Source organism: Oryctolagus cuniculus, chromosome 11, assembly GCF_964237555.1.
Source record: "Oryctolagus cuniculus chromosome 11, mOryCun1.1, whole genome shotgun sequence".
Classification (NCBI taxonomy): domain Eukaryota; kingdom Metazoa; phylum Chordata; class Mammalia; order Lagomorpha; family Leporidae; genus Oryctolagus; species Oryctolagus cuniculus.
In genome coordinates, this window is record NC_091442.1 from 29,818,703 (window position 1) to 29,888,773 (window position 70,071).

At 53.1% G+C, this 70,071-nt stretch overlaps 2 protein-coding genes and 1 long non-coding RNA gene across 5 annotated transcripts in view; all 3 read left to right on the forward strand.

Moving 5' to 3' along the window:
• The window catches only part of LOC127490973 (uncharacterized), a 14,885-nt gene extending 13,678 nt beyond the window's left edge, over positions 1–1,207 (forward strand). The window contains exons 2-3 of the long non-coding RNA XR_007919381.2: positions 637–746; positions 964–1,207. This is a non-coding gene — a long non-coding RNA (uncharacterized lncRNA). The remainder of the gene's footprint in view (positions 1–636; positions 747–963) is intronic.
• Positions 1,208–25,291: 24,084 nt separating this feature from the next.
• PRNP (prion protein (Kanno blood group)) lies at positions 25,292–40,001 on the forward strand. Of its 3 annotated transcripts, XM_008256136.4 has the most exons (3): positions 25,292–25,422; positions 28,114–28,207; positions 37,697–40,001. In XM_008256136.4, exon 3 carries the CDS (start codon positions 37,707–37,709, stop codon positions 38,463–38,465), a length of 759 nt encoding a protein of 252 aa, XP_008254358.1. In that variant the 5' UTR covers positions 25,292–25,422; positions 28,114–28,207; positions 37,697–37,706; the 3' UTR covers positions 38,466–40,001.
• Positions 40,002–52,504: 12,503 nt separating this feature from the next.
• Positions 52,505–57,828, forward strand: PRND (prion like protein doppel). Its single transcript, XM_008256271.3, has 2 exons — positions 52,505–52,586; positions 54,773–57,828. Exon 2 carries the CDS (start codon positions 54,784–54,786, stop codon positions 55,318–55,320), a length of 537 nt encoding a protein of 178 aa, XP_008254493.2. The 5' UTR covers positions 52,505–52,586; positions 54,773–54,783; the 3' UTR covers positions 55,321–57,828.
• Positions 57,829–70,071: the final 12,243 nt, after the last annotated feature.

Consider the following 70,071-nt stretch of genomic DNA (forward strand, 5'->3'; position numbering starts at 1 on the left):
AGGAAGAAATCAGGGAACTAGAGATATAAATTGGGTGTCACCAGCAAACAGATATTGTATAAAATCATGAGACAGGGGCCGGTGCCGTGGCTCACTTGGTTAATCCTCCGCCTGCAGTGCCGGCATCCCATATGGGCGCCAGGTTCTAGTCCCGGTTGCTCCTCTTCCAGTCCAGCTCTCTGCTGTGGCCCGGGAGGGTAGTAGAGGATGGCCCAGGTGCTTGGGCTCCTGCACCTGCGTGGGAGACCAGGAGGAAGCACCTGGCTCCTGGCTTTGGATTGGCACAGTGCTGGCTGTAGTGGCCATTTGGTGAATGAACCTGCGGAGGGAGGACCTTTCTCTCTGTCTCTCTCTGTCTCTCTCTCACTATCTGTATCTCTACCTGTCAAATAAATTTTAAAAAACACATATATTTAAAATCATGAGACAGGATGAGATCAGTTGGAGAGTCTGTGGACAGAGGTGATATGGGGCCTTGGCCGGGATCTGGGACCACATATCCAGGTACGGGAGGGAGGAGGAGGAGGCAGCAACGGGCGGGGGTGGGTGGACAGTGCTGAGTGAGGAGGGGCGGGGAACCAGGAACTTGCTTGAAACCCCAGAGAAGAACGTGCTGGATTTTATCTGCCTTCCCAGCTAAGGTCAGCAGTTCGGATGCACGCTCAAGCACAGATGGACCAACGGGGAGATTGGCAGAGAAGACTGCAGCTTTGACATTGTGGAACCCAGAGACCAGATGGATACAGGTTAATAATGTCACTGATCCCTGGGAGTCAGATCCTGAGCTGGCAGAGGGGAAAGCCAACACTTATCCTCCTGATACTGCTGAATCCCCCAAAAGCTGCTCCTTCAGGACATGGGGTTGGTGGGGGTGGGCAGTGCAGGGCGGGGGGAGCAGGCAGGCTGGGCTTGAATTGGGCAGGGGCTTGTGGTTCTAGCCCTGGCTACTCCTCTTCCATCCAGCTCTCTGCTATGGCCTGGGAAAGCAGTAGAAGATGGCCCACGTGCTTGGGGCCCTGCACGTGTGTGGGGGACCCAGAAGAAGCTCCTGGCTCCTGGCTTCCGATTGGCACAGCTCCGGCCACTGCAGCCATTTGGGAAGTGAACTAGCAAGGGAGGACTTTTTTCTCTGTCTTTCCCTCTCACTGTCTGTAACTCTACCTCTCAAATAAATAAATAAAATCTAAAAAGGGGTGGGGGGCAGATCCCGAGTCTCTGCAGCTCTGGCCAGCCAGGTGATGGCCTTTCTGCCCTCCCCACAGAAGGCTGGTGAGCAGAGGGGCTGGTTTGCAGGGCAGGGCTGTGCCACTGAGGGCCGAGGAATTCCATGAATGTGGGCATCTGGGTACAGAGCCCTGCCCCAGCCTCGTGCTTCATTCAGTTCCCAGAAAGGGCTCCGACAGCTGAGGCTGTCAAGCCCCGCTCGCTCGTGCAGTCAAAGCATGGGCTCAGCTGTTGCAGGCTCGCTGTCCAGCTCTGCCAGGCAAGCAAGCAGCTGAAGACGGCATCTAACACGATGGGCAAGTCCCAGACGCGCATGGAACAGTCAACCGCAGGAAAATGAGACTGCAGGGAGATGACGATATAAATACACACGCAGGGGTGTGCGTGTGTGTGTGTGTGTGTGTGTGTCCTCAATGCCTTTAGGGAAATGAGAAATATTATCTATGAAGTGATGACAGGAAGCTAGAAAGAAGCATGGCCAGAGAACAAAATGAACATTGAGAAAACAAAACTGAGACTCGAAATAGAAGGAATGGAAGACAGAGTCAAAGAATCCCCCAGCAGACAGAAGCCAAAACTCAAGGGAATGAAAAATCGGGGCAGGAGTTCCAGGCAGCAGATGCTACGAAGGCGATCAGTCTGGGAGACCCAGTATCTGAGCAGTAGGTTCTGCACAAAGAGAAAGCAAGCAAGCAAAGGAAGGGGAAGAAATCATCGCAGAAACGCTTTAGGGAGGTTTCCCAGAACTACAGACGTTTCCAAACTGTGAGTTCTGGCACAGACGGAGAAAATCGGGCCACCCCAACCCACGCCACTGTGAACACTGCAGACAAGACAGTGTCCTCCAACACTGCTCGAGGGGAGGCGCCAGGGCATCAGAATGGTTTGGGATTTCTCAATTCAATCCCGGAAGCCAGAGGACATAAGGGAATCATGCCCACCAAACTCTGAAGAAAAGAAAAAAAGCCCTCTGGGAATTAAGTTTGAGGGCAGAGCAAAGATAGTTTCAGAAATGCAATAATAAGAAAAAATTTATCTTCAAAGTTTCTATCTCAGGGAGCCACCAGTGGATGTTGTGGAGAACTAAAATTAAAAACAAAATCTTCTCCCAATCCAGGAAACCTCTCCATAAAGGTAGTAAAGGGAAATTGTTTTATTATTTTTTATTATTGATTTGAGAGAAAGAGAAAGAACTCCATGGGCCAATGCTGGAGCCAGGAGCTGGGAACACAAACCAGGTTTCCCACGTGGGTGGCAGGAACCCAGTTATCTGAGCCCTCAGATACAGAGGGCTCCCCACTGCCTCCCAGTTATCTGAGCCCCTCCCCCCTCTATGCCTCCCAGGGTCTGCACTGGCAGGAGGCTGGAGCCAGGAGAGGCGCCGGCACTATAACATGGGATACAGGGATTTTAAATGGTGTCTTAACAGTAGCCCAACGCCTTGCCTTACATTTCAGAGATGGCTCCCAGGTCCTTGAGATAAACATTCCCAGGTCCCTAAAATGGCCAAGAGGCTTATTTAACTTCTAACAAAGTTTACAAACATTTCAAAACAACAGAGAAAAACTTACAATGGCAAGTTTTTCTAAAGTAAAAAATCTGGGGCCAGTGCTGTGGCATAGCGGCTAAAGCTGCGACCTGCAGTGCCAGCTTCCCATGTGGGTGCCAGTTCCAGTCCTGGCTGTTCCACTTCCAATCCAGCTCTCTGTTATGGCCTGGGAAAGCAGTGGAGGATGGCCCAAGTCCTTGGGCCTTTGCACCCATGTGGGAAACCCAGAGGAAGTTCCTGGCTCCTGGCTTGGGATCAGCCCAGCTCCAACCATCGGAGCCATTTGGGGAGTGAACCAGTGGATGGAAGACCTGTCTCTCTCTCTCTTTCTGCCTCTGCCTCTCTGTAACTCTGCCTTTCAAATAAATAAATAAATCTTAAAAAAAAAAAAGTGAAGTAAAATATCTAAGAAAAGGAAGGAGGGAGATCTCGTCCCTCATTTTCAACAGGGAGAACCAAGTCTCTTATGTTTAATTTTTATTTGTTCTTGCAATGTGCTCCACCAAAGTGAGAGGGTAAACAGAGAAAGAGGCAGACCAAGGGCATCAGAAAGAGGAGACCCCAAGGACAACCTGAGGCAGGGGGCAAGGGTGGGTTCAGGTCGGTGGCCGTGCAGCCTGCACCAGGGAGATCAGATTGTGAGCCCCTGATGCACCCACATTCATGGTAATACAAGAACAAGCATGTGGGGAGCAATCCGGACTGGACTGAGTTACTGGAATTAGGACTTATTCTATGCATCTGCTCTCCCACAATATGGCGCTGGGAGAGAAGTAAACAGCTTCCGCACAGCTGCCTCCAGTTCAACCAATTAACTGTAGGACTTGCTCCTGATTGGAGAGCAGCGTACTCGGCGTGTGGGCAGCCGAGTTGGGATTGGCGGAGGAGGACTATAAAGGAGGAGAGAGACGGCATGCACCAGGAACATCTATGGGGAACATCTAAGGGAACCCGTGCAGCCCCCGAGAAAGCCGGCCGGCGGTGTGCCGCTCCCCTGCGGAAGTGGGGAATGCGGCCAGGGGGAACTGCCCTTCCACGGAGGTGGAAGGGATAGTAGCCAACCCGGGAAGAACCAGCAGCAAACCCGGGGAGGGCCGAGCAGACGAAAGAACAGCGCAGGGTCCTGTGTCGTTCCTCCACAAAGAGGGGGAGCGACATAATGGTGCCGTGACTCGGATATGAAGCCTAGGCAAGGTTTAGTGTCGTTCCTCCACGAAGAGGGGGAGCGACATAATGGTGCCGTGACTCGGATATGAAGCCTAGGCAGGGTTTAGTGTCGTTCCTCCACAAAGAGGGGGAGCGACATAATGGTGCCGTGACTCGGATAGGAAACCTAGCTCAGATAGGAAACCTAGGACGGATAGGAAACCTAGGAGGGAAGAAACAGGAAGAACTGGGAAAATATCGGAGAGAGAGACTAGCAAACAGCCTAGGGAAAATACCGGAGAGAGAGACTAGCAAACAGCCTAGGGAAAAGCCGGACGAAAAAGGTGCCGGAAGAAGCTATTGAAAGCCTAGGCATAGACTCAGATACGGACTACGGACTACGGGGGGGAAACTGGGAGAAATCTCTAAGGTCGAAAGCGAAAGTGAAAGCTAGAACAAACAGACTCGGATGCGGACTGTGGGGAGAGGCCAGGAGAAATGAGGGAGGAATATTGTTGGAGGAAAGCTTGGGGAAACATACCGGGTAGAGAAAAATGTTAGGGAAATTGAAGCCGCGGGGGGCAGGCCGAGACTGAAACGAAAGCCACTTTGGGATTCTCAAGTTAGCCCGGGAATGGGGGGCGAAAAGTTGAAACCAGAAGCTGAAACGTAAGCCAGATTGGGATCCGTCTGATTAGCCCGGGGAGCAAAGGACGGGAAGCCAAACCGTGGGGCGGAGACGTATGCTGGGTTGAATTCGCCAGGCTAGCCCGGGGAACTTAGATTGAATGCTAGTGGCGGACACGTAAGCTACGCTGTGTTACTCGCGGAAGCCGCCGCGTGCAGAGAGAGCACGGGGCGTGAATAGATAGGGAACGGGGCTGGCGTGAGGCCGTGGTGCAGACGCGAAGGGCGTGGAGACCGCAGAGCGCGCGAAGCCAAGCCGCGCAAAGCCGAGCCGCGCAGATGAGAGAGATGTGGGCTGAAGCGGCTCAGAGCCGGGAAGCCGCCGAGAAGTAGCCTCGGGGCGGGCAGCGGGAAGCTGCGGGGATAAGAGAAACAGAAGTTTAGAAGTAAGATGAGAGAAATAGGAATGCTGGAAGATAGAAGTAAAATGGGAGAAATAGGAATGCCTGGAGATAGAGAAATAGAGAAATAGAAAGGCCTCCCTACAACACTGCACTGTGAGAGCTTGGATTCGGTCTGCCTGATTAAGTGAGGCGATGAGCACGATGAGCACCTGTGGCGGCTAGCAGCTTATGCGCCGCAGGTCACCAAAGACAGGCACGAATTAACATCAGTAAGGCCTCCCCACAAAAAGGCAATGAGAAGGCTTGGATTCGGTTTGCCTGATAGGGCTTGTAAGCCCCTGCAGGCTCGACCAGAGCATGCGCTGCAGGGAACCGAACACAGGCACGCATCAGCGCCTAAAAACCTCCTCACAACATGGCGAAGAGAGGACCAGGATTCGGTTTGCCTGATTGATAGGACTTGTAAGAGCCTGTGGCAACTCTAGCAAGTAGAGCAGAGTGTGTGCCGCGGGACACCGAAGACAGGCGCGTATCAACGCCAAAAAATAAAAAGAAAGGGGGATCTGTGGGGAGCAATCCGGACTGGACTGAGTTACTGGAATTAGGACTTATTCTATGCATCTGCTCTCCCACAATATGGCGCTGGGAGAGAAGTAAACAGCTTCCGCACAGCTGCCTCCAGTTCAACCAATTAACTGTAGGACTTGCTCCTGATTGGAGAGCAGCGTACTCGGCGTGTGGGCAGCCGAGTTGGGATTGGCGGAGGAGGACTATAAAGGAGGAGAGAGACGGCATGCACCAGGAACATCTATGGGGAACATCTAAGGGAACCCGTGCAGCCCCCGAGAAAGCCGGCCGGCGGTGTGCCGCTCCCCTGCGGAAGTGGGGAATGTGGCCAGGGGGAACTGCCCTTCCACGGAGGTGGAAGGGATAGTAGCCAACCCGGGAAGAACCAGCAGCAAACCCGGGGAGGGCCGAGCAGACGAAAGAACAGCGCAGGGTCCTGTGTCGTTCCTCCACGAAGAGGGGGAGCGACATAATGGTGCCGTGACTCGGATATGAAGCCTAGGCAAGGTTTAGTGTCGTTCCTCCACGAAGAGGGGGAGCGACATAATGGTGCCGTGACTCGGATATGAAGCCTAGGCAGGGTTTAGTGTCGTTCCTCCACGAAGAGGGGGAGCGACACAAGCAGGTAAGAACAAAGCAATTATTAACCCTGGGGAAAACAGAAAGCCGGACAGGAAAGGAAAAAATAATCAGAAGTCGGAACGTGGCTGAGTTGTGAATGGCATTGCCAAACCATGCAGTGTAAACGCTCACTCTGGTGTATGCGGATTACGACCTAGCTTCACAGAGTCGCTGGAGGGAGGGGCGGGTGCATGTGTGGGGGTGGCATGCAGGAAGGGTGGAGAGAAATGCAAGGAATGGCGGTAGGTGATTATAAAAAATCACAGGGTAGCAAAGGCAGCATATCCCCAGAAGCCCTGGGGATAGGCACTCAAACACTTAAAAGAGGGGAGTGAGAGGGAAGGGCAGAGGGAGACCTCGGGGTGTCTTTCCAAGTGCCACGGCGCTGTTTGACTCTGTGGACCGTGTCCTGTTGTTGGGCTCGGAAAACAATGCCCAGGCAAAGGTCTCAGAAGCAAAATCTCTGAGCTGCCGCTGCCCTCTCTCGCCTCTCCCGCTCCCTGAGGCAAGCCCTAGAAACAAACCCCTCTTCTCCCAGCAGATCACAGGAGCCAGACCCCCTCTTCCCAAAACCAGACGTGAAGCCCAGGAGTAGTATCTGCATGTCTCTCTGCCTTCCTGCGTGACCGCTGACCAGACAGGAAAGCCCTGGCCTGCGCCGTTTGACTGCGGGTGGCTAGGCCTTCCCACCCCCACTCCAGAAAGGGTCTCGCCCCATGCCCAGGAGGAAGGAACGCTCTGCAGAGAGGCCTGGAAGGGTCTGAACAGAAGGGCCTCACTGGGCTTCCTCCCACGCGCTCACCGTTCCATTGCATCCTTCAGCAAACCTAGGTGTAAAAGCAGACGGTGCGCCCTGGGCCTCTGAGCCCCCAGTTCGAAGGCTCCCTGGCACAGAAAGCCCTGGTGAACCAACCTGTGATGGTTTTCACTTGGTAATCTGCCTGTTCAGGAGACTCAAACAGCCAGACCTTCGGAGGAAAAGTGTCCGGTGCACTGCAGTAGGTCTAACTTTGGTAAAAGTGGGAAGTTAAATTATAAACAAACAGGCCAGTGCCACGGCTCACTTGGCTAATCCTCCACCTGCGGCACCAGCACCCCGGGTTCTAGTCCCGGTTGGGGCGCTGGATTCTGTCCCAGTTGCTCCTCTTCCTGTCCAGCTCTCTGCTGTGGCCTGGGAAGGCAGTGGAGGATGGCCCAAGTGCTTGGGCCCTGCACCCGCATGGGAGACCAGGAGAGGCACCTGGCTCCTGGCTTAGGATCAGCGCGGTGTGCCAGCCGCGGTGCACCAGCCACAGCAGCCATTGGGGGGTGAACCAATGGAAAAGGAAGACCTTCTGTCTGTCTGTCTCTCTCTCACTGTCCACTCTGCCTGTCAAAAAAATAAAAAAAATTAAAAATTATAAACAAACAAAAATGTTTATGGATTTAAGTTGGTTAAAAGATTCCTGAGAATACAGGAAATAAAACACGGCTTTATCTTTGTGGAACTTAGAATATAGAAGAAACCAATCATAACCTTGTGCGATGCTAACACTGCACTGCAGGTATCAAAAGTTCCCTAGGCCGGCGCCGCGGCTCACTAGGCTAATCCTCCGCCTAGCGGCGCCAGCACACCGGGTTCTAGTCCCGGTCGGGGCGCCGGATCCTGTCCCGCTTGCCCCTCTTCCAGGCCAGCTCTCTGCTGTGGCCAGGGAGTGCAGTGGAGGATGGCCCAGGTGCTTGGGCCCTGCACCCCATGGGAGACCAGGAAAAGCACCTGGCTCCTGGCTCCTGCCATCGGATCAGCGCGGTGCGCCGGCCGCAGCGCGCCGGCCGCGGCGGCCATTGGAGGGTGAACCAACGGCAAAAAGGAAGACCTTTCTCTCTGTCTCTCTCTCTCACTGTCCACTCTGCCTGTCAAAAAAAAAAAAAAAAAAAAAAAAAAGTTCCCCAGGTAGTTGGAAGCAATGGCTGCCCTTTGCAGCTCCAGCATTCTGCGCAGCCTCTGCCTGGAAGAGGAATGTGAGTGACAGGTGAGTGAGGCAAGGTGCATGTACAAGCGTATAGAATCACCCTTATTTCCTCCCTCCTTCTCTCCCCTTACCGCTTGGGTAAAATTAAAAATAAAAACAGAAGCTTGGAACTTCCAGTTCCATCCTTCATCCTCCTGGAAGGGAAGAGGCACTGAGGGTTGAGTTAATAATTGATCACACCTAGATGATGAATCCTACATACAAACCCCTGACATCTGGGTTTGGAGGGCTGCTGGGTTGCTGACCAAGGTAGAGCTTCCTGGGTGGAGGCACTCCTGGAGAAGGCTTGGGAGTGCCATGCACCTTCCTGCACATCTTGTCTTAAGCATCTCTCATCTGGCTGCCCATCCTAGGCTTTGATCAAATCCTTTATTGATTATAATAGACCAGGAAACAGTCTGTGAGCCACCTTAGCAGGATCAATGAGCCTGAGAAGGGGGTCATGGGAACCCTGACTTACAGGTGGTTGATCGGAAGCATAGATGGCAACCTACTCCCTGCCCCTGGCATCTGAAGTGAGGGCAGCCTCATGGGCCTGAGCCTCCACCCTGTGGGCTCTGACACCACCTCAAGTAAAGACTCAGAACTGAGTTAAGTGATAAAACAACAGGTGGTGTCCCTGGAAGAATGGGCTTTTACCATGAGCAATCCCAGACCTGAGATGAAGTATTCCCTTGGTGAACATGTCTAGGAATGCAGAACAGATTGATGGGAGGCTTTTTAAAATCCCTTACAACCATTATTTTATTATTTACCTGGTAGAGGAAGGCAAGTCCAGGAAGACTTCACTTTGGCAGATGCGACATTTGAATGTGGAGCTAGAAGTAAACAAAAGATTCCCCTCGCAGTGGGCGAAGATGGGGAGACTGTTTACAGCAGAGAGAGCTGTTTGTACAAAAGAGCAGACAGGACACTGTGGAGTGAAGTAGACTGAGAGGCACTTAGCACTAAGTATTTGTTGTCACTCGTGTACCTGCAGGTGGCCTGGGGTTGGGCTAGCGTGCGCTGAGTTTAGTAGGCTTGGCTCTGAACTGCAGATTGGATTCAGGTGTGTTCCGTTGTTGCTGGACTCCAGCTCTCTGGGGCAGACTCTTCTCTATAGGGAAAGAAGAAACAAAAGTCCAACCAGTAAACATGAAAGCAGTGTGTGTCTCGGAATTCTTCTCTGCAATTTTTTGAGCACTAAAATCTAAGAAAGTTGAACAATACCAATAAAGTATAAAATTATTTTTCTTTCTAATTTCTTCATAGCTAATCTTTCTTTAGTCTTCTTTTTTTTTTTTTTTTTTTTTTTTTTTTTTTTTTTTTACTTATTTGAAAGGCAAAAAGACAGAAAGAGTGCAACAGAGACTAAGATAGAGAGTTGACTCCTCCAATGCTTGCAATAGCCAGGATGAAGCTAGGGCTGCAGCCAGGAGCCAGGAACACAACCTGGGCCTCCCACGTTACTTGAGCCATCATTTCTGCCTCCCAGGTTGTACAGTGGCAGGAAGCTGGAGCCGGGAGCCAGAGCTGGCCCTCCAATGTGGGTTCAGGCATCTTAACTACTGGACGAAATGCCTGCTCCTTGTTTGTGCTTTTGGGAAAAAAGATGGAGCAGGAATCAAGAAAATTGTCCAACAGAACTGCTGCAACTGACACCTAACTCTGTAAGTAAAGGATGCATAGAAAGAGAAAAAATTGCCTCGGCAAAATCTATCACATGATAGAAGAATTCCAGAGCTGACAAAGATAGTTTCTCACGGAATTCTGACTGGAAGCAGTCTGCACTTTTGGTAGTTCCACATCTTTCTCTGGCTCATTTATAAAGGAAAAAGACCTTGAGACTGTTCCATGTTGCATACAACAGCATTCACAACGGTTGCCAGGAACAGTATAAAGATATCAATTAAAAAATCAATGATAAGAGTACAAAAATCAATGACAGGAGTCGCTGGGTTCCTTTTGCAAGTAAGGTAGGAAAAGAAGACTAAGACATCAGTAGCCAGTGATGTAACAAAGCACTTCTGCTCACTTCATCTCTGAAGGCTCTTTGCAAAAGCTAGGACTTCAATTAGCTTTTCAGCAACCAGAAAGTTTTGGTCTTATGTCGCTCCCCCTCTTCGTGGAGGAGCAACACAGGACCCTGCGCTGTTCTTTCGTCTGCTCGGCCCTCCCCGGGTTTGCTGCTGGTTCTTCCCGGGCTGGCTACTATCCCTTCCACCTCCGTGGAAGGGCAGTTCCCCCTGGCCGCATTCCCCACTTCCGCAGGGGAGCGGCACACCGCCGGCCGGCTTTCTCGGGGGCTGCACGGGTTCCCTTAGATGTTCCCCATAGATGTTCCTGGTGCATGCCGTCTCTCTCCTCCTTTATAGTCCTCCTCCGCCAATCCCAACTCGGCTGCCCACACGCCGAGTACGCTGCTCTCCAATCAGGAGCAAGTCCTACAGTTAATTGGTTGAACTGGAGGCAGCTGGGTAGAAGCTGTTTTCTCCTCTCCCAGCGCCATATTGTAGGAGAGCAGATGCATAGAATAAGTCTTAATTCCAGTAACTTAGTCTAGTCCGAGCTGCTCCCCACAGAGGAGAGCAGATGCATAGAATAAGTCTTAATTCCAGTAACTTAGTCTAGTCCGAGCTGCTCCCCACAGTCTTATTCACTAAAATAAGGAGCGCTTTCATTCATCAAATTAGCAATGATTGAAAGAAGTGATCCTACAGCGTGCTGGGAGAGTGACAGCAGACTTTGCGGGTGCGTAAGTTGCTATGACCACTCTGGAAGCTGCCAGAGCTGCAGCACATCCTGTCTGTGTGCCCTCCCTGTGCGATTCGCCAGCTGCAGGGAGGGTCGTCCCAGCTAACAGAATTCCAGACAGCACAAAGACAGTGGCAAAGGAGAGGACATCTGGCCTCGGTTAAGATGGCTCTTGGAACAGCAGCATCCCATATAGGAGTAAATGGATTCGAGTCCCAACTCCGCTCTCAATTCTGGGTTCCTGCTGATGCACACCACAGGAGGCCCAGGTGATGGCTCCAGGAGTTGGGTCCCTGCCCCCCATGTGGGAGAACTGCTTAAGTCTCTGGATGCTGACTTTGGGCTGGTCTAGCTCCAGCCATTGCAGGCATTTGGGGAATGAACCAGAGAATGGCAGCTTGCTCGCTTCCTCTCTCCCTCCCTCCCTCTCAAATTAAAAAACAAACAAAAACTATTATAGAATATTTGTTATATGGGAAAAATAGTTTTAAAATTATAATTGTATCTGAGTTAAGTAACAAGGATAGACAAAGAGCGCCAGAAAAGTAATAGAAAAGAGGTAGGATTGTGAATATTTTTTATTTTCCTTATTTATATTTTCTAACGTGTCTCTTGAACGTGTATTGCTTTTGCAAGAACAAGCAACTTAAATGATCATTAAAAAGGAGGCAAGAAGGAGCTGCAGCCAGAGGCTGCGCCTTGCGTGGGGACTGTCACCACCGTCCCCTTAGCTCAGTGCCTTTTACTCCAGCTGGGCTGAGTGCATTTCTTGTCTCTGCCATCCGTGTTCTCTAACCCGTACTTTGAGCCTTTGGGGGCCGTGTATGGATGAGTGGTGTTCCATTACCACCACAGGCTTTCTGACTCAGGGAAATAAATTCTCCACATCTGTAATGGCTGAGATCCTCTCTTTGTGCAGCTATAACAGAGTATCAGACGGGGTCACTTACAAAGAAAAGCAGGTTGACTTCTCACAGTTCTGGCGACTGGGTATCCAAGGTCAAGGTACTGGTGGGTTCAACGTCTGGTGAGGGCTGCTCTCCACCTGCAAGCCGATGCGGCATGTGGCGGTGCTGCATTCCCTGGAAGGAAGGAATGCCCTGTCCTGGCATGGAGCAGGCGGCAGGGCAAGCTGGCCAAGCGGTGTGCAAAGCCCCTTTGAAGGGCCTGAATCTATTCACTAGGATGGAGCCCCTGTGGCCTGATGGCCTCATAAAGGCCCCACCTTTGAATACCCTCAGGTTGGCCACTAAGATTTCACACCTGAATTTTGCAGGGGACACTTTCCAATCATAGCACCATCTTACGGTATTTGTACATCAAGGTTAAAGCGGGCTGCTTATCGTCTCAGCTGATGCGTTTCTAAGAAGGCCGAGGTCTGGGCTGGAGGTGCGGGCCATGTGTGTGACACTCCACTGTCAGGCACAAGCGGTTAGTTCCCTGAGATCTGATCCAACCAGGTCTGCAGAGCTGAATGCATCCAGCTCGGGTGTGGGTTTCTGGCTGCTTCCTAACCCACTGGAGCCCTGGTCTCCACCTGCCCCAGAGCTCCCTGCACACGTCCAGGCTCCAGGTCCTTCTCCCTGGTAGGAACCTCAGCGGCAGATCGGAGTAAGCAGCAAGCAGAGTTTGCAGAGATCTTCCAGATCTTCCAGATTGCTTCAAAGGGCAGCCTTTCCAAGCCTGGCTCCTTTCCTTTTCATTGCCTAAAAGAAAAGGAAAGAACCGCTCCTGCAGAAGCTTCCACTAGACCCCTGAGCATTTTTACTTTCAGTTTGTTCATTTCACGGTTCAATTTTGCTTCCACTACTCCCTATGAACTTTCCAGAGGCCACTCACCTACAATCTGGGGGTCGTTTTCCATTGCCATCCCAGGTACATTGTAGCAAAGATCGTCAGTTACAGTGTAGCAGAAAGCAGCCCTGCCCCCAGTTCAAGCTTGGCAGAAAGTTGCATCTAATGAATTAGCAGTCCATCAGACAATTAAAACAATTAAAATCTGTGTGTGCCTCTCAAAGACAAGGAAAGAGAAGTTCTGAAGCAAGAATGAGAACATAAGTTAGAGTGAGAATTTTAATGTGCAGCACCCCAGCAGGTCACACCAAGGGTTCTGTGGAAAAGAACAGAATGGCCAGAGCTGCAGGCTTGGAAGCAGATCCTGGCTCCAACCTTCCAAGCAGAGACAAAGGCCTGGATGGGGAGGAGGCCCAGAGGGCAGCTGCCCCGGTCTTTGTTTTGTTTTGTTTTGTTTTCTAAAGATTTATTTATTTATTTATTTGAGAGGCAGAGTTACAGAGAGAGGGAGAGACAGAGAGAGGTCTTCCATCCATCGGTTCACTCCCCAAGTGGCCACGACAGCCAGAGCTGAGTTGATCCAAAGCCAGGAGCCAGGAGCTTCTTCTGGGTCTCCCATACGGATGCAGGGGTCTAAGCACTTGAGCCATCTTCCACTGCCTTCCCAGGCCATAGCAGAGAGCTGGATCAGAACAGGAGCAGGGGCCAGCGCTGTGGCACAGCAGGTTAAAGCCCTGGTCTGCAATGCCAGCATCTCATATGGACACCAGTTCGAGTTTCACTGCACCACTTCCCATCAAGCTCTCTGCTACGGCCTGGGAGAGCAGTAGAAAATAGCTCAAGTCCCTGGGCCCCTGCACCCAGGCGGGAGACCCTCAGAAAGATCCTGGCTCCTGGCTTTGGATCAGCTTAGCTCTGGCCATTGCTGTCACTTGGGAAGTGAACCAGCGAATGGAAGACTCTCCTCTCTCTCTCTCTCTCTCTCTCTCTCTCTCTCTCTCTCTCTGTAGCTCTTTCAAATAAATAAAATAAAATAAATCTTAAAAAAAATCCTCTAGAAGAGGAGCAGCTGGAACTCCAACTGGTGCCCATACGTGGTGACGCCCAGCTGCTCTGATCTTGATAGAGAACAACTCCAAGTGCGCTATAGCTGGGAGTCACATAAAGGCAGCTTGAAGCTACGCCTTACAAACCTGACATCTGAGAGCATGCACCTACCACGTATACAGATGAGGGCATGTTTCAATTTACAAAATGATCGTTTTCAAAGTTAATACACTTTTGACATACTTTCACACTATTATAATTTTTAAAAATCTTGAATTTCATATAAACCTTGAGAGGCATATCAAAAGCAAGTTCCATTTATAATGTGGTTGAAAGCAACCTCCACATGATTACAGCAAAATTTCATTGCGTTTTTATTAGAAGAAATAGGGGAAGAAAGCCCAAGAGGAGCTGTGCTCTCTCCATGAATGCGTCTTTACTTGTGCTGCCTCTCCCCGCACTGAGATAAGTAAAGAGCTGGGAGGGAACCATAAGAGCAGCGAAGGCAAATCTGGGGAATGTCTGGGGTCCTTGTCCGTCCACACAGAACCTAGCTTCCTGCACAGAGCATTTTGCACACCCAAGGATTTGGGGCGTGCCAGTGGCGTGTTCTTGCACGTCTGTGATGGACAGGTCCCCACGTGCCCTCCTCTGTGGATCACCAGTCCCCACTGCTGAGGTTCTGGAAAGTGTAGGAAGCCCCAGGCCCTTCCCGCCTCACAGCCACACAGTGTCCGCAGCAGAAGTGAAAGTGGTCTCTTCCTCCTCCTCTCTGTCACTAGAGACCAGCGGCTTCTACGGTTCTGGTGGTAACATTTGTTCCGTTTTCAAGACCTGCAGAGCCTTTCAAAGGATTCAGAGCTTTGCCCACTGGGGCTGGACCAAGAGAGACAAAAACAAGGGGCAAATGTGCTTAGCTACCAGGCTGAGCTTTGCGGGTCCACTCTGTCGCCCCTCAGACAAGTTCTCTGCTTGGGGACTTCAGGCAGGCACCAGCCACCAGGGGGCCAGGCCCCTGCATCGTCTGCAACCCAGTACTGGACACAGTTCAGACTAACCCTGAGACCCCTGGACATTTCTCTCCCACACAGCAGCCACGCTGAAGTAACTCCCCCAAAGCCACCGGGACCCGCAACACCCCAGCGGCAGGCACAAGGTCAGAGGGCTGGCTTCTTGGGCTGCATCTGAAAAGACGGAGCTGCCCTCTGAGCAAAAGAGTGACATCAGCACGGAATAGGCATTAAAAAACAAAGTGAGGGCGTTTTTGGCAACAACAGAGAATGCCTACAGAAACAGCTCACAACAGAGAAAACGCTAGACTCCCTGCAACGCACCATTTCCCAGAGCAGCCAGGAAACACAGAAAGACATTCAAATCCTTTCCCTCTTGTCATGGGCTCACCAGCACATTCTGAAAGTTTTTTGTTTTTGTTTTTGTTTTTTTTTGTTTTGTTTTGTTTTTTTTTTTTTTTTTAGAGGCAGAGAGAGACAGAGAGGGCTCCCATCCTCTGGTTCACTTCCCAAACGCTCCCAACACTCCTGAGCTAGACTGGAGGCTGAAAACAGGGACCGAAGTGGGGAGCTGGGATCTCCATCCAGGTCTCCCATGTGGGTGACAGGAACTCAACCACTTGACCCATCACCACTGCCTCCCCAGGGTCTGCATTAGCAGGAAGGAGGCGTCAGCAGCCGGAACCAAGAATCACACCCGGGCACTCTGATTTGGGACAGGAGTGCCTTAAATGCTAGGCCAAACACCTGCCCGTGCATTCTGATTTTAAATTGCCTCCCACTACAGAGTCATGATGGTTCTACTTGGGATGGTCCAACTTCACGATGGTGTAACAGTAATAGGCTTTCAATAGAAATGGCTTTTGAATCTTGGTCTTTGCCCAGGCTAGCACTACGCAGCCTGATCCTCTCTTGATAGTGGGCAGAGGCGGGGAACATGGTCACAACAGGAAACAACTGATACCCTCGAGTGTTGCTGAGCCATGATGCAGCCATGACGCACTACATGAGGCCCGGTAGGTCAAGCATATCCACACATTTTCAGCCCACCATACTTCTAACTAACAACGGGCTCATTGGAAACTAACCCCGTGCAAAATCAAGGAGCATCTTTCAAGAGCCTTTGAACAGCTAGTGCCAGAAGTGCTCATGAGACCCAAAGGGCTTCTCCGTGCCAGGCTCCTCCACCTGTGCTTTTAGTCATGCTTTCAGTTCTATTTGCACAGTGCCTTTCTTTCTTCCATTTTCACAATGGCTTCATTTTGCAATTATTTAAACAAATGTTTAACCCTATCCTTTGCAGAGGTGCCATAGACCTACTTAATTTGAGGCTGCTCTTGAAGAAGCATTCAAAATAATGGAATAATAGTAACCCTGAATGAGAGCTGTGCATGTCCTTTATGAAGGAAACTATGACATTTGTATTTTAGCTCAGACACTTCCGAAGGCCAGCACTTGACTAAAGGCATGTGCTTGACTAAGTAGACAGATACCCACATCCCACACAGGAGTACCTAGGTGTGATTCCCGGCTCAGGCTCCCGATTCCAGCTCCCTGCTATTGCAGACTACGGGATGCAGCAGGTGCTGGCCTAAGGAGCTGGGTCCCTGCCTCCTATTTGGGAAGCTCTGAGTTCTTGGGCTCCTGGTTTGGCCCTGGTTCAGCCCTGGCTGTTGCAGGTGTTTGGGAAGCAAACCAGTGGATAGGAGCTCTCTCTTTGTCTCTCTCTCTCTCTCTTTCCCGCAAGTTCCCTGCCTCTCGAATAAATAATCAGATTTTTTTTTAAAGCCAACACTGAGATTCAGGTGGTTTATTTGGGAGGAAGTGGGAAGCATGAAACAGGGAAGAGAGCAACACCAGGAAAAGGAGTGGCAGTGGGTCGGTTACAGCTGTGGGCGACGGGGCCTCATCCTGTCTGGGTTGGAGACAGCACCCTCAGGTCACCCACCTGCAAGCTTAGCAGTTGGAGTGCTTGTCTACCCATTCCCATTTCTCATGAAGGAGAACTGCACCAGGAGTCCTAGAGGACCCCCCCTCCCACTGGGGGAACTCCCATGGGAGTAGCAAGCTCAGCTGATGCCAGAGGATGACGTCAGGCCGAGAAGAGACATGCAGACCCCACAGTGGGAAAGTGTCAGCATTCTGGAAGCTTCCATTACAGGTGACCTCCAAGGGGCCAAGGGGACACAGGTGGAAGCATCAGCAGCATCTGCTACACCTCTGTTAGGAGGCATGATAAACCACCCCAGCAAACAGAGGTATGTTATTTCCTCAGTATGGGAACAGCGTATTATACACAAAGCCATTGAGTCTTTGCAAAGGTGCTCATAAATACAATGCCATTCCAATTAAAAATAAATTCCCAACTTCAGGTTTCAAGGAATTCAACATGATTATCAAAGCAGAAATGAGCAAGAGTATCAGAGAGCATCCGGAAGCCGGGAGAAGGTCAAGGGTATGCATCCTGCCAGGCTGAGGCATATGACAGAGCTTTCACCTGCCCCCAGGGATGGCAGGATGTGCATTTAATAAAGCATGAGGGGAAAAGCCTCGCCCCACTCTGCAGCTCCTCCACCCTTCAACTTGAATTGCCCAACAATACACCACACAGACTCTCTGTGAACAGAAGAGTGCCGGGACACGCAGAGGGAGCTGCGGAGACAGGGGAGCGGCTGATGGTTCCCTGGGGACAGGGATGGAAAACGTTACTGGAGCAGAGTCTCAGGGAGGCTCCAGATTCCAGAACAACAGAACAAGTCAGAAGCCTGGGGCGAGAAACAAAAAAGAACTGAGAAGGTTGGGCGGTACCATAGAAGAAAGCAGGTAGAGAAGTTTCCAAGGGTGACTTTGACCTTGGTCTCAGGTAGCAGGGGTGCCTCACACGTGGTGGAACATGAGCTGACAGAGAGAAGGGGGAAAAAAATCTGTGGACACCCAGGAAAAAATAGCAGCCAAATATGAATGGTTAGGAAAGTGAGCCACGCCAGAATGCCACGCGACTGATCTCCTCCTGAGGAATTTATAATCTAGCTGGAGATCAGTGGGGCAGGGATAGGGCAAAGGAACGGGGCTGGGTGGTACAAGCCAGTTACTGTCAGAGCGAGGAGGAAGGCAGCTGTCTGCCAGTGGGGAGATGCGGACAGATTTCACAGAGGAGGCAGCAGCTGATGTGTGGGAATGCGGAACTCAGAGCTCGGGGAACTGCCTGAGGGAGCCCCCCAAGGGGCGTAAAGGAGGAAGGAAGGGTCCTGTTGCATCCACTCGTCAGCTAAAATAGAGTGTTGCAAAAACCAGTGACAGTCACACATGAATTTTATTGAAAATGAGAGACAAATGAGAGGCAAGGTAACCGACCAGAACCAGTCACTGATTGGAACCAACACTCCTTACCACAGTGCAGCCCCGAAAAGTGGATTACACAGCTTTTTATAGTATTCTGTCCACTAAGGCTCACAATTTCAAACCGGACCCCTCGTATGCAGTGAACAATAACAAGAAAACCAGAACATGGTTGTAAGGTAACAGTTAACAATAACAAACCCAGTAACAGATCCAAGATGTGGTTGTAGGATAACAGTGAAGGACACATTTCTGTCAACCTAGTTCCTGGGAATTTGGGCCCACATAGTTTCACAAAATACACCCGTTAGCAAGCAAAGCTAATATGTACAGAAGCAAGAGGTCTGCAATTAGCTTTTAGCCACACTCACTCCAATTTGATTCTGATTCCACAGTTCTGCAGAGAGGGACCATCCGAAGCAAGGCAGGGCGGGGCTGTGGTACAGGGTTACGCTGCTCACATCTTATATCCCGGTGCCTGGATTTGAGTTCCAGCTCCACTTCCAGTTCCAGCTTCCTGCTAGTGCACATCCAGGGAGAACGTGTGCCACACGTGGAACCTCCTCCACGCGCTTCCAAGTTCATGGAGTCCTGTCATCCACATGGGAGACCTGGACCTAGACTGAGTTCCCAGCGCTGGCTTCAGCCTGGCCCAGCCCTGAGTGTTACAGGCATTTGGGGAGTGAACCAGTGGATGGAAGCTCTCTCTCTCTCTCTCTCTAATAAAATAATAAAATGGTAAATAAATAGTTAAAGAGAAAGAAATAAATGTTCACCCGGACCTTAACTGCTGACCTAGCCATGAAGGGAACATTGAATGTGTTTGAAGAATGGAGAGACTTGAGCCACCCTGTTCTGTGGCACCGGCATGATGTTTTCTCCTGAAGTTCATGGTCACGCATCTCTAGGGAAAATGTTCCTTATTTCTAAGAGAAGAGAAAACCTCAAAATAAACAGATAGCTGGCGCCGCGGCTCACTAGGCTAATCCTCCGCCTTGCGGCGCCGACACACCAGGTTCTAGTCCCGGTCGGGGCGCCGGATTCTGTCCCGGTTGCCCCTCTTCCAGGCCAGCTCTCTGCTGTGGCCAGGGAATGCAGTGGAGGATGGCCCAAGTGCTTGGGCCCTGCACCTGCATGGGAGACCAGGAGAAGCACCTGGCTCCTGCCTTTGGATCAGCGCGGTGCACCGGCTGTGGCGGCCATTGGAGGGTGCACCAACGGCAAAAAGGAAGACCTTTCTCTCTGTCTCTCTCTCTCACTATCCACTCTGCCTGTCAAAAAAAAAAAAAAAAAAAAAAAAAGAAAAGAAAAAGAAAAGAAACAGCTAAATAAATAAACAAGAGCTGTCTCTCTCCTTTGCCTGGGGCGATGCCCGGTGCACCACTGCACACTGCTGTAGCCATCTTACCACAGCCTGTGGAGGGCAGAGCTGTTCGAGGTCTGTGAGGACTTGAACATCCCACTGAAGAGCCCACCCTAACGAGAACCCGTGATGAGCGTGCAGGAGACAGCCACAGGCCCAGCGTCCCTGCAGCCACCCTGCCCCTGCTCCCGTGCGGCGGGACGAAGCATCTCAGACGAAGCGTCTGCACTTCCTCACTTCCACCCTGTGTCATTTCCTTCTGTTCCCAGCACTCCACTGGGACCACTCGTGTCAAATTCCCAAAGGCCGGTGAGTGCTCTCCTACCTCCACTCCACTTAAACCTCTCAAGAGCGGCTTCCTGCCTTCTAGAAATAGTCTCTGCTCTCTTAACTTCCAGAACGTTTTTTGGCTTCCCTCCAACCTCAATGGCTGTCACTTTTCAGGCTCTTGTCAGTTACTGCTCCTCCACTTCAAAGTGTGGTCCTGCTCAGTGGCATCAGCATCATCTAGGAACTTGCTAGAAATGGGGATTCTTAGGCTCCACCCCTGACCCACTGAATCAGAAGCTCGGGGCTGGGGCCCAGCCATCGGCATCAAGCCCTCCAGGTGATGTGCACTGACGGTGGGGACCTGCCGATCTGAAACTCTGCATTGCTGTGGTCGAACCTGGAGTTCTTCCCACTCCCACCTCCCACCCCCTTGAGTGGTATCATCTAGACCAGGGGTGGAGCCATTTTTCTGCCAAAGGCACGTTGGATATTTATTGCATCATTCACGGGCTGTACCAAATTATCCACTTGAAAAAATGAGATGTCTTGAATTCCGAGTCCCACCTGAAGTTGCCTCGGCAGGGCTAGATTCTGCAAGCCGGATACTGCCCACGGGCTGGATGTGCCCCAGCCCTGATACAGATCATGACTTGAAGCTCATCTATACACGGCTGTGCATCGTGATTTTGACAACTTCTACATGCACCCAGGTGGGGGTTACACAGGCATCTCAAATTCAATACGTCCCCAATGCTGGGAACGCCTAGTGTTCCCTCTCCTTTATCCTTTAAGAAAACAGCTCCATAATCCTCCCAGCTGCTCATTAAAAAACCTAAGAGCCATCCAGGATGCCTCTTTTCCCTGACTCCTTACTTCCCTGGCATTGGTACATCTAGTGGGCCCACTCCAAATTCTGTCCCCAGCCCATCCTCTATCGCCACCAAAGATCAACCACCGTTGTCTCCTCTGGACTAACAAAAGCCACCTCCCAGTCCTTGCTTCCACTTGTGCCCCCACCATGCCCCACACAACAACCAGAATTGCTGCTTGTCACGGGGCAGCAGGTCCAATGGAGCTCCTCAGGGCCAGCCTGGGGAGCTCGGGGGCCAAGCGGGATGATGAGTGTTGGCGGCAAAGGAACCACAGCAGAGCCGGGAGATCAGTCAACGCCCAGGGCGCAGCCGGGTTCTCGACTTTATTGGGAGGGGGAAAAGCTTTTATAGACACAGAAATGGGGCTGTCCAGGGCACAAGGGAACCGAGCCAACCAGCTGAAAGGTAAGGCAGGATGGAGCAGGGCACGCCCTCAAGGGCCAATCACAGCTGAGGACACATACTGTTCACGAATATGGAAGTCTCCTGTCAGGCTAGGTACCTCCCCCGGGGGCCATCTTGGGTTGTTGGAAATGCTGAGTCACTGGAATGCGGAAATGTGGCATTAGCGCCCTTGTTTCCTTTTCAATTGGAGCCCTCCACACAGAATGGTCCTTAAAGAAAGTAAACCAGGTCATGCCACGCCTCTGCTTAAATCCTTAGGGACTTTCTACCACATTTAAGTAAAACCCAAACCCCTAGCACAGGCTATTGGGTCCTATGCAACCTGGTCACTTTCTATATGACTTCCCGTGTCTCCTTTGAGTCTGAGACTATAACACACCAGGTTCTCCACACACTATGGAGGACTGAAATAATTCTCCTTTTGCAGATAAGAAACATTCAGCGTTCCACTTCTTCAGCATCTCCTTAGTCACCAAGGAGGAGGATCTATGGGATTCTGGCAGCCAGCTGTGAGCCAGGACCCAGGAGCTAGGGAGGGAGAATTACAAGGCATGACCTGATGGTGCTGAGGACCTCAGCACGATAGGGCTCACAGGGGACAAACTCTTAGCCCCACTCCACACCCCATTCAGAAAGTGGCCTGTGGGTGGTTGTGGCAATGGAAAAGCAATTCAGAATGAGGCTGGAATAGCGGAAATATAGGACCATTTTCCTACTGTGGGCTGCCTGCCCTGGTGGTTGTTCATAAGATCAATGAAAACATCTAAGAACCTAAAATCAGGCCACCAACCCTGCTGTGGCAGTTTTTAAAATTGGCCACATGAGTCTCTGATGCTCCCCTTGCATTGAGTAGGAGTCTGTGTCCCTTGTCCTTGAATAGGGGTGGGTCCCGACTACCTTGGTCAACGGCATACCACGAAGTGATGTTATGTGGCTTGCAAAGCAGGGCAGGAAGTGGAGATGCGGCTCCCACTTGGATGTTGAAATGCTCCCACCTGGAGTCCTGAGTCACCTTGGATGATGTCACCACCACAGCCCACATGGAGAAGCCACATGCAGGTGCGCTGATCTGCATACTTGATCTTCAAGTCTCCTCAACCCAGGTTCCACTCACATAATTGAGTGATTCCAACCTCCAGCTGTGGAGGTGACCTGCCCACCCTGGACTTTAAGTCTTGTCCCCAGACCTCCTGGGACAAAAATCCTCACAGTGCCTGCCCAGCTCCCTGGCCTAAACAACCCACCAACACTAAGTTCTGGGTGGTTGCTGCCTAGCAATAATAACCAGAATAGGACGGAACGTTGTCCACCTACCTAACCCACCCACCCCTGGTCTGGTCCCTCTCCCTCAGGAAATCCCCTGTCCCTCGAGCTTTGTCCTGGTGATGAAACCACAGTCATCCAGTAGGGCCATGACCCTTTTGAGAAAATGCTTGGATTTAGCATCTCCTAACCAAGCTTTGCAGAGCCCCTTCTGCGGGGGGGAGCCGCCTCTTGCGCAGACTGCTCTGTTCACCTCCTCCAGCTCCACCCCAGCCCTCTTCCCAGCAACCCGAGAGCTCCTGGGAGGATCAGAAACGTCCCTAGGTCACTGCAATGGGCCAACTTGGGAGAAAGAGAGTGAGGCTCCAGAAACATGGTCAACCTAGGCACTACAGCGCGAGGCTGACTGGACGTCCACAGCCCAGAGTACCCAGCGCTCTGTTCTAGATGGCCACAACCCCGTTCTCCCTGCTTTACTGAATCACCTCCTACCAAAGACCTGGTTTCCCAGCCTTCTCATGTCTCCTTCCCAGCACACCTCTCAGGTGCCCACCCACACTCACATAGACATCTCTGCACCTGCTCACATCAGCCCCACAGTCCCGCTTCTCCCTTCCCACGTGTGTGACTGCTCCTGATATATGATGATGTGGTCCCAAACCCTGCTTCCAGCCGTGCCTAACATTCTTCGACCTCTTTGCTGGCTCACTTCCCGCCCACAGCCAGGGCACCAGCCACCCCTCTTCCCGGGGTGGGGGCAGTCCTGGTATATGCCCCCTTCACTATCAAAAGTGCCCCCCACACCACTTACAATTGGTTTTGCTCCGGTTTTGTTTATGCTGATTGACAACCTTATATGTTTCAGAACTGAATGACTCCCGAAAATAATGATAACCATGCAGCGGGCACAGCCATTGGTGGCAACTGAGAATACTTCCTTCATGCAACAAATTCATTAGATGAGACAGGAAGAGACTTCCAGACCCAGGACAGGCAGGGCCTATGGCCCTGAGGAGCAGGATGCAGCTATAGAAGATATGATTCTACGCCCTTCAGCATTCTCCTTAAGATTTTTTTAAAGATTTTTATTTAGTTATTTGAGAGGTAAAGTTACAGACAGTGAGAAGGAGAGACAGGTATTCTTTCTGTTGGTTCACTCCCCAATTGGCCGCAATGGCTAGTTACGCAGATCCAAAGCCTGGAGCCAGGAGCCTCCTCCGGGTCTCCCACATGGGTGCAGGGGCCCAAGGATTTGGGCCATCTTCCACTGCTTTCCCAGGCTATAGCAGAGAGCTGAATCAGAAGTGGAGCAGCCAGGACTTGAACCAGCGCCCAAATGGGATGTCAGCACTGCAGACAGCGGCTTTACCCACTATACCACAGGGCCGGCCCTCTCATGTGATCTCACTCTCCCACCTAATCTTACTTGTATAAGCCCACCTGTTGATCAGGCTATGTATGGTCACCCCTTTGGAAGTGAATAAAAGGGGCCAGCGCTGCAGCTCAATAGGCTAATCTTCCGCCTTGCGGCGCCGGCACACCAGGTTCTAGTCCCGGTCGGGGCGCCAGATTCTGTCCCGGTTGCACCTCTTCCAGCTCTCTGCTGTGGCCAGGGAGTGCAGTGGAGGATGGCCCAAGTGCTTGGGCCCTGCACCCCATGGGAGACCAGGAGAAGCACCTGGCTCCTGCCTTCGGATCAGCGCGGTGCGCTGGCCACGGCAGCCATTGGAGGGTGAACCAACGGCAAAGGAAGACCTTTCTCTCTGTCTCTCTCTCTCACTGTCCACTCTGCCTGTTAAAAAAAAAAAAAAAAAAGGACCAGCTAGACCTCCTCCTGTGGCACCAGCATCCCATATGGGCACCAGTTCAAGTCCTGGCTTCTCCTCTTCCAACCCGGCTCTCTGCTATGGCCTGGGAAAGCAGTAGAAGATGACCCAAGTGCTTGGGCCTCTGCACCCACATGGGAGACCCGGAAGAAGCTCCTGGCTCCTGGCTTCAGATCCACCCAGCTCCAGCCATTGCAGCTACTTGCGGAGCGAACCAGTGGATGGAAGGCCTTTCTCTCTGTCTCTCCCTCTGTCTATAACTCTGACTTTCCATAAATAAATAAAATCTTTATATATAGATTTTAAAAAAAGGCATGGAGCATGGGGTCCTCCCTTGTTCACCCCTAGGCCTCTCGCTGTGGGCAAGCCCTCTGGCTGCCTGGGGCTCCCCTGCTTTCCTGCCTGTGTGCCATGCCACCTGTGGGTCACTCCTAACAGCACGCTTTGCTCTGTCTGGCTCTAGCCTGTGGATTTCTCACACGTGGCTCCTGGCCTGCTCTCTGCCTGGCGTGGACTTCCCAGCTCACCTTTCCAAACCCCTTCTCCCTCTCATAAAGCTCTCATTTTCTGTGTATTTCTCTCTCTAAATAAATGCTAAACCTTAAAAAAAAAAAAAGTGCCCCAATTTGAGCAATAATTTGCCTACAACTATCACTTAACCTCATTCCTGGGCCTCCTTTAAGGAGACAGACCCCGCTCCAATTTCTCAGCGGGATTATGAGTGAGAAAGCCCTTCTGTTTTATAGAAAACGCCTCAGGTCATGGGCACAGGGCCTGCTAAACTAGTGCGTTTCTTCTCGCTGGTCAATATCATAATCTAAGCCATCTCTTTTGCCTGTAATACGGAGCAGGAACCGATGATAGGCAGTGTCTTTTGTAGGTCTGAAATTAAGGGCTTAAGTAAAAATCGTAAACAGTGGGGTAATCTAGGGTGGCAAAATCTTCCTCTGTAGCAATTTCTGGCGGCCGCGGTTCCAGCCTTGGCTGTCTCTGCCCCCGACCTTTGCTTCTCCCGAGTCCTCCCTTATGTAACGGGGACTCAGTACTGAAATTTCCATTAAAGATGATCCTTATCGCCCGCCGGTGAGCAACAGCGGGGAGCGGCGACGCCCGGAGGCGGCATCGTCCGGGGGCCAGGGTGCCTGCGAATCTCAACTCGCTCGTCCGGGCGATTCATCCGGGCCCCGCCCGGGAGCGGCGCCCTTTAAGGCGGAGGAGCGCGCGCCGGGCCGCGCCGCCATTGGTCCCGGCGCGGACCTCCCACGCGATCGCCGCCCGGCCCGGCCCTGCGCGTCGCGCGTTCTCGGCGCCAGTCGCTGACAGCGCGGCGCTGCGGGCTCCTCTCGGAAGGTAAACAGCCAGCCCGGCCGAGGGTCCCGAGGACTGGGTGCGGCGAGGCGGCCGCAGAGCCGGGAGGGAGACCCCACCACCCCCCCAGCCCACACACAGTGGGCGGCCGAGGCGCGAAGGCGCACGGCCAGGTGCGGCCCTTGGCCGTGGGGAGGCGGTCGGGGGGCTCCGGGGCGGGCGCGTGAGGCAAGATCCAGCCCGGCACAGTGTGCTCGGCTGTGTTCTGCTTGGGGAAGGCCCCTTTATTCGGCCCGGGCCTGCGGGGACAGCGTGGCCGGTGCCCAGGTGTCTCATCGCGCCCCCACCCTGCGCGCTGCGGGCGGGGCGCGTCGCGGGGCCACGGGGACGGGGAAGCGGTGGGTGGGGGGCGGCCCTGGAGGGGCGCCTGGCGACTGCCGGGGCCCCCAACTCCCAGCCTGTAAGGGTCGTCCCTCGCAGCCGGCGGGCGAGGCCGGGCGAAGCCTCGAGGGTACGCGCGAGGGGAGCGGGGGCGTCCCGGGGCCTCCAGACGAACGCCTCCCCGGAGGCCGTAGTCAGGCGCTTCGCGCACCCTCCTGTGGGCCCAGCTGGCGCGGGAGAGCAGGGGCAGAGCCTCAGGCTCGGCCCGGGAGGGTCTCGGGGAGGCTCCGGCGTCTGTCTGCGCGGCCGGGGGCGCCGAGCTTTCCGGGGCCCGGGGTCTGCGTCCCGGCTCCCGCTTGCCCCAGGTGGGACACGGAGCCCCGCAGCTTCGCCCTTAGCTCTTTTTCGCGACCTTCTGGAAGAACAAGCGCTGGCCACTGGGGGTCGTGCGGGAGGAGACCTGGGCCCTGCTGCGGGCGGCGGATAACCGGCACCCTGCACCTGCGCTGCTGGCGCCTTCGCCGTGCGGGTGCGTTATTAGTGAGTCCGTTTTGCGTCCTTTCTAAGGAGTTCTTTCCTTTTCTCTTGGTAGTTAGTACTCGTCTGTAGCAAAATTTTTTTTACTGCGTAATTCCAGCTTCGTCACATCCGTCCTCACCATTGCAAAGCGTGTGTCTTTGCTGTCTGCAGATCCACGCACAGCACGATGCAATTTCACCTTCTTGGCTGCGTTTTCTTGTGCGTGTTTTAATCTGTGGTTTACGCCTGCGGGAGCCTTGGAACCTTTCCCTTATCCTTACAAAAAACTCCAGGTAGAATAGAATTAAAGATGTTTACAAACCTAGTGATCAGAAAAAAATAGGAACAGAAAATTGAATAAAAATCTCAGAGTTCTGGGAAAACTAACAACTCAGATTTTAAAAAGAGAAAAAGATCACGAATGAAAAAGGAGTAATTTTACCTTCGTAAACAATGAGAAGCTCTTCCCATGAGAAACAAGTACCTGGAAGGGGAAAGGGAACGGGGTGTGTAATGTGTGGGCTCTTTGAGTCTGACCCAAGTTTTCGTGCTTTTCATCTACCAAGGTTATAATAGTGAGTCATTTACAGAATAAGATGCAAATTAAAGCTTGATTTGCCATTTTCAGTCTTTTTTTGAGATTAATTTATTTGAAAGGTAGAGTTACGGGGTAGGGGGTGGGGATCTTAAATCTGCTGGTTCACTCCCCCAAATGGCCACAACAGCCAGGGCTGGACCAGGTGGACAGCAGGAACCAGGAGCTTTTTCCAGGTCTTCCACTCAGGTGCAGGGGCCCAAGCAGTTGGGCCCTCTTCCACTGCTTCCCAGGCCATAGCAGAGAGCTGGATCGGAAGTGGAGCAGCTGGGAAATGAACTGTTGCTCATATGGGGTGCCGGCTTAACCCGCTATGCCACACCTCCACACCATGGTTTTGGGGCTAGCAAGGGGACGCTGTCACCAGCTTTGTGACATTGGGCAGGTTACCCAATTTCCTGACCTTGCCTTTGTCCCTTCATAAAAAGACAAGATGATACCTACTTCCGGGGCTTGTTGCAAAGATTAAGATTTTTAACCATCTGTAAAACTGTCCTCTGCTGTGTATTTTTTTCTTTCTCCTCTTGGGGACCCCTTGGGGACCTTGTGGATCAGTGCAGACTTCTCATAGAGCACAGCCGTGGTACCCTGGGAGCCAGCAGCCTGACCCAGAAACTCCACCCCTGGGAATCTACCTGCAGGGGAAGAAACAAACAAGGGCAAAGAAACCTGCTCCAGGAGGAGGAATCTAAAATTAGAACGGAGAAACAACCCAAACATACAGCAGCAGCAGCAGCTAAGAAAATCATGACACGGGGACTGACGGGAATGTTATGTGACTCTCCAGGCCTGTGACTGTGGAGCCTGTGAGGGATGGGGCGAGCTGACGCGTCCACGTGCAGGTTCCTAACCGTGTCTGTTGACCCACTCATGAAGGTCTGTGTGAAATATCAGAGGGAAAGCCAGAGAAAACAGAAGCTTTCCCTAAGGAAATTTTCTTTGTTTCATCTATTGCTGTCGCTGTACAATGTTAGTTTTTAAGCATTCACAGGTATTCATCTTTAAAATGAAGTGGCTCTCTGGCTTTCTGTGTGTTAAAGGGAGAGGTAGATGCTCTGCTTATTTCTTAGAATCAAACATCTTCAGCCAATCTCGTTTCCTTTTTCAAATACTGTTCGGCTTTCTCTTGGCTAGGCTTTTTAGTGATTTAGTGGATCCGACGTGAGATCTTTCTTTTTTTAAGAGTCTGTTTTAGATTTGTTTACCAACTCTAGTTTCTTTATTTTGTTATCTTCAAGGACTCCCAGCTCTGGAAACTGAGCATTTTCAGTCCAGCCGAAGCACCGTGTCTCCCAGAGGCCCCAGTCCAGTGTAGCCCAGCCACAACAGATTGTACGTACCCTGTGGGATCCCTGTGGTCCCTCGAGGGAGGGAAGCCACTAGCTGTCCCAGGGAACAAGGGCCAGGCAAGGCTGCACCCACAAACCCTGGGGCGTGTGTCACTCACTCCTAGGCACTGTTGTTTCTTGTGAAGTCAGCTTGATTTTTCTTTTTAAAGAGTTATTTCATTTGCTTGAAAGACAGAGTTACAGACAGAGGTAAAGACAGAGAGAGAAAGGTCTTCCATCTGCTGGTTCCTTCCCCAAATGGCCGCAAGGGCCAAAGCTGAGCCAGTCCAAAGCCAGGAGCCAGGAGCTTCTTCCAGGTCTCCCACGCGGGTGTGAAAGCTGCTGCTTTCCCAGGGCATTAGCAGGGAGCTGGATCAGAAGTGGAGCAGCCGGGACTCAAACCTTTGCCCATGTGGAATGCCAGCACTGTAGGCTGGGGCTTTAACCCGCTGTGCCACAGCACCGACCCCAACCGGCTTGATTTGTAGAATAGATACATCAGCTGTCTTAGGATCATGCTGACTTGTGTAAGGAAGCAACACATTTTTAACATAATGTGATCAACTAACAATAACAAAATCATTTCTGCACCAACCCCACATGGAACATGACTCAACCAGCTGACAAAACCAAGGCAGAAGGCTTTTCTGGACTGGAGTTTTAGCTTGCTCGTCCATTCTCCTTTTTTTAGATCTTATTTCTTCTCCCAAGCTGTGTCAGCTGCGACCTGCTGCATATTAAACATTCGAAACGCATCTGCCTCTAACCCGGTGATCATCAGTTAGCCCTTAAGTGAATAGTGTTCACAGTGTTTCTTCCAGTTGCCAGAATTTTTGTCTCCGTGTGTTGAACGATCCTGTCTCTCCTACCTTGCTGTATCTCATGCTTGTTACAGTTCTGTAAAGTCACTGCCAGGGAGGTGTGCCCTCTGAAGAAGAGCATTGTAAGTGGTCGGTGTTAGAGTGCTGGGGACCCAGTTCCAGGGCTGGCTAGGAGCTCCAGTTCCCTGGGGAGCCTTCGCAGCATCTCAGGCTCCATCCTGGGACACTCCCAGGCTAGTTCAGGGCAGAGTCCAGCAGTGCTGGCTTTTGAAACTTCCTCGGGTAATTCTGAAGTTAGACCAGGTTTTAGGGGCCCTGTGCCCTGTTCAGTCCAGGGCTGGGCCCGAGCGTTACAGTAAAAATCTTCCCCAAAATGTTTTGTAAAATTTTGTGTGACTGGCATTCATTTTTTATTGTTGTTTTGTTTAAGACTTATTTATGTATTTGAAATTTAGAGTTCAAGAGAGGGAGACACACAGAGAGAGATCTTACATCTGTTGGTTCACTTCCCATATGGCGGTAATAGCCAGGACTGGGCCAGGCCAAGCCCAGGAGCATAGCGCTCCATCCGGGTTTCCCATGTGGGCAGCAGGGGCCAAGCACTTGGGCCATCTTCTACTGCCTTCCCAGGCACATTAGCAGGCAGCTGGATCAGAAGCAGAGTAGCTGGGACTTGGACTGGGGCCTGTATGGGATGCTGGTGTCGAAGGTGGAAGCTTAAGTCATTGGGCCACTCCAGCCCTGGCATCAAATTCTTTAAGGATCAACGACCTTAAAAGATTACATTATGACAAATCTGTGCTATTTGGCTCCAGAAAGACAGGCAGTTTTCCTGAGGACAGAGTGGGGTGAGGGAGGATGGGGGCCCGTCTGATCCTTGTCATGTCCCTGTTTAACCAGCTCAGTGAGCCTCAGGTTGCAGTGTGTGTTGTGGCAGAAATTTGGCCCTAGGCACAAGACAGTCAGAAGCTGGGAGGCTGTGGTCCCTGCACTGGGTCTCAGCCACACCACCCTGGGCTGTCACTGACCTCGGGACAGGGTCTCACCGGACTTCGTCTCCCTCTGTGAGCAGCAGTAGGAAGAACCGGCGACGTGAGTCTGCAGCTTCTCTCTGTGCCGTCACTCGCCGTTCTGCTCAGGCACACTGCCACACGCTGTCACTGTGGCTTCTAGCACCTTCTAGCTCCTGGCAGAACAAGTCTGCCTTGCATTTTCATCTCATTCAGAAATGGCCACAGTCCTCTTGAGTACCATCGCATGGCATGTTCTTTAAACTCCGCTTTGAATGTTGACAGAGAGTGTGTTGACCGTGTGGGTTATGTGGAGGTAGTCTGGTATCTTTCAGTATGGGTTTCCCCAACCAGAAATGTTATCTATCTGTTTACATCTTGTTTTATGTCTCAAATTGTATTGCTTTCCTCATTTAAGTACTACTGTTTATGTTTATGTTAAATCATAGATATTTTGAATTTTTTATTACCTTTATAATTGGACTGTTTTTGCCACTAAATCTTCCAACTGATACAGACTCACTTTAAAAAAAAAAAAAAGATTTATTTGAAAGGCATATTGGCAAAGAGACAGGGGAAGAAACAGAGAGGGAGAAAGGCTATCTTCCATCTGAAGTTTTTACTCCACAGTTGACAACTGCTGGGGCTGGATCAGGGTGAAGCCAGGAGCCAGGAGCTCCATCCAGCTCTGCCCTGGGGCTGTCAGGGACCTGAGCACCTGAGCCACCTGCTGCCTCCCAGGTGCATTTGGCAGGAAGCCAGGTCAGAAGCAGAGGAGCAGGACTCTGTCCCAGGCACTGAGATGGGGTGTGGGTGACTCACTGTGCTATCCCACCCACCCTCAGACTCACTTTTTCTTTTGTTGATACCAAAATCCACCACCCTGATGAGCTCACCTATTTATTCTAAGACATTTTTGGCTGATTTTCCTGAATTTTCCAGATGAAACATTATACCTGGATAAACTTCCAGAACAATCTAAAATAATAGTAATTTGCATCATTGTCTTGTTCACAGATTAACAATGATGCCCTTCCTCTTAAATTGCAGCGGGGGTGCGAGCTTTGTGTTTGTGATGGCCATTCTAGATGATGGAAAGGGACTGTCCTTCCAGTCCTATAGAAGCCTTTTATAAAATATAGCTTAAACTTTTTTAAAAATCACAAATGGATATTGATTTTAAATGAACTTTTCAACATCTGCTGAAAATCTTCGTTTTTCCCCCTCTATAAGCTAATAATAGATTTCCTGATTTTGAGCCATTCTTACATTCTTTTTTTTTTCTTTTTTTAAGATTTATTTATTTATTTGAAAGGCAGAGTTACAGAGAGTCAGAGGCAGAGAGAGAGAGAGGTCTTCCATCTACTGGTTCACTGACCACAAGAGGCAGAGCTGTGCTGATCCGAAGCCAGGAGCTTGGATCTTCTCCCAGGTCTCCCATGGGGTGCAGGGGCCCAAACACTTGGGCCATCTTCCACTGCTTTCCCAGGCCATAGCAGAGAGCTGGATTAGAAGTGGAGCAGCCGGGACTTGAACCAGCAGCCATGAGGGATGCCAACACTGCAGGTGGAAGCTTTATTGGCTACGCCACAGCACCGGCCCCCATACTTGGCATTCTTAAAATAATCCCTATTGGTCACAGTGTGTTCTTCTACTAAGCTATTACGGTCAGGTGGGCGGTATTTTCTCTGGATGTAGGCACCCTTGTCACTGGAGGCTGGGTAACAAGATGGGATGAGGGCCAGCCTCTATACTAGCTTTTGAATGTTGACCCTTAGCCTTTGGCCATGAACACTGAAGTGCTGCGGTGTACTGAGGTCCAGACTTTCCTAACAATGGCCTAAATGGGTGCCCCACCCCCACCCCTCCTTGAATGTTTCACTGATGCTGCGGAGTTGCTGTCTTCCAACCCAGACTCTTGGTTTTCTTTCCTAAGCCTGATCCCCCTCCAGCTTCTCCTGTTTCAGTGTAGGCATCACCAAGGCCGTAGGCCCATGTACCTCTCACTCCTTCACCCACTGTCTCTGTTCTTTCTGTAAAACAGACCTTGTTTATTCACTGCCCGTCAGCCATGTCACACCATCCCAGGCCACGCCACCTTCTTCCTTCAATAGTTCCCTAACTGGTCTCTCCATTTTCTTCTTTGTCCCAGGAAATGTCCCTTTTGCACAACAGTTAGGAAGAGCTTTTGAAAAATGGTCCTGTGGCGTTACTGTCCTCCTAAGACCCGTGCCCTCCTCCAGTGGCAGTCCACTGCCCAACACTCGATCTCCCTGGAACCGAGACACACCCAGCTAGGCGTCCATTCACCTTCATGCCCTCGTCCCCAGCACAGGGCTGTAACCTTAGAAGACATGTGGAAGATGTGTTAAGCTAATCAATAAGTTATTGTGCTGTAAATATTACAATATGTAACTCCCCCCATTTCTTCTGTGGTTATTGGTCCATTTCATTGTCTTTGAAAATGGGTGCATAGATGATATCCCACAAATACTTACTGAGCTATTTCATTCTGAAGATGATTTCTATAATTTATAATTTTATAGAGAGGCCATATGTCTCACGCAGACTTTAAGTTTATTTCCCTGATAGAAAGCTGCTGTGTTTTCTAGTCATGTGTGTATTAAATTTTCAAATAACTTGGCTTTATTTAGAAATTCTACACTTGTCTGGATTTTACTGATGCCACTTTTCCCTGTTCTGATGTTTTCCTGTCTCTGTCGAGTTGAACAGTCAGGAGCTGAGTCCGCTCTGTCAGGTTAGCGCCGCCGTCCGCACTTCTCCCTTAGCCATGGCTGTGTCCAATTTCCCAGCAGCAGCGAGCCTTCCTCCTCCACCGAGTTGTGGCACTTTTTTTCTTCCTTTTTTTTCTTTTTAAATATTTATTTATTTATTTGAAAAGCAGAGTTACACAGAGAGAGTCAGAGGCAGAGAGAGAGAGGTCTTCCATCTGCTGCTTCACTCCCCCAGATGGCCACAATGGCCAGAGCTGGGCCAATCTGAAGCCAGGAGCTACTTCCAGGTCTCCCACACGGGTGCAGGGGCCCAAGCACTTGGGCCATCTTCTGCTTTCCCAGGCCATAGCAGAGAGCTGGATCAGAAGTGGAGCAGCTGGGACTTGAACTGGAGCCCATATGGGATGCTGGCACTGCAAGCAACGGCTTTACCTGCTATACCACAGCGCCAGGCCCTACTCTTCCTTTTTAAGCTTGACTTGACTATTCATGGACATTTCTTCACCCATGTGAATTTATTGAACTCTTTCAAAAATCTACCTGGGGGCCGGCGCCGTGGCTCACTAGGCTAATCCTCCGCCTGCAGTGCCGGCACCCCGGGTTCTAGTCCCTGTTGCGGTACCAGATTCTGTCCCAGTTGCTCCTCTTCCAGTCCAGCTCTCTGCTGTGGCCAGAGAGTGCAGTGGAGGATGGCCCAAGTGCTTGGGCCCTGCATCTGCGTGGGAGACCAGGAGGAGCACCTGGCTCCTGGCTTCAGATCGGTGCGGTGCACCGGCCGCAGCGACCAATGGAGGGTGAACCAACGGAAAAGGAAGACCTTTCTGTCTGTCTCTCTCTCTCACTGTCCACTCTGCCTGTCAAAAATAAATAAATAAATAAATAAATAAATAAATAAAATAAAAATCCACCTGGGGCTGGGTGTTTGGCCTAGCGGTTAAGATGTTGCTTTAAGATACCTGCACCTCATATCATACTACCTGGGTTCAAGTTCAGTCTCTGCCTCCTGACTCCAGCTTCCTGCTAATGCTCACCTGGGAAGCAACAGGTGATAGCTCAAGTACTTGGATCCTCACCACCTACAGGAGAGACCTGGATTGAGTTCCTGGCCCCCAGCTTTGGCCCCTTGCCAGCAGTTGGGGAGTGAACCAACAGATCTCTGCCTCTTGAATTAAAACAAAACAACAAAAAAAAACTACCCGGAGTTCCAACTGGCATTTGGGGACAAAGTGACTTCTTGAGAATACGGAGTCATCCCAGTCAAGACTTTGAGTGCCCATCCTCTATGTTAAGACTTCATTTTCCCTCCCGTGGAAGTCTTAGCTATTCCTCATTAAGTCGATGCCTAGGCACTTTGCAGCTTGATTGTTATTGTGGCTAGCCAGTCGCTGCTGGTGTGGAGAAACACTGCTGATGTTTGTGAGCCGAGCACGGTCATGTATCCCGCAGCCTTGCTGAACTCTAGCTACCTCTGACGACTCTGGGTTTTCTAGGAATGTGTTCTTACCGATTGCACTTAGTGTTAGCACGAGCTCTTTCCTTACAGTTCTTACCCCAGTGGCTACCCTTCTTTCTTTCTTTTTTTTTTTAATTTTTATTTACTTATTTAAGAGGCAGAGACACAGAGATAATGCCCACAATGGCCCCAGGCTAGATCAGGTGCCAGGTCCAGGAGCCACACACTCAGTCCAGATCTGCAACATGCATGACAAGAACTCAAGTCGCTTCAGCCATCACTGCTGCCTCGCAGCGTCTGCGTTAGCCGGAAGCTGGTATTGAACCCAGGCACTCTGACAGGGGCCACGGGCATCTTAGCTGCTAGGCCACACACCTACCCCTGCACCTGCTACATGTGGCACTGGTTCCTGTGACAGTGGACAGCCCTGTTCTGTTTCTGATCTTGCAGGAGCTGTGCTCAGAGGTCATCCATTATGTTTGCCGGTTTTGGTGTGCCGCTTTTATCAGGTTAGGGGAGCTTCCTTCTGAAAGTATTCTTATCAAGTCTGAAGTGTGACAGCCTGACTGTTCCCAGACACGGGCGTGGGTGAGTGGAGGGACCCAGGACCTCAGTCACCACTCCCAGAAACCTCACAAGCCCACAGGGGAGTCACTTGGCCTTTGTGAATCTGGGTCACCTGGCTTGTAGAATGACAGGCAGCGTAAGCTCTCCCTAATCTGATCACACACCACACGATGTTCCCAAAGGTCTCCTCGAAGTTTTTGAGTGCTTCCTTAGAATTGATTCTGCAGATACGGTTGCTGTTTTTAATGCTTTACGTAACAAAGTATTGCATTTTCTGTTCTCAGTTCATTTACAAGTGCCCTGTCTTGGAATCTCCCGTTTTAATGGGGGGCTGGTCAGCCACAAGTGCCCCATGGTGACATGCTGTGGCCCGTAGGAGGACGGCTCCCAGGCCCGCTCTGCTGTCCCTGTTTATCCTCAACTCCAGGCCCGAGAACCAAACTGCCTGCCGTTATCTCCTGTCCCACACGTAGCGTGACGACAGCGTTGCCAAAGCCAGGGCCCTCCCGGCTGGCCCACGTCCTGCCCTCTGACCGCACAGCGGCCCCACCTACAAACCCGGCTGCCACTTGAGCTCCTGCAGTCTTCCGCACCGGCCCCGAGGCCGCCTTGTAATCACTTGCCCTGAAGCCCCCCTTTCCCTGGCCAGTGCCACCGTCTTCCCGTAGGAACCAGTCTCCCTGCTTCCCGTCTTAAACACACATGCACTGGCTCACCAGGCCATTCTCACAATTTCCTTTCTAAACAAGAACCTGGGACTCCCCAGTGGCTCCCCAGTGCCCTCAGGATCAAGTCCAGACTACTTAACCCGCCTTGTAATCCAGCTGGCTGCCTGTAGGATGTAGCACCACACAGAGCCACTGCTGGGGACAGAAGGCGCACAGGGACGATAGCCCAGTGTCCCCAGCAAGCCAGGGGGCTGCTCACATCGCTCCTGAGGCCCTCGTTACCTGCCTGCCTCTCCACGGCACCCCCACAGCTTCCCACGCTGACTGCACGTCTCCACTCGGAATGCTGTGCCCCTGTCTCCATGCAGCGTCAGCCCCCGCACCTGAGCTCAGATCCCGCAGCCTCACCCAGGGGTACCAAGCCGGACTCGGGGTTGCCCCCTGGAGCCTGCTCTTGCTCCCCGCTGCCTGTTTCAGGGAGTCGCCGCAGCCAGCTAGAGCCCACCACCGTGGCTGGCCCTGAGACGTTTATTCCACAGAGTTGAAGCTGTTAGCGGCCGTTTCGTAACTTTATTATACGGTTCTCTTTAGATACTCCTTGTGGGGACTTTTAGTCTGCTCTTCCCTTAGGCTTTGATCACGGATGTTTTCACGCTCCCGCAGTCGTCCCACATCTCTCTTGCCCATCTGTAAGTCACCTGCCCTGTCCAGGGACGTTATTGTGGTCAGAACTTGACCCTTGCCCTGGAAGAGCCTACACTCGGGAGGGGATGGCGACCAAGAAGCATCTGATAAACACTGCCGCGTGGCAGGTGGAAGGGACTGTCTTGGGAGAGGGCACCACGTGAGGTGGAGTGAGATGATGCTTGTGCAGACTTGAGCCGCGGAAGTAGCTGGAGGTAGAGCCTTCCAGGCCAGCAAAGGCAGAGGTCTGGAGGTGGGTGCTGGGCAGGTTTGAGGAGCAACAGGGGGACAGTGGCCGTGCCAGGACAAGACCTGCTGCCATGTGACAGCTGAGGTGTAGAGCCCCACTGTGGCGTTTGGAGCTGTGACTTGGCCTGGGGTGCACTGGGTGCTAATAATCATTCTGCCCCGTGGCCTTATTCTCTGCCCTTGGAATTGAGTGGCAGGGGAAATGAGGTCTTTAATCCGAAGGGAGGTTCTTTCTGCAGAGGGTCGTGAATGGTCATCCGGGATATCGCACGCGTGGTTGTTTCCCAATCTGTGCTGTAGCCGTTCTCTGTAAGAAAGGGTCCTTTGGTACCAAAAGTTAGAAGGAAATAAACCAGTTGTGGAACAGCACCTGCTGAACCCAAACTCATTCAGCCAGCGAGTGACTGCACTTGTGAGCACAGCTCACTTAGGCGGCTCTGAGCAGCCCTGATGTCTGGAGGGGGGGGGGGGTGGGGGGGGGGAGGGAGAGGGAGAGGGAGAAGTATTTACAAGTGGGGTTACAAAACACTGGATGTTTCCTAGTCTAGTAAAGTTACAGTAAGAATTCCTTGTCTGGGGACATCAGTTGCTGCGCTGACACATAGCTGTTGTCCTGCTCTGTGCCAGGCACGGCCCCGGCCCCTGAGGACACAGCAAACAAGAGGGACTTGTTCTGTTCGTGCTCACAAGCGTCATGGAGCCAGCTGCCTACAAAACGCTTCCATCCCTGTCACGCCCGCCTGGGGCTCCTGACCAGGCATTAGATGCCTAGGATTCCCACAGGCCGCACCGGCCTCAGGCTGCCAGCTGCGGACGCGCCAGGGTCCTCACAGTGCTCACACAGCAGCCCCAGCCAGGGGCAAGAGAAGGAGGCCCGTGCTGGTGCAGAAAGGGCTCCCCTGGTGTGGGAGACCCACACCCCACAGGAGCCGATGGCCCCGCAGCAGCCCAGTGGGCTCGGTGTCCAGGGTCCCCACAGGGACGTGCCAGTTCCAGCCGTCACTGCTGTGGCGAAGCCCATGGCCATGGCACACCCACCACGAGTCGGCAGCTGCTCCTGGTTATTTTCACCACCAGCAGCTGGGCTGGCATGCCACCGTCATCCAGGTTTTGGGAAATAGAGCCAGAGATGAACTCAGGGTCAGGTCTGTCCTTAGAGAAGGAGAGAGAGTCGTGTTCACCCGTCAGTCACAACAGCCCAGGGGCCCAGGTGTGGCAGACAGGTCCAGGCTGTGATGCTGCCGTCACGGCACTGAGCGGCTTTAGCATCGGTCCAGGCCACTGACAGCCTCCTCTCTCTTTCCAGGTCAGCTGTCATGGCGCACCTCGGCTACTGGATGCTGCTTCTCTTTGTGGCCACGTGGAGTGACGTGGGCCTCTGCAAGAAGCGGCCGAAGCCTGGAGGAGGATGGAACACAGGGGGGAGCCGGTACCCGGGTCAGAGCAGCCCTGGAGGCAACCGCTACCCACCCCAGGGCGGCGGCTGGGGACAGCCCCATGGCGGCGGCTGGGGGCAGCCTCACGGTGGTGGCTGGGGACAGCCCCACGGCGGTGGCTGGGGGCAGCCCCACGGTGGTGGCTGGGGTCAAGGAGGTACCCACAACCAGTGGGGCAAGCCCAGTAAGCCGAAAACCAGCATGAAGCACGTGGCCGGGGCAGCGGCGGCTGGGGCGGTGGTGGGGGGCCTCGGCGGCTACATGCTGGGGAGCGCCATGAGCAGGCCCCTCATCCACTTCGGCAACGACTACGAGGACCGCTACTACCGGGAGAACATGTACCGGTACCCCAACCAGGTGTACTACAGGCCCGTGGACCAGTACAGCAACCAGAACAGCTTCGTGCACGACTGCGTCAACATCACGGTGAAGCAGCACACGGTGACCACCACCACCAAAGGGGAGAACTTCACCGAGACCGACATCAAGATCATGGAGCGCGTGGTGGAGCAGATGTGCATCACGCAGTACCAGCAGGAGTCCCAGGCCGCCTACCAGAGGGCGGCCGGCGTGCTGCTCTTCTCCTCGCCGCCCGTCATCCTCCTCATCTCCTTCCTCATCTTCCTGATCGTGGGATGAGGGAGGCCTCCCCGCCTGCGCCGTCTCCATCCGTCCTCGCCGGGGGAGGGGTGTCCGCCTGCAGCCCTTTTCGCGGCAGTGTCTCATTCTCGCTTCTCTCTTGGTCCCCCACCCCCCGCCCCCTAGGCTGACCCCCGGGCACCGACGGGCAGACGTTCACCCGAGTCCCCCTCTGATTGATTGAATCCCTCACAGACCACGCTGCCGGGCCCCAGAGGCCGAGCACTGGTTCCTCCGCCCTCAGTCGAGGCGGCATTTTGGCCTAGTGCTGCAGGTTGAGGCTGGAACAAATCTCAGAGCCGTGCTCCAAGACCTGTCTCTGGCCGAACGCCCCAGGTGCCTCGGCAGCCGGGGCTCAGGCGAGGCTGCCCCTCCCCCACTGATTTCATAGCAATTTCGGGGACGTTTTCCCACCTCTTTTTAGGAAAACCTGACAGCACTTCTGTCCGATTTTAAAGGAGGCCGCACGATACTCATTCAAATAAAAGCTAGGAGTCCTTAGCTCCCGGGCCACAGCCCCAGCGCTCTGGGACACGTGCCGTGTCCGCAGAGAGCTTGGCGATGCCCTGCCTCCGTGGCCCGGGCAGGAAACACCGATGGGGACCTGTCCACTGGGAGCGAGCACCCTGTATCATACGTGATGGGCTCCTGGGGCCTGAGCCCTTGCAGCCAGCCTCCCCTGGGATGTTTCAAGCATCCACGCGTGGCATTCCTTTCTTTAGTAACAAGCTATAGGTAAAACTAAGGCAGAAAAAAAGAAGTCCCTCTGGACACAGCAGGCAAGCCTGTGCTCGTTTACCTGGAAACCGGAATGATTTTAACGCAGGGTGAAAGCAGGAGGTTGGCACAGAGCGGGCAGCAGCAGTTAACAAAAGCCCCATTGGCACAGAGGATTGGATACGAACACGCTGGATAGCGAGCAGGGGAGGGAGATGCTTGTGTCTCTTTGTTCCTGTTTGCAGAATTGTGCAAATCCAGAATTAGGTCAGGTCCTCCATTTCTGTAATTGGCATTTGAATCAGAGAATAGGGAGACAATCTTAAAAAAAAAAAATCTAAGGTTGGAGATGACAGATGATCCATTCCAAGTGGAAAAATAAATTCTGTTAGTGAGGAGATCTTATTCCCTGAACTGTTCGATATCGTCACCTAGCAGATGTACATTTCTATTCTGCAATGTTAGTGGCTTGCACTGTGCAGGTAGTCTGTGTAAAAAAAAAAAAAAAAATACAAATATATTGCATAGGACAGACTTAGAAGTTCTGTTTGGAGCAGCTAGCATCCTACTCTAACACAGCAGCCCTTCTGTGAGGTACTAAACACTCACGTGCGAGAAAGCCTTCGCGTGGGCCCTCAGCTTACAACGTGCACTGAATAGTTTTGTCTAAGAACCCAAAGTGGACGCCACGAACTGGTCTTCGAAATGTGCATGTACTTTATATTTTCTATATTTGTGACTTCGCATGTACTTGTTTTGTCTTATGAAAAATTTATAAGTGTTTACTAGCTGATGGAAATTAAACAGGAGCCAAGACGAGCCCGGCGGTCACTGGCGTCCTTCTGTGAAGGCCCGGGTGTCACACACCTGCTCCTGATCCCGCCCGCACCTGCCTGGTCCCCTCCGTGCCCTCCCCACAGCTGCCATCAGTCACTCAGGCCTGGCAGACAGCACATGCTCTGGCGCCTTGTATTCTTGGAGGTTTCAGGTTTCTTCCTGCCCTGGGTTGTTTCGTTTGTTGAAAGTTTATTTATTTATTTGAAAGAGTTACAGAAAGAGATCTTCTGTCTGCCTGTTCACTCCCCAAGTGGCTGAAGCCAGGAGCTTCATCCAGGTCTTCCACGTGGGTGGAGGGGTCCAAGCACCTGGGCCATCTGCTTTCCCGGGCCATTAGCCAAGAGCTGGGTTGGAAGTGGAGCAGCCAGGACTTTATCCAGCGCCCACAATGGGATGCTGGCATCGCAGGCCACGGCTTTACCCACTGCGCCACAGCACCGCCTCCTGCCTGAATCTTGAAAGAGGTTTTCCTGATTAAAGTGAAACCTAACAAGCTCTAAATTACCCACCTAATGCACCCCTAACTCAGGCTTTGAAATACAAAGGTCCTGATGTGGCCCCTAGCAACAGTCACTCAGATGTAACACCTTTGGTCCAAAAGGCCACTTGGTTTTGTCACAGTCTTTCAACTCAGGCTACGTCCATTTTCTGCTCTCCTAAGTGCGGCAGTGTTGGTGGTTCTTGGTAGAGTTTTCTTGCGCAGCTGATGTGCTAACAGCAGGATGTAATCACAAGAAGTGACAGTGGTTGAAATCAGGAGCTTTATCACTTCACAGTCGCTGATGTTATCAATGGGGTGTTTAAGGATCATTCACGGCTCCAGCACCGCTGGGGAAATCCCAGAGAGCTGTGAAATTGAAGAGCATTCTACTCACAGTGCTGGAGTCAGAGGCCAGGCGAGATAACGAGATAACGGGCTAGAGAGGAGGTGCTCCCAGAGAGCCCCTCAGCCTAGCAGGTGGGGAGGGGAGAGCAAGGACAAACCCAAGGGCAAGCACCTGTTTTGGGGTGAGGGCAGAGCCCGCATCAAAGGCATGTGGGGATTTTACTGGTGTGTTTGTCACTCAGATCAAGGGAGAACCGGAAGGAGCACGTGTGGCAGGACCAAGCAGCCTTACCACAGGGTGCACCTGCCAGCCTGGGCTGGCTGGCTGTGGGGTGCTGAGGTGTCAAGGGAAATATGAAGTTTTAAAAATTTACATGAAGGCAGGCTTTTGGCCTTGTAATTAAGCCCCCACGTGGGATGCCCACGTTCCACATCCCAGTGTCTGGCTCCAAGTCCTAACTCCACTCCCAGTTCCAGCTTCCTGCTAATGCACACCCTGGGAGGCAGCAGCTGATGGCTCAAGTAGTTGGGTCCCTGGGTTGAATTTGCAGCTCCCAGCTTTGGCCTGGCCCAGCCATGGATGCTGTAGACATTTGAGTAGTGAATGGGAGAGCTCTCTTGCAAATAAAATAATAAAAATATTAAACTCAACCTATAATACAGTGCCAACATTGTGTAGCTATCAGGGAACTGGCTTTGCAAAAAATGCAAGCCAACACCCTGAGGCCTCATTATTCACAAATCCACCAAATCAAGTGATAGGATGAGAGGCAGTTTCACAACCCATTGACAATGCACATTAATTCCATTTTCCATGAACTTTTTGAAGGGTCTTCATACAAATTTTCAGAAGCATTCCTCATTTATAATCAGACCACAAAATTAATCCTCAACCAAAATGTCTATAAATATTTTCTGTCTCCCCTCCTTTTTTTTTTTTTTTTTTTTTTTAGGCCGGTGCCGCGGCTCACTAGGCTAATTCTCCGCCTTGCGGCACCGGCACACCGGGTTCTAGTCCCGGTTGGGGTGCCAGATTGTGTCCCGGTTGCCCCTCTTCCAGGCCAGCTCTCTGCTGTGGCCCGGGAGTGCAGTGGAGGATGGCCCAAGTACTTGGGCCCTGCACCCGCATGGGAGACCAGGATAAGTACCTGGCTCCTGCCATCAGATCAGCACGGTGCACTGGCTGCGGCGGCCATTGGAGGGTGAACCAAAGGCAAAGGAAGACCTTTCTCTCTGTCTCTCTCTCACTGTCCACTCTGCCTGTAAAAAAAAAAAAATAATAATTATTATTTCAAAGTCCATTCCAGAGGAAAAGAGGGAAATTGATCTTCCATCCACTGGTTCACTTCCCAGATGGCTGCAACAGCCAGGGCTGGGCCAGACTGGAGCCAGGAGATGGGCGCTCCATGCAGGTCTCCCCTGGGGTGGCAGGAGCCCAAGGACTTGGCCCATCTGCTGCTGCTGTTCCCAGGCCGTTAGCAGGAAGCTGGATCAGAAGTGGGGCAGCCAGATGTGAAGCGCCCCCATTTGGGACGCTGGTGCTAAGGCTTTACATGCTTCACGCCAGCGCCAGCCCCATGAGCCCCTAATTCCTGTAAGTTGTGCAAAAGGATTTTTTACTTAAAAAAAAAAATTGAATGACCAGTGGAAGCGTAACCCCAGAGTGAGTTCTCAGGTCCTCTTGCAGCCGAGAGCACAGATGTGCCGTGCACCTTCAGAGGGAAATGGGTCTGCACTGTTTCCCACTCCAGCGGGAGCCCCGATCCCAGCCACAGCCTGAACTTCTCCCCACTGGGACCTGACATCACGGAGTGGGATTCTGTGATTGACTTCCAGCCAAGAAAGGGACTTCCTCTCTGACTCCCCAGGGCCTCTCTCCTGCCCCACAAACCTCACCCTATGCTAACTTGGGATTTCCATCCCGCGAGTCCTACCCAGAAGCCCCACCTGGTCCTGCTTCTGCAGGGCGGTCCCTCCTTCTCAACCTGCAGCTGGGCTCCTCCAACTTGAACCTGCATGCGGATCTGCAGGTCCTGGCCCCATGGACCGCTTTCTAACAGGGCTCTGCAGCTGCATCAGACACACCCGGGAGGGCTTGCTGAACAAGACAGCTGGCCCCACACTCACAGGTTCTCATGTCGCAGTCCTGGGACGGGGCCCTGAGAAGTTCTAACAAATTCCCAGGCTGCTGGGGTCATTACAGGGAAATCTAAGGCTCTCCAGTGGGGTGTAAAAGAAACAGAAGGCTGCCGCAGCCCTGAAATACAGAGCTGGAACAGAAACCAAACACCTGCCTGGGAAGCAAGAGCCCGGGACTTCTCCCTGGAACGGAGCGAGCTGGGAAATCTAGGAGCAAAGGACAACAGGGGTGCAAGAAGCTGATTCCCTCCTGCTGCCAAAGTCGAGGCCCAGCCCACCCAGACAGCACGCCTCACACTCAGGTGTGCACACGAATCCCCTGAGGATCTCGTGAGAATGCAGGTTCCAGGGTGGCGGGTCCGAGGCGGGCTCCGTGATTCCACAGCTCTGCAAGTCCCCGGGGTGATGCAGCACGGCTGCGGCTGCTTGGAGGACCACACCCTGGGAAACAAGAGCCTGGATGGCCAGGTCATCTGGGAGAGGCCGCTGAACCCTGGGCGGGAGTTGGGACGCAGGGTCAGGCCGAGGAGTCCTGCAGAGCTCCCTTCCCGGCCCAGCCAACAGGTGGACCCCCTAGAGGCAGCATGGGGGCCCTGCACCCATCTCAGAACGTATCAGACCAGCCTCCCGCCACTTCCCCCACCTCTGGGAACCCCAAATCCCCCCAGCATTCAGCAGACTTGCTTGTGCTTGGCGGATTGCTCCCCTGTTCGGCCTTTGGACTTGGACTTGACTTGCATCTGGGCCTCCTGGGGCAAGTGAATTCTGCCCAACAAGTCTCTTCCTATCCATGCAGCTGGCGCGGCCCTCATCTGAAACTCTTAGTATCAGAAGTGTTTCAGGTTTGGGCTTCTTTCTGATTCTGGAATGTTGGCATCTATTACGATGTTTCCTGTTCACCTGATAAGACGTAGCCAAAACGTATTTTTATGCAATATTTCTAATGTATCTTCATTTTGACTAAGTCCCATGAGGTCAGGTGTGGAATTTCCCACTGTGGCATCATGTCATCGTTCACAAAACCTCATTTTGGAACGTTTGGGATTTCCAGGTTAGAGACGCTTCACCCTGTAAGTTCTATTTCGAGAACCCTGACCAACACGTAGGATAGCCAAAGATGGCTTTCATAATGAGAAAATTATCCAGAATTATGTTTAATTCCTTGTGGTAGGCACCAGCCTGGCCAGGAGGCCCTGAGGGGTTCTGTCTTAAGCATCATCTCAGGTGTCGGCACCATTTTTGAGAGCGCCCTGTGTGCCTAGCCCTTGGCACATGTGGCCTTATCTAACCTTTGCAGGATCTCCAGTTTAAGAAGATGACATCTGGACACCTTCCCTCTGTTGCTGCCCAAGGCCACACAGTGAGCAGGCTCCCTGCCTCCACCAGGCCCATACTCTCTACAATGGTTTGTAATGATAATGGAAAGAGTGGTTTTTTTTGTTTGTTTTTTGTTTTTTTGTTTTTGACAGGCAGAGTGGACAGTGAGAGAGAAAGAGAGAAAGGTCTTCCTTTGCCGTTGGTTCACCCTCCAATGGCCGCTGCAGCCGGTGCACCGTGCCGATCTGAAGCCAGGAGCCAGGTGCTTCTCCTGGTCTCCCATGCAGGTGCAGGGCCCAAGCACTTGGGCCATCCTCCACTGCACTCCCTGGCCACAGCAGAGAGCTGGATTGGAAGAGGGGCAACAGGTCAGAATCCAGCGCCCCGACCGGGACTAGAACCTGGTGTGCCGGCGCCGCAGGCAGAGGATTAACCTAGTGAGCCACGGCGCGGCCCTTTGGAAAGAGTTTAACACAGAGGTCCCAGGCCTGGGTTGTTTTGTGCAAGACTCGTGGCCTGTATGAATGGTGCCCATTGGACTCGTGCAGGCCACCAGCTGTGGGGGACTCCTCTGTCTGCAAGGGACACCTGGACGAAAGCCCAACAGTCCCTATAGGCTGCTCAGCATAAAACGTCACCTACGAGGCAGACCCTGCATCCTGTCTCGTGCATGCCCCTCTTGTGTTATTTCTGGGGTGACCTTCCGCCAGGGCCCCAAGGACATCCTAGATGATGGCTCCTGCCGTCAAACCCTGGTTCCTGGAAAGTGAGTCACCTCCTGCTGGAGCCCCCAGGTGGAAAGCACGAGGGTGCCTGTAGCTGGGGACTTTTTCCTCTCTAACTGTCCCAGCAAATCCGCCCCTTTGCTCCTTAGAAAAAACAAGTCACGTCCTAATGTTTGCAGTGGGCACAGCTATCTGTTTGCAGTCACCCTACCCACTCTCTCCAGAAAACCTTACAGGGAGCCTGTGCTTTTTGCCTTTCTTGCGGACGGACGGTGCCTTTCGTAAGCAAGTCGCGCACACTGGAGGGTCACACAGTGCATGTGGACTTCCGCTCCGCTCTGGACGTCAAGGCGTTGCGTCCCTCCCGCGGCCCCTCCCCTTGGCTCGCGGAGCAGCGCCTCTTCCCTGCGTCCCCCGTGCCTGTGTGCCCTGCACGCCTCTCCTCTTCTTACCAGGACGCCAGTTGTATTGGGTTAGGCTCACCTCCGTGACCGCCTTCTAACTCCACTACAGCTTTAAAGACCCTGTCTCCAAAGACAGTCACACTGTGGGGCTCGGAACTGCAGCCCAGGAATCTGGCGGAGCCGATGCACCCTCTCTCTGGAAGTATCCTGGGACCAAGTCCGCATCCCGCTCGGCACAGCTCAGAGTTATTCCCGGAACCCCGAGGGCCTTGAGGGTACCCCGCATTCACACACTCCCCCAGGCCTCTCACAAGGAAGCGGCCGCAGTCCGAGTGGATGGTCGGGCACGAAGGTGCTCCCTGCCTGCCACTCACCTAGGGTTCCCAAGGATGTCACCCTCCCAGCACCTGTGACAGAGAAAATGCTAATGCTCCTACTCTGGACACAGCCCCTAAAACCCAGCCACCCCACCCCCACGGCTGCCACAGGGCGAAGTGTTTCCTGACCCACAGCTTTGTTTAGTTTGGCTCAGGCCGTGGGGATCCCACTCATACGTGCACTGCAGACACGCTGGCGTGGACTCGTGCTGAGTGGGAGTTAATGCCCACGAAGCGATGCGTCTCCACTGTCATTCAGCCGGTGCTGTGGACGGCTGCCCAGATGCCCTGCCTTCACACTGCCGACTTTCCAGGTGCTGGGCGCGCCCATCCCCTGCCTGCCATGGCCACCCACTTGGGGAATGTGCCCGCGCAGGCTTCCTTCTGGCTGAATCTCATTCCCCAGGCCTCAAGGTGGAGGGAGACTCCCACCAGAAGATCTTGGAGACTCAGGGCCTCCCACCTGCACGATAACTGGCCTGGTCCGTCATCCAGACCCTCAGACCTGCAGACCCGGTGACAAGGGACACAGTGATTCCTTTTCCCAACCGATGCCCTATTCTTCCTTTTCCCCCAGCTGTCTCAGCGTCTCCTCCAATGCCAGCCCCCGACCTAGGGGGATTTTTCTAGCGAACCAATCTGGAGACCGTCTTGTCTACACTACCTTCCCAGGCAGTGGGTTTGTTATTTTTCATGGCGCCATGCAGACAGCAAGCTGGGCTCACGAGGAGAGCTTCTGGCCTCCAATTAGGGCAGGGATGGGATCTCCTCCAGAAACAGGTCTAGAGACCAGAGTGCCAGGGTTCAAGTCCTGCGTCTGCTTCCGATCCAGCTTCCTGCTAACACGCGCAGGAGGCAGCAGCAATGGCTGGGTGCCTGTCACCTATGTGAGTCTTAATGGAGTTCCTGGCTTTGGGCTTGGCCTGGCCTAGTCCTGGCTATTGCAGACATCTGGAGAATGAACCAACAGATGGAAAAAACCTCTCTCTCCTTCTTTCTCTCTCCCTCCCTCCCCCTTCAAATCAATTAAAATAAATGTTTAAAAAAAACCAGCTCTGGACTGTTGATGAATGAAGACAAGAGGAAGGAGTGATCATGTACTCGGTCAAGTTCAGTTTCCCCACAGTGAGGCCAGTAGAGACCATTCTTAGCTTGAGAATTTTTTTTTTTTTTTTTTGACAGGCAGAGTGGACAGTGAGAGAGAGAGACAGAGAGAGAAAGGTCTTCCTTTGCCGTTGGTTCACCCTCCAATGGCCGCCGCTGCAGCCGGCGCACCGCGCTGATCCGATGGCAGGAGCCAGGATCCAGGTGCTTTTCCTGGTCTCCCATGGGGTGCAGGGCCCAAGCACCTGGGCCATCCTCCACTGCACTCCCTGGCCATAGCAGAGAGCTGGCCTGGAAGAGGGGCAACCGGGACAGAATCCGGCGCCCTGACCGGGACTAGAACCCGGTGTGCCGGCGCCGCAAGGTGGAGGATTAACCTATTGAGCCACGGCGCCGGCAACTTGAGAATTTTAAGAGCAGATTTTCCAGGGCTGCCCCTGGACAGGGCCCTTGGTGACTCTGCTCCACGTCTGATTTCTCCCAGCCTGAGCTGCCACAGTCCCTGGAGGACACAAGGAGACAAGCTCCAGAAATGGAAGCGGCTGTCTGCCTGTGTCTGCCACCATCTTGCTTTTCACTCACCTGCAGAGTAACTGGGCAACGGAACCCTCGTTTTATTAGGCATCTCCCGATTCAAAGTTGTAAAAGCGTGACGCAAACTAGGAGAGTATGTTTGTCCTCCAGGGCCTTGCCATGACAGCCTAGAGTGTGACAAGGGCGCTTCCTTCCTCACTTGAGTGACTTCCCCAGCGGGTGCAGAAGGGACAACTAGGTGGAGGAGAAGTGGGGGGGAAAAGGCAAAGTTTCCAGTTTGTATTGTGGTCTTGCTATTTTAAATTGGGAGATTCCTAATAAAAGAAAACAATGGTTGTATTGTGCGTGACACTGCAGGGTGTGCGCAAGGTGTGAATACCAGGCCTCAGCCTCCTCCCTGCCCAGCTGGCATTCCTGCCTCGCCCACCTCCGCCTGCTGCCCTCGTCAGAGGCCTCACCGGATCCTCCAGAAACCGGCTGTGCCAGCTGAGTCATGCCCACGACATTTTGGCGTCCGTCCGCTGCCCGGCATCTCTACCTGCTCCCCCCTCCCTGGGTGTCCTCTCACATCTGTCTGTCACTTCCACATGGGGTCAGGAGAGCAGAGAGGTGGGGAGAAGGGCACTGGTCCATGTTCGGTTGGAAAACCCAAAACGTTTCCCTGTAGCAGGAGGCTTGGAGGGGAGGGAAGACCCACGCACGTCCCTCTGGAGGTGGCCGGGGCCTGCACAGGTCCACTTGTGCTGGAGGACCGCTTTCTCGTCTCAGGGATGGGGCTCATCGTCCAAGCTCATCGTGAGTCTTCTCCTTGGAGCCCTGAGTCCGCATCGTGCTGCGAACACCGAATCCCTGAGCTGGGCCACTGCCAGTCGAGGGACGTGTATTGGCTCGCATTGTGGAAGCTGGGGCGTCAATGCCAGGCTCTGACAAGGACCTTTCTGCTGTGTGGGGACAATGGAGGAAAGCAAGAGTGGTGGCAGACAGAAAGGAGAAGGCTGGATTTGTCCTCTAGCAGCAGCAGTCCCGTCCACGAGGGTGGAATCCTCACGGCCTACTTTACTGTTTTTTTTTTTTTTTTTAAGAGAGAGAGAGAGAGAAAAACAGTCAGACAGTTCTTCTGTCCACTGGTTCACTTCCCAAATGACCGCAGTGACCGGAGCTGGGCTGATCTGAAGCCAGGAGGCAGGAGCCTCCCCTGGCTCTCCCAAGTGGGTGCAGGGGCCCATGCACCTGGGCCATCTTCTGCTGCTTTCCCAGGCACATCAACAGGGAGCTGGATTGGAAGTGGAGCAGCCGGGACCTGAAACAGCACCCATATGGGACGCCAGCACCCATATGGGACGCCAGCACTGCAGGCTGCAGTTTCACGCACTCCCTACTTTACTCTTAAAAGTCCTAGCCTTTTTTTTTTTTTTTTGACAGGCAGAGTGGATAGTGAGAGAGAGAGAGAAAGGTCTTCCTTTTGCCGTTGGTTCACCCTCCAATGGCCCCCGCAGCCGCCGCGCTGCGGCCGGCACACCGCACTGATCCAAAGCCAGGAGCCAGGTGCTTCTCCTGGTCTCCCATGGGGTGTAGGGCCCAAGCACTTGGGCCATCCTCCACTGCCTTCCCGGGCCACAACAGAGAGCTGGCCTGGAAGAGGGGCAACCGGGACAGAATCCGGTGCCCCGACAGGGACTAGAACCCGGTGCGCCGGCACCGCAAGGCGGAGGATTAGCCTAGTGAGCCACGGCGCCAGTCCTAGCCTTTTTTTTTTTTTTTTTAAGATTTATTTATTTATTTGAAAGAGTTATAGAGAGAGGTAGAACCAGAGAAAGAGAGAGGTCTTCCATCTGCTAGTTCACTCCCCAACTGGTCGCAATGACCAGAGCTGTGCTGATCTGAAACCAGGAGCCAGGAGCTTCTTCTGGGTCTCCCACATGGGTGCAGGGGCCCAAGGACTTGGGTCATCTGCTACTTTCCCAGGCCATAACAGAGAGCTGGATCAGAAGTGGAGCTGCTGAGATTCAAACCAGTGCCCATATGGGATAACGGCGCTGTAGGCCAGGGTTTTAACCCACTGTACCACAGTGCCAGCCCCAACTCCTAGCTTTTAATAATGTTAAAATGGGGGCTGGCACTGTGGCATAGTGGGTTAAGACACCAGCATTCCATATGGTTGCCTGTTCAAGAACTGGCTGCTTCACTTCTGATCCAGCTTCCTGCTGATGCACCTGGGGAAACCAGTGGAAGATGATCCAAGTGCTTGGGCCCCTGCACCCACGTGGGAGACCAGGATAAAGCTCCTGGTTTCTGACTGGCCTAGCCTAGGTCATTGCGGCCATTCGGGGAATGAATCAGCAGATGGAAGACCTCTTCCCCTGCCTCTCCCTCACTCTCTCTGTCCCTCTGCCTTTCAGATAAATAAAACAAATCTTTTAAAAACTGGACAAACGAATCAATGGTGTAGGAGTTGAGTCGGTCAGTCTGGGAAGGGCGCCCGTGCTGGGAGGGGTTGCAATGTCTGGTTCTCTGAGCTGGGTGCAGGTTACATGGGCATGACCAATTTGTACAGATACACCGTATCCTCCTGTGCCCCTTTCCATGTCGATAAAAAAAAAAAAAAAAAAAAGGAACCCGCCTATTGTCTTCGTCTGGGCTGCTATGAAAAATGCTATGGATGGGGCGGTTTTAAGCAGCACACAAACTTGTTTCTCATGGTTCCGGAGGCTGGGATGCCAGGTTCCAGGGCCTGCACCTCTGCTGCCTGGTGAGGGCCTGCTGCTTCCTGCTTCCTGGTGCACAGATGGAGGGTTCCACCTTCACCACCTAACCCCACCCCCAAGGCCCCACCTCCTCACACCACCACCCTGGGCACCAGGATTTCAACACTGGCCTAGGGAGGCAGTGGGGAGGGGAGGGGGGAAAGAGGACATAGGCACTCAGACCACAGCAGCTTGAACTGCGACTGCAGCAGCTCATCAGCGCCATCTTCCACTGAGCTGGGAGCTCCTCTAACGCTGGCTCCTGGCGTGTGGCTCCTGTCCTTGGCACAAAACTGGGGGCTGGGCTTCCCACAGCCGTGCTCGGCACAACAGGGGGCATCCTGGCCATCCCTGTGCTTATTTCTAAATGCTCTCAAACCAGCCCAAGGCGACATGGAAACCCTCTGGCTAGCGGGTTTCTTGCCCGGCTTGCATCGTCTGCGGCTCCTCCTTCCTCCCCAGCACGTCTGAGGCCTTCCCCACCCTCAGAGGCTAAGAACAGCCTTTTGTTCACTGACAGCAAGAAACCGCAGTCCCAGCAGCTCTGAGCGCCTCCCACTACCCTCTGGGCACAGCCCTACTCAGACAGGGCACAGAGAGGAGAGGGGAGGAGGGGGCTGCAGCTGGCTGTGCCTGGAGGGGGCAGGCAGGGCACACCGGATACAGAGTCCACATGGGGCAAGGCACCCACAGGACCACACCGCCCGCCTGGCCACGTGGCCTCACATCGTGAAGGAGCTGGACCAGAGGAGTCCACGCGGACATGCCAAACCCCAGTTACACCCACAGGCTGAGCAAAATGTGCTGATGCGCGTCTCTGGCCGTGAAATACCAGGCGATTTGTTTTCTTCTTTTCTGCATTTTGCAAATAGTCTCCACTAAGGTTACACTACTGATGTGTTTGTTGTGTGTTTCCAAGCACCGAAAGTCCGATTCTTTTTTTTTTTTTTTTAATTTTTATTTGACAGGCAGAGTGGACAGTGAGAGAGAGACAGAAAGGTCTTCCTTTTTCTGTTGGTTCACCCCCTAATGGCCGCTGTAGCCACAGCCCGCCGGCGCACAGCACAGATCTGATGGCAGGAGCCAGGTGCTTCTCCTGGTCTCCCATGCGGGTACAGGAGGACCCAAGCACTTGGGCCATCCTCCACTGCACTCCTGGGCCACAGCAGAGAGCCGGACTGGAAGAGGAGCAACCGGGACAGAATCCGGCGCCCCTACCGGAACTAGAACCCCGTGTACCGGCGCCGCAGGCGGAGGATTAACCTAGTGAGCCGCGGCACGTGCCAGAAAGTCTGATTCTAAAACGAAATAGAAAAGTTTGGGGGGAAAAAAGAAAGAATAAAATGAAATTAACATTTAAATACAAGCCCAGAGGGGTCCCCGGTGCAGGAAGGGTGTAGAAGCAGGGCAGGGCTGTACGAGCTGCCGTTTCCCGAGCCCGTCTGCGGAGTCATTGTATGCTCTTCTGGCGCCCTCTGCTGGCCGATTCAGATGACGCCTCTTAATTTGGTTTGCAAAGGGCTCAGAGGCAAATCTGGCCAAGGTGCGTGGAGTCCCAGCCAGGATAAAGATGGCATAGTATACACAGGCCAGTCCTGCCCCAGACTCATCTCCAGAATCCACTTTTGATTTTTTTTCCTTGCAGAAATGATCGTACCAGGGACGCCTGAACAAGTCCCTTCTGCACAGGCCAGATGCCCACCCAGTAGTGACGAGCCGCACACCCCATGGGGCCAGCACTGCACAAGCTCCTCTCCCCACCTGAAGAGGGGAAGGCTGTCCAAAGAACCCACCCACACTGAGCTCCTGTCATCTTTGTCGGTGGATCCTGGGCCTTGAGGCTATCTCGATCCTTCACACATCCCCACGTGGTCCCAAGCAGCCGGGAGAGCTGGGAAGTCCTCGAATTTGCCTCCCCACCCAACACCAGTCCCAGTGGAACAAGGCTCCTCCCTCCCTGCAGGTCCTGGCAGTGGAGCCTGGGGGCCTCCAGGCAAACAGGTGCCCCCTCTCTGAGCTGACCTTTCCCCCAGAGGCCGCCTGGAAAAGTCCACTTTGCCGTGCGGAGCTGGACTTTGGGTGCACAGACAGCGAGGTGGGCAAGCTGTCTCTGCTGCAGACAGGGACAGGAAGGCTCTTTCCAATCTCATCCGTCTCTAAGCTCCATCAGGGGCTCACACAGTCGGTCGTTATCAGTAAAGAATGAGGTCTTCCTGCCCAGGACGAAGGCGTGGTCCCAGAGCCCCTGATTGGTCCCCCTGGGGGGAGGGGAGGGCTGCCATATTTGGAGAGCATCAAGGCCGCCTCCCCCAGCAGCTCCTATATAGCTGGGTGGCCCGGCAGCTGGAGGACCCTGCAGCTCCTGGCCCCAGAAGCACCCCCAGCAGAGAGCCCCAGGTAGGTGGGGGAGAGGTCTCATGGTTGGGGTTGCTGGCTTTTAACTGGGTCTCAACCCCAGACTGAAAAGCTTACTTCCCCCTCCCCACATCTGGGGATGGGTGCCCATGGGGGACCTTGGAGAATTCCTTCTTCACTGGTCTTGCATTGCCACAGTTGGGTGCTACACTAAAATGCTGCTTGAGGGCTGGCTGGTTGGGATCCTATTTGTCTTTTAAGTCCTTGTCTATAAAATCCTTCTTTCTCAAAACCACATTAACTTTCCTATGTGGACCTACACACTGATCTCTTATGTTATTCTTATTTAAAATTTCTCCTGTGACGTGGGGCCCGGCCCCCTGTTTAGGAGGCCAGTGAGTGATTGGCTCACACTCTGGGTTCACTGTGAGTGGGGGCAGAGGGGGGTAGGGTGCTTGAGCCCACCCTGAGGGCAGAAGTCTCTTTGAAGTCTGGGTGTGCTTTTCAGCTGTGTTTAGACTTCTTTGAAAAACAAACAAAAGCACAGTATCTTGTGTGGCCCGCAGCATTGAACATTTTTTAGCCAGGGATCTGAAAGTCACTTTGGGGGGTGCTGCAGGGGCTGGTGGGTGCGTCTTAGGGGCTCACAGCAAACTCCCCACCTCCTCGCTGTAGACCTCTCCCGGGAGGCGGCCGGGGCTTGCACCGCTACAGGAACTCCTGCTGCGCCCTTGATCCATGCAGGGCCCCAGGTGCTGGAAGCCCTGACTGTGGCCTTGGGAGGTGATTTCCACAATAGCTACCATAGCTCCCGGGGCCAGACGCGGAGAGTCACCAGGATCCGGGTGAGGGAGGCCGAGACAATTCCACCACCGGCCCTTCCGATGTCCTGGGGTCCCTCTAACCAGGGACCCTCTGGTGTCCCCCCAGCCCTCCTGTCCGCCCCTTCACCTCACTCCCACCACCCCCCAAGGGCCTTGCTCTTGGCTCTTCACTCAGCTCAGAGGTCGTCATGCCCAGGGAGTCACCCAGCACCAGATCCCAGCGCTGCCGCCTCCCGAGGCCTGGGTGGGCAGTGAGGCATGGCTGGTGGCTCCCGGAGCACAGCCTCAGAGCTGAGTTCAAATCTGCCACTTCCTACTGTGCAGCCTTGGGCAAACCCCTTAGCATCTCTGAATCTTGGTCCAACTTTCAGAAAATAGAGACGATAATGTATCTACCCCATGTGACAGCTGAGTTACAGGAAGGCTTATCACAGAGACTGACAGTGCTAAGTGTACAATCAGAGGCTAGTGGCAAGGCAGGCATTTGGGGCGGTGGGTTAGCTATCAGTGGGAAGCCTGCGTTCCCTATCGGAGTACCTGGTTTGAGTCCCAGCCATTCCACTTCCAATCCAGCTTCCTGCTAACAATGCCAGTGCCCCCTGGGAGGCAGCAGGTGATAGCTCAAGCACTTGGGTCCCTGCCATCCAAGTGGGAAATCAGGATTGAGTTCCAGGCTCCTGGCTTCAGTCTGGCTGTTGTGGCCATTTGTGGGAGTATATCAGTGCATGGAAGATCCCTCTTTGTCTGTCTCTCTGCCGTTCAGCCAAAATGAAAATAAATAAATAGATCTTTAAAGCTAACAGGATGAGCAGCGGCACATGGCTCCTGGGGTTGAGAGAGGTGAGGATGACATGGGCATGCCTTGACCTCTTAGATAGGGAAAGTGAGGACCCCAAAGCCGCCTCTCTGTCTTTCCCTCTACGCCCCCAGGCTCGTAACAGTTAAGCCCGTTAGGATCAGCAGCCGGGGACTTTCTGAGAATGATGGTAGAATGTGGCGGAGACAGCGCCGGCTTAGAGCCATAGAGAATGAAGAGGGAAGATCAAAAGTGGCATCCAGGCCCACAAGCACTTGGTTCCAATGCTTGTGCCATGTTTTCCTCCCAGGGCCCCCTTGGTGTGAAAAGACTTGACAGTACCAGAAAAAATCCTGCATGCACCGGGTCATAACTCATTTACTGCCGGTTCAGATCCTAAGCTTTAGAGCAGCCACTTTCAGCTTCAGGATCACAGCCCCAAGCAGCCCCAATTCCCGGCAAAAGCAGAGAAACTTGTGTTTGCATTGACCCCACGCGGCCGCCCACGGCAGGGATGCCACCCGTGCGCCCCCAATCCGGAGCACTGGGCGGGGGTTGCCTGGGTAGCCCGGTTGGGAAATTAACCAGCCCGGCCCTTTCTCCTGCAGGTTCTGACACCATGAGGAAGCATCTGGGGGCATGGGGCTTGGCCATTGTCTGCGTCCTGCTCTTCAGCCATCTGCCCCCGGCCAAGCCGAGAGGCATAAAACACAGAATCAAGTGGAACCGCAAGGCGCTGCCCAGCACGGCTCAGATCACAGAAGCGCACGTGGCCGAGAACCGCCCCGGCACCTTCATCCGCCAGGGCCGGAAGCTCAACATCGACTTCGGGCCGGAGGGCAACAAGTACTACGAGGCCAACTACTGGCAGTTCCCCGACGGGGTCCACTACGACGGCTGCTCCGAAGGCAACGTGACCAAGGAGGCGTTCGTAGCCAAGTGCGTCAACGCCACGCAGGCGGCCAACCAGGGGGAGTTCTCCCGGGAGAAGCAGGACAACAAGCTGCACCAGCGGGTCCTGTGGCGGCTCATCAAGGAGCTCTGCTCCATCAAGCACTGCGACTTCTGGTTGGAAAGAGGAGCTGGAGTTCAGGTCGGCGGGGAGCGGCCCTTGGTGCTTGGCCTGCTGCTTTGCACCTGGCTGCTGGTGAAGTAAGCCGGCGATGCTGTGCGCTGAGGGTCCCTCCGTCCCCCCAAACCCACGGCGTTCTGAAGGTACCAGAGTGGTGACTCCTCAGTGCTTCAGTGCTCATCCCCAGGTGTGGCCCTTGGTGTTTGCTTGTACCTGGTAAATGCATGCGTGTGTGTGTGTGTGTGTGCCTGCGCGCGTGTGTGTATTGGGAGGGTGGAGCTGTGTCCTGCTCATCACAGCATCGCACATCAATGCTCCAAGTGGAATGTCTGGCACATTAGGCAAAAAGCGTTTGGGGATTCCAGGAGAGAAAGCGTCGGAGCTGTGCCAAGCCCCCCACAATTCTTCCCAGCCACTCTCGGGGTGAGGTGTTTCTCCCATTTTATGGGGGAGAAAACAGAAGCCCAGAGAAATGAAGTAGCTTGCCCCAAGTCTCCAGCGAGCCAGTGGCAGAATCCGGACTTGGCCATGTCCTGTGAACCCCAGGTTTTCTGCTCTGTCCCGTCCCAGAGCTGTCACATACATGTCCACTTCAAGGGCCAGATCCACATGTAGCTCTAAGGAAACTGTGACATCTCCACTCGTAGAAATCAATGAAAAGACCTGAGCCGACGGCTGGGTAGCCCGCTACCTGGGAGTTGAATTGACCCCTCCTAATTCAGCTAAACGATAGTAAAGCTTGCAGGTAAAGCCAGAGGAAGGCGCAGACGCCACACGGTGAGGCAGTGTGGCCAAGCTGATCTTCAGAGCTGAGCAGATTCAGAGCTTGGTGTGTCTGTGGCCTGAAGGGATTTTTCCCAGAAGGGTAAGTGCAGCTCCAGGGCCTGGGTTTCTGTGCACCCACACGAGTGTCTTTAGACCTGCTTTATCGGGCACACTTGACAGTCTCTACCGGTTCTTTCAACTACTTGCCAAAGAGGTTAAACAGATGCAGGGTCTTCAGGGAGATCCAATGAGAAATCCACCCATGCTATGACCCAGTGTTGATTTGCCACCTTATCCATTAAAAATGCAATGTAACAAATATGAACATAGTTTTTTTAAAAAATCTACTGCCCTAAGAAGGCAGCCAGCCCTCTGTGAATCCCAGAAGCCGCTGAATCCTCGGAGCAGGTAGACGCTGATGAATGCTATGGATTCTCTTGAAAGAGTCCAGAAGGGGAAAATACGGTGTGACCACCGGGCAGTTTGCCCCAAGCGTTTGAGAACCGGGGTGCTGAGCATGGGGGCTCTTGGGCGGAGTTCCCACTGCACGCGTGTCCTTCTCAAGGATTCAGTGGTGAGGTTTTCACAGTGAAGCAGGTCTGAGCGCCCTGGCTCCTGCTGCTGTGTGCACCTGCTGCGCCCACAGGCAAGAAAGAGACACAAGACACACACAGGGTATTTCTGGCATGCCCATTTGTTTTTCAAAAGAAAACAGTAACAGGAGAGAAAGGAGAGAGAGAAAGGAAAAGGAGGAAGAAAAAGGGAAGGAGGAAGAGAGAGAGAGAGAAACTTAGAGGCTGTTGTTGCCATGCCAAGCCCTGACTCTCCTAAGCTCAGTCACAAGGATACTCACAGCCACACAGGCAAAAGGCTTCATTCCTGCTGGGAAAGGCTCAGGCCCCGTGTAAGCCACGTTCTGCCATTTGTTAACGGTCCCACAGACCAGATGAAAAGGGAACACGAGGAGAGCGTGCCGCTGTGGTGGGCATGTCCAGTCTGCCCGTGGAGTCTTTCACCGATGCTCCCTGAGCCCTCCCACGCACATTCACAGATTGCCAACGTGGGCTTCGTGGGTCTGGCTTTCCGCCTTAGCAAAGGGTCATCCAGTGTACTCTCTGTGCAAAACACTGGGGAGGGGGGCTCTCGATTGCTCCTGATGCTGGCGTGTTCCAGCGAGAGTAACTTCGCCGACCACTGCTGTCTTGTCCCTCTGAGCCCGGACTTTGTACTGTAGAAGTTGATTGTAACTGCCACAGAAATCTGCAATCAAAAACTCACTGTAAGCCCAGCATCTGATTACGCCAGCGCTTTCTTATGTTTTTCCCTGGAACCTCCCAGTCCTACCCATCTGCCTGTCCAGATGTACAAATCGGTCATAGTAATACAGGTGCGCTCTTACAGTCCAATGCTTACTTCACCCCGTTCAACGCCTGCCCCCTCGTTCTCCTATGAATTTTGTTCTTTTACTTCCCTGCCCCCATCTTCCCCGTCCCACTCCCTCCTTGTAGCCTGAGATGTAGGCTCCACCCGTTCACTCTGCTCAGATGTCTACGCATGATGTATTTGTTTGATTGTGTCTTTTTAAAGCACTGTAAGTATACGTATACTATTCCTTCCTCTGCAGTTTGCCTCTGTAACTTAACTCTGCATTATTAAACTCTTTGGGTAACAGCTCACTGCCCAGTTAGTTCATCCTTTTAGACGGCTGTGTAATACTCCATGGTACAGTCGTACCATGGGTGGCTTACTCATTTCCTTGTTAGAGAACCTTCAGGCTGTTTCCAGTTTTTTTGCCACTGCAAACAATAAACATCCTTGTACATACGACCCTGCCATCGGGTGCTTTTATTTCGGTGACATCGATTCGCACACGCCGAACTGGGGAACAAATGAGCACATTCTGTTGTGCAGTTCCCATTCCCACCGGGAGGGGGTGCTATGGCGTTCCCATGTGAGCAGCCACCTTTCCCACACGTAGTGCTGGAGCCCCCTTTCTGCCTCTGCAGGGGGCCCACCTGGAGCCTCCCAGGTCATCAGCCCCTGAAGACCACAAGCAACCCCCAGGCTAAAGATGCTCCTCGTCCCAGGCCTCTGGGTGGGGAGCCTGGCAAAGAGGCAGGTGTTCGGAGGGAGGCGCCTGTGCACAACTCCACATGCCCCAGGCAGCAGAGGGGACGCAGAGTGAAGCTGGGCCCTGGCCTTTGGGTCCATTTTTAGTAAATTCACACCCTCAGTGGTGTGCATTCCAGCGAGAAGGCCCTCCGGATCTCAGGGCTGCAGCGGAGCACGTGGAAAAGCCCTCCGAGCCTGGGCAGAACTTCCGGTCTCCATGGAGCCCTTGCGTGCCCCTTTGCTTAGCATGCACCTGACAACACCGAGAAACTCCACTTCCGGTCCTGTTGAGCTGCGTCCCGGTAGTGGCCGTGAGTTTGTCTTGAGCCGCCCACACTCGAACAAGTGACTGTCTTGGGGTAGTGGTCACATTGCACCCTACGCTTCTTCACTGGCATAGACGCTGGGGCAGGACCCCTAAGATGCCTGCGCGGTGCTGCACGCACATTCTGGCGTCTGCCAGTCTCCTCTGAAAGGCTGACAGCGGAGCCTGCGCACCCACAAGCAGGCAGCACGGCCACGGGCTACACACGCCGGGTGAGTAAGCAGGAGGCCTCCCCGGCGTGGCATTGGGAGGAGTTGTGGTCTGAATTCCCACCAGCCGCTCAGACGCCGCCTGGCCGAGGCCAGTGCTGTTGGCTGTCCCGGCCTCAAGACCGTGAGCCAACGACAGGTGTGTAGACGTCTTCCCTCTCTTGCCCTCACTGCTGGAAGAATGCCCATTTCACTTGGGCACCCAGCGCCCCTGGTGGAAGGGAAAGGAATTAACCCCCCTGGGAATACAGGGCCCTGTAAAATGGAGATAAATTCAACATTCCCTGAAAAACACGAGTAAGTCACAGTGCCCTGTGTATCCGTGAGTCTCACATTCAGGTGTTCAACCCACCGCTGGTCAGAAATGGCAGGGAGGGGCCAGCACCGTGGCACAGGACAATCACAATCCTCTGCCTGCAGCGTTGGCCTCCCTTATGTATGCTGATTCAAGTCTCGGCTGCTCCACTTCTGATCCAGCTTCCTGCTAATGCTCTGGGAAAGCAGTGCAAGATGACCCAAGTGCTTGGATTCCTGCACTTATGTGGGAGACCCAGATGAAGCTCCTGATTCCTGGCTTCCACCTGGCCCAGCCATGGCCATTTCAGCTATTTGGTGAGTGAGCCAGTGGATGGAAGACCTTTCTCTCTCTTTCTCTCTTTCTTTCTCTCTCTCTCTCTCTCTCCCCCTCTCAAATAAATCTTTTTATAAAGATTTATTTATTTGAAAGTTGGAGTTACACAGAGAGAGAAAGAGAGGCAGAGAGAGAGAGAAGTCTTCCATCCACTGGTTCACTCCCAAAATGGCCCCAATGGCTGGAGCTGAGCCGATCCGAAGCCAGGAGCCAAGAGCTTCCTCCGGGTCTCCCACACAGGTACAGGGACCCAAGGACTTGGACCGTCTTCCATTGCTTTTCCAGGCCATAGCAGAGAGCTGGATCAGATGTGAGTCAGCCAGGACTCGAACTGGTGCCCATATGGGATGCTGGCACTGCAGGAGGTGGCTTTACCTGCTACGCCACAGTGCCAGCCCCACTGTGCCATTCTATATGAGGGCCTTGAGCGTCCTTGGAACCTGGTATCTGAAGAGGGCCTGGAACCGATCCCCTGTGGATCCTGAGATTACTCTGCTATGTCTTGGATGCAGCTCTAAGCCTAGTCCAGACCATCCAAAGCGTGCCCCAGGAAAACACACGAGCTGCTGCCTATGGCAAATGGGAGTCCCCTGCCCCGGGCCTATAGCTTTATGGGGTCTCGCCTGTGAGCAGCAGCAAGTCTCAGGAAGGGCTGAGGGCCTAACGCCCTGAGGCCTCCCTCCCACAATGAGACCAGAAGCCAGGCAGAAGACGGATGAGTCTTTTTCTCACGCCTAGCACGCTGACTACCCCACCTCCAAAAGGACCTTCCTGACCCCTGAATCGCTATCCCCCAGGGCTCCAGGGCCACCGCCTCCTCCACGATGCCCCCCCTGAACTCTTGGCTGAGTTTCAGAACCTCCAGACACCCCCACCCACCCCGCCCGCCTTGGGATTCCCAGATCTTATTTTAAGGCAAACCCTTTGGTGGGAAACACTGCCTTCCTCAACAATGCAGATTGTTTTAAATCTAACAGGCTGGACCATGAATTGAGGAAGGAAATTGGCAGGAGGCCAGGGAGGAGCTAGAGGAAGCTGGAGACAGGCAGCTCAGGGCTGGAGAAACCCACACAGCTGGCCTGCCTGGATGGAGCGAGACGAGGTGGGGGAGAGTGGGAGCCGGGAACAGACTGTCCATGTCCTAGGGAGAAGTGACAAGCTCGGGCTCATCAGAGGCCAAGCAGTGTCCCGCTGGGGAGGGTGTTGGGCTCCCAGGCGGTCTGGGCTCAGGACGCAAGGTTCAGCACCAGGGAGAGAGGTTTTCTAGGCCTGATTGTAGGAAAGATGTATCCATTGGGCGGTGCTGGAATCTCCAAATCTATCATTAAGATTTCTTTTATTTACTTGAAAGGCAGAGTGACAGAGAAAGAGATCTTCTGTCTGCTGGTTTACTCCCCCAAATGGCCGCAACATTCAGGGCTGGGCCAGACCAAAGCCAGGAGTCAGGAGCTCCATCCAGGACTTCCACATGGATGCAGGGGCCCACGCACTTGGGCCATCTTTCACTGCTTTCCTGGGTGCATTAGCAGAGAGCTGGATCGAAAGTGGAGCAGCCGGGACTCGAACAAGCACTCTGTTACAGCACGCCAGCACCGTGAGCAGCAGCTTAACCACCGCACCACAACATCGGCCCCTCATTTTGGTATTCAACTGGCTGTTGGGATTCAGGGATGCTTGGCAAGTGAAAACAAAAGAGGGGCTCATGGCATCTCTTAAATGTCAGTTATCCCTCCCCAATTCTAAACCAAACCACACCACCGCCTCTGCTCTCCTGGAGGAAAGGAACAGAGGAGCAGGAGGCGAAAGGCTGGTGGGTTTCTTAGCTTGTGGTCCAGCTGAGCAGCCAAGGGCTAAGGGTCCCCATCCACCCACAGACAATGAATGGGCTTTTCTGGGTTTGTTGGCACAGAGCAGAATCAAAGAGACTCCTGCTGGAATTCTGGACCTGGTGTGCTCTGTGAATCCGCTCCCTCCCAGCTGGGAGGATGCTGACCTGTGCGTGCGGATTTTTCCAGACGCCTAGCTTGTCTGATTCTCACTTGGGACAAGCCCTGAGCCTCCCTTATGTGTCTGTGGGACCTCCACATGGATCACTGGCCCCTGGATTTTACTTAGAATCACAGATCATTTTCCTCCAGACACTATCGCAACTCCTAACTCTTCCTTTGTCTTTTCCTGGGCATGTTGTGGGGTCTTCCAAGCCCTCATTCCACAGACCCTGAGCTCCTGCCATGCACTCTGAGCTGTGAGGGTGCACCATGGAGGCCACGTCCCCACTGTTAGCGCCAGCATCCCAGTGGTGCCTGCACGCACAAGGGTGACCAGATGTGTGCTGCCGCTCCAGCTTCAGGGTGTGAAGGGGCTGATTTGTGCCATTTTCCAGTCGCTATGGTGTAAATGGTGACCCAGCCCATGTCAAATTGATCGACGGCCACATTGCGGGACATGGAATCGGAAGAGACAAGTACAATCATTTCTCAGGAGCCCATGTGACCAGATCCAGCACAAATAATGTGACTATTTATTTTGTAATAGTTTTTCTACCCACCTCACCTAAGTCAGAACTGAAGTCGTTTTAGCTGTGGGGCTGTCGATGGATTAAACATCACCTCCCAGGTCCTTTCTGTCCATCTTCAGATGCCCAGGTGCAGAGCCAGCACCGTGTGGGCCCAGGAGGGGCTGAGGTCAGGGCAAATGAGCAATGGTGCATGGTGCTACTGCCTGAAAGACAAAGACAGGGACAACGCTCAGCTGTTGGTTGACGCCCCCCAGTGCCTGCAATGGGGAGGGTTGGGCCAGTGCCAAAGCTGGGAGCCAGGAGCTCATTCCACGTCTCCCTTGTGGGTGGAAGGAGGAATCCTGTCACTTGCGCCATCACCTCTGCCTCTCAGGGTCTGCATTAGCAGGAAGCTGGAGTCAGGAGACAGAGCCAGGAATCCACCCCAGGCTCTCCGGGGTGGGATTACGGGTGAGATCTGCAAGGGGCCCTGGTGCTGCCTGTCCTGTGTCCCCCCCAAGCAGCACTTCTCAAACTTCAACAGGTGCACAAATTTCCTGGGATCTTGGTCAAATGCGGCTCTCGCTTCAGTGGGTTTGGGGTGAGCTCAACCAGCTCCCAGTGGTGATGCAATCTCTTCTGGCCCAAGGACCACACTTGTTCACCAAGGATGTGGTGGAGCACAGATAGGGGTTAGGAGGGGGAGGCCTTCTTTTGATTTTTTAAAATTTTTTAAAGATTTTATTTATTTTAAAGGCAGAGTTACGGGGTAGGGGGACAGAAAGAGATCTTCCATCGACAGGCTCACTTCCCACATGGCCTTAACAACCAGAGCTGGGCCAGGAGCTTCTTCCAGGGCTCTTGCATGGGACTTGGGCCATCTTCCACTGCTTTCCCAGGCCGTAGCAGAGAGCTGGATTGGAAGTGGAGTAGCCAGGACTCAAACCCACACCCATATTGGATGTCAGCATTGCAGGCAGCAGCTTTACCCACTACACCATAGTGCCAGCCCGCAGGCTTGGGTTTCTAAAGACGGCCGGCTGCTGGGGGAGACGGGGCTGCAGGCAGCCACAAGAGCAGGGAGCGGTCATGAGATATGGCTGAAGTCCCGCCCACATTGGGTCAGAGTTGTCCTGTCCCATCATGCTCTGTCTCTGGCCCCTGCAGCCTCACCGCCTGCCTCACCCATTTCTCCTCTGAAGACCCAGAATTCCTCCCTTTCCAGGACATGTTCTCACGATTCTGGGCAGCTTGACAGATTTGGGCAAATTCCTGCCTCTGTCACTCGGCCCAGTGACTCCACAACATAGTCGTCTGTTTTTAGGGGCAAAATTGATTTCAGTGGCTTTGTGAATGGCTGTTCTTGGAATATATATTCAAGGTGTAAAGGGTGGTTGTTTTACTATGAGATTCGCAGGAATCCTTGGTGATGGGGACACACCAGAGCCTGAAAAGAGACACGGTGGGGGTGGGGAGAAGGAGGAATCCTGTCACTTGCGCCATCACCTCTGCCTCTCAGGGTCTGCATTAGCAGGAAGCTGGAGTCAGGAGACAGAGCCAGGAATCCACCCCAGGCTCTCCGGGGTGGGATTACGGGTGAGATCTGCAAGGGGCCCTGGTGCTGCCTGTCCTGTGTCCCCCCCAAGCAGCACTTCTCAAACTTCAACAGGTGCACAAATTTCCTGGGATCTTGGTCAAATGCGGCTCTCGCTTCAGTGGGTTTGGGGTGAGCTCAACCAGCTCCCAGTGGTGATGCAATCTCTTCTGGCCCAAGGACCACACTTGTTCACCAAGGATGTGGTGGAGCACAGATAGGGGTTAGGAGGGGGAGGCCTTCTTTTGATTTTTTAAAATTTTTTAAAGATTTTATTTATTTTAAAGGCAGAGTTACGGGGTAGGGGGACAGAAAGAGATCTTCCATCGACAGGCTCACTTCCCACATGGCCTTAACAACCAGAGCTGGGCCAGGAGCTTCTTCCAGGGCTCTTGCATGGGACTTGGGCCATCTTCCACTGCTTTCCCAGGCCGTAGCAGAGAGCTGGATTGGAAGTGGAGTAGCCAGGACTCAAACCCACACCCATATTGGATGTCAGCATTGCAGGCAGCAGCTTTACCCACTACACCATAGTGCCAGCCCGCAGGCTTGGGTTTCTAAAGACGGCCGGCTGCTGGGGGAGACGGGGCTGCAGGCAGCCACAAGAGCAGGGAGCGGTCATGAGATATGGCTGAAGTCCCGCCCACATTGGGTCAGAGTTGTCCTGTCCCAACATGCTCTGTCTCTGGCCCCTGCAGCCTCACCGCCTGCCTCACCCATTTCTCCTCTGAAGACCCAGAATTCCTCCCTTTCCAGGACATGTTCTCACGATTCTGGGCAGCTTGACAGATTTGGGCAAATTCCTGCCTCTGTCACTCGGCCCAGTGACTCCACAACAGAGTCGTCTGTTTTTAGGGGCAAAATTGATTTCAGTGGCTTTGTGAATGGCTGTTCTTGGAATATATATTCAAGGTGTAAAGGGTGGTTGTTTTACTATGAGATTCGCAGGAATCCTTGGTGATGGGGACACACCAGAGCCTGAAAAGAGACATGGTGGGGGTGGGGAGAACGTGGAAGGGGGCACAGGGGAGGGCGCGGCTCCCCCGTGGGAGTACAAGCTTAGACTAGAAAGAGTTGGCAGGTTCTGCACCCCCCCGCCCCCAGCCTGCTGCAACTCTGGCACAGACTGTGGGTTGGGGAGTGGTAAGAAATGAAGGAAGGCCATCGACAGAGAACAGGACACCACGTATCCCGTGTCTGGGACAACCAAGCTGCCCGCCTGGCCGCCGGTTCCACCCCACCGGCAGCCTCTTGGGAACAAAGGCGGACTGAGCCCCACTCGGGTGCTGGCATCCGGGCTGGGGCTTGGAGATAGAGTGATGCGACCACAGCCAAGGGGCCCGGGCCAGGGCTAACATGAATTCGTCTGTAACTGCACATGCTACCAGGGCCGTGAGTAAGTAGGGGGATCTGGGAGTCAGAACAGGAAGTGGAGCCGGGCACCACAGTTAAGACACTGCTTGGGGTGTGCATCTCCCTTGCAGTGCCTGCGGTCCTGTCTGGGTTTGCTTTTTTTTTTTTTTTTTTTTGACAGGCAGAGTGGACAGTGAGAGAGAGAGAGACAGAGAGAAAGGTCTTCCTTTGCCATTGGTTCACCCTCCAATGGCCGCCGCGGCCGGCGCGCTGCAGCCAGCGCACCGCACTGATCCGATGGCAGGAGCCAGGTGCTTCTCCTGGTCTCCCATGGGGTGCAGGGCCCAAGTACTTGGGCCATCCTCCACTGCACTCTCTGGCCACAGCAGAGAGCTGGCCTGGAAGAGGGGCAAGCGGGACAGAATCCGGCGCCCCGACCAGGACTAGAACCTGGTGTGCCGGCGCCGCAAGGCAGACGGAGGATTAGCCTAGTGAGCCGTGGCGCCAGCCCTGGGTTTGCTTTTGATGCCAGCTTCCTGCTAATGTACACCCAGGAGGCAGCGAACGATGGTTCGAGTACTTGGGTCCCTGCCAAGGGTTATTTATTTATTTTACCTAGTCTGAAGGTCAAGGGGAGACCGACGTTCGAGACCTGAGATTGTGTCTTAGCCGTGTCAACAGTGCAGCTGTGGAATTGTCGAAGCTGCCCAGGCCAGCCTCCCACTGAAGGACCAGGACATACACCAAGTGGCTGATGGGGACCACGGCCAGGACACACACTGAGTGGCTCACTGGGACCGCGGCCCTGCACTCTCTACGCCCCTTTATCAGCAAGAGCTGGGCCTTCCTGCTTCCCCACAACCTCCCCAGCGACCCGGAGTTCCTGTGGATTTTCGTGACATCGTCTGCTGTCCAAGGCTCCCTCTTAAAAGTCAGCATTCAACAGCAAAGCTTTCTAGACCTTTGGGCTCAAAACCCAGCCCTTCCACAGCACCCACGTGGCCTTGGTAGAACTGCTGACGCTCTTGGATCCTCAGTCTTTTCATCTGCGAAATAAGAATGAGTGTCCCTAACCGACAGGGCTGTCATGAATACTCAGTGTAACCATCCGTACAAGATGCCCAGCAGGTGTCTGGTGCCTAAGTGCTTGATAAATGTTAGCTCATGTCATGGTCAGGTGCTCCAGAACCAGAGCCCGAGGCCGAAATCCCATGCGCGTGATTGACTGGGGAAGGGCTCAGAGGAGACAGGGCTGACGCAGGGATGACGCAGCTAGAGTCGGTCCTCAGCTGACCCTGGGGAGGCTCCGCCAGTGAGCCAAGGCCTGGAGTTTGTCCCACCTTGGGTTGAGGGGCTGCTGACCCTCGGTGCCCTGCGCAAACTGGGAAAGCAGCAGAGGATGGCCCAAGTACTTGAACCCCTGCAGTCACGTGGGCGACCGGGAGGAAAAGGTTTGATTCACTTATGGGGTTGTTGGAAAGGCAGCAGGCTCTGCCAGACTCTTCCGGATCTTTGCATCAGGTGTGGGCCAGAAACTGTGGCTCTTCCAGTGCTGTCAGCTCTGAGTCGGCCAGCAGCCACAAGCCAGGAGAGGGACTGAATGCCTGAAGCTGTGCCGTGATTCGTGTCCAATCCTCTCTGAGGCCTGGATCTGGAAAGTACTTCTCTGTGCGCTATTAGAACATTTATGTACCCGTTAGTGTGCTTTTGGATATGCCAAAGGTTTCCTTTCTCTATGAATGAAAAGAATTATCTAATGTTGGAAAATAATCAAATCCTCCTTGTTTTGCACCACAGTGAAGATTTCTTAAGAGATTTTGTTATCAAATCCAGGAAGTGGGGCCAGCGCTGTGGCTCACTTGGTTAATCCTCCGCCTGCGGCGCTGGCATCCCATATGGGCACCAGGTTCTAGTCCTGGTTGCTCCTCTTCCAGTCCAGCTCTCTGCTGTGGCCTGGGAAGGCGGTGGAGGATGGCCCAGGTGCTTGGGCCCTGCACCCGCATGGGAGACCAGGAGGAAGCACCTGGCTCCTGACTTTGGATCGGCGCAGCGCGCCGGCTGTAGCGGCCATTTGAGGGGTGAACCAATGGAAGGAAGACCTTTCTCTCTGTCTCTCTCTCTCACTGTCTAACTCTATTTGTCAAAAAAAAGCCATAGAAATTAGCATCAAATTATTTTGGCCTTAAAGCCTCACCTCAAGCTGTTCTAGATATGGTTCTAGTGTATTGCTAAGATCCACATGAGTCTACAAGAAGCTAACACACTTGATTGCCTTGTTAGTATCAAGAAGAAAGAGTTCGGTCTCATTCTTCATGTCCAGCATGTGTGGGAGTGCTTTCTTCCTGATGCATGTGTGAGCTCTTGGTCTCGGGGTGCCAAGCATAGCTTCCTGGGAGGGGTTTTATACCCTTTTGGCCACACACTTAAAATCAGGCAAAATATGTAAAGCAAATGAAAACCATCGATCTATACATTTTTAAGAAATAACATAGACGAGCTGGTTGCTAGTACAGGAGCCCTCCACGAGTTTTAGACTTTAAACCGCTCCTTGTGAACCACCAGCAAGAACAACCAACCCTGGGGCTGGCACCATGGCCCACTGGGTTAAGCTATCACTGCAATGCCAGCATCCCATATGGGCCAGTTAGAGTCCTGGCTGCCTCACTTCTGACCTAGCTCCCTGCTAAGCACCTGGGAACGCAGCAAAAGATGGCCCAAGTGCTTGGGGCACTGCCACCCATGAGGGGGACCTGGATTGAGTTCCTAGCTCCTGGTTTTAGCCTGGCCCAACTCTGGCTGTGGTAGGCATTTGGGGATTGAACCAGCAGATGGATGATTTCTCTCTCTCTCTCTCTCTTTGTAATTTTGCCTTCCAAAAAACAAAGAACAATTAAGGCATATCCTGGCCTAGGGTCTTTACCAGACTTGCAGCCGCCGCTGGAGTTGAGTGGAGAACCTGCCCAGATCGACCGCGGGCCGGCCCCACCCTTGCTCCAAGGTCTTCTCTATCACACTTCAGCTTCTCTAGCTGATAAAGCCCCGTTTCCCACGGGGCTATGGGTTAGCAATGCTGCTACACACTGGAACTGAATGCATGGTGCTTGGACGGTAGGAGCCAGGGACAGACAGGCAGGGGGCGGAGGCGCTCCTGAACCATGTGGCAGTGGAGCAGCTGTTGGAGACATCGGTGTGGCCTCATGTCTAGCACAGATCCAGAAGCTAAAGATAGAGACCCTCACCCTACCCCATTTTGTGCAGACATTCTGCCCTCTGCGGGGCAGCATGCAACTCCCAACTCCTTTTTTTTTGTTTTGTTTTAAGATTTATTTCTTTTATTTGAAAGATTTACAGAGATCGATCTTCTATCTGTTGGTTCATCCAGGTCTCCCTGGCCATTAGCAGGGAATTGGATCTGAAGTGGAACTGCTGGGATTCTGATTGGCACCCATATAGGATGCCAGCATTGCAGGCAGTGGCTTTACCTGCTGTGCCAAAGCGCCGGCCCCCAGCTCCCAACTCCTGAAGTGTTGGGGGGCATCAGCGTGCCTTCCCTCCAGGGAGTGCAGTGAGGAATGGGGAGCAGGGAGCAACCTCACAGCAGAGAAACCTGAGAAACACTTCCTCGCCAGGTCAACACCTGCAGTGGTAAATCCTGTTGCTGGTGCATCCTGCTGATGGGACGTGAGGGAAACAGCACCCTCTTCCTTCCCACAATTCTCCACTTCAGTCTAGCCATGAAAAAAAAATCGGACAAACCCGATAAAGGGACATTCCACAAATTATCTCACCAGGACGCCTCCAAACCCGTCAAGGTCATCAAAAACGAGCAAAGTCTGCAAAACTGTCACAGGCCAGAGGAGCCTGAGGAGGCACGGGGACGAGATAAGGCGTGCACTCTGGCTCACACATTGCAACCAGGGAGCCATCCTGATTCGAGGCGGTGAGGAGAGGCGCCCTGGGCGTGGGTCTGGGAGAGCTGCCTGTTCCATCGGTGTTCCTGCAACTCTAAAAGTGTTCTGAACAAGAAGAGCCTCTCAGAAGAAAGTCTTCGCAGTCTGAAACAGCTACAAGACGGCTGTACAGAATGTTAAAGAACCTCCATGATCAAAGTGGAAGATTGCGGTGCAGAATGATAAAGAACCTCCATGATCAAAGAGGAAAGGATCAAGAATCCAATGGAAAACCTGACAAAGGTGTGGAAAGCTAATGCAGAGAGGAAATACAGTGGCCAAGAAACAGTAGAAAAATACTTGGTTCTGTGAATGATCAGAGAAAAGCAGTTACATTAAAATATCAATACAATTGTTTCCTCCGATCAGCTTAAAGAACTGGGAATAGCCAGTACCAGCAAGAATTGAGGAATAAGTGACAATGTATTCCTATAATACCTGCATAATTAAATATAAGTTAGCAAGGGTGGATTTTTAAAAAAGATTTATTTTATTTATTTGAAAGAGTTACAGAAGGAGGTAAAGACAGAGGTAGAAGTCTCCCCAACTGGCCACAACAGCTGGGGCTGTGCTGATCTGAAGTCAGGAGCCAGGAGCTTCTTCCAGGTCTCCCACGTGGGTGCAGGGGCCCAAGGACTTGGGCCATCTTCCACTTCTTTCCCAGGCCATAGAAGAGAGCTAGATCAGAAGTGGAGCAGCCAGGGCTCGAACTGGTGCCCATATGGATTGCCGGCACTGCAGGCCAGGGCTTTAACCTGCTGTGCCACAGCACTGGCCTCACAAGGGTAAATTTTTAAGAAAACTTGAAGAAAAGGAAGGTATTCCTCTGCTATACTGTACAGGAAAACAGGATTCAAAAGTGATGGGTGGAACCTAAATGACCAGTGAGCACACGGGAAGATGCTCACTAAATCATCAGTGAAATGCAAACTGAAACTGCAGTGAGAGAGGACCACGTACAAGAAGAACGGGCACACGGTTTGTAGGGATGTGGGGCACCGAGGCCTCTTGTACACCCTTGGTGGGACTGGTGTGATCCACTTTGGACAACGCTTGGACAGAATCCACTGGAGCTAAACATGTACCTGTTCTAAGGCCCAGCAATTCCACTTCTTGGTAAGTGCCCAGTAGGAACAAAGGCTTATGACTACATAAGGAGACTATGAATATGTTCATAGCCACTTATTTACCATAGCTACAGACTAGAAGCAACCCATATGTCCATGGAAAGAAGACTAGATAATTGTGGTAAGTCATGCAATAGAATACTATACCACAACCAAAAAGAACTATTGCTACCTACAACATGCATGACAGACTTATTGTTGAGAAAAGAAGCCAGATTCAGGGGCAGACACTGTGTTACAGTGAGTTAAGCTGCCCCTTGGGGCACCCATAG

Coding starts and splice junctions, on each gene's coding strand:
- PRNP (XM_008256136.4), top strand. CDS start 37,707: ATGGCGCACCTCGGCTACTGGATGCTGCTTCTCTTTGTGGCCACGTGG.
- PRND (XM_008256271.3), top strand. CDS start 54,784: ATGAGGAAGCATCTGGGGGCATGGGGCTTGGCCATTGTCTGCGTCCTG.